Source organism: Triticum aestivum, chromosome 6D (assembly GCF_018294505.1).
Source record: "Triticum aestivum cultivar Chinese Spring chromosome 6D, IWGSC CS RefSeq v2.1, whole genome shotgun sequence".
Taxonomy (NCBI): Eukaryota; Viridiplantae; Streptophyta; class Magnoliopsida; order Poales; family Poaceae; genus Triticum; species Triticum aestivum.
This window is the reverse complement of record NC_057811.1, coordinates 9,605,003-9,666,149: the sequence shown is the minus strand read 5'-3', so window position 1 is coordinate 9,666,149 and position 61,147 is coordinate 9,605,003. Positions and strand designations below refer to the sequence as shown.

Below are 61,147 nucleotides of genomic sequence, written 5' to 3'. Positions count from 1 at the left end.
CTCAGACTCCCTGTCTAGTATTCAGCAGATAGATGACCCTTAAGCGTGTGACCCTATAGGTTCGGTGAAGTATAGACATGACCCGGAACCCCTTCCGATCAATGATCACATCGGAGCCGTGGACACCCATATTGACCCCTATACCCACACGAATAAATATTCGAGTGAACCTCCAGTTGCCGTGTGCTATTCCTGTTGCTTCGCGATATGTTACAAATACCCGAGGTGAGACATGTTGGCATTCCCGTGGATCAACAACTTGTCCACTATGCTAGTTACCTCGTTACCGGTATTGTTCTCTTTTCTCATTATCGTGTTCCGGCATCCCCGTGATCAAATCACAAAGTGTCTGGCCAGACGATGATGGATACCGTAACCCCGAGAGGGCCCAGAGATATCTCTCCATCGTCGGAGGAGCAAATCCCAATCTTGAGCTATCAAGTTACTTCACACACTTTTCCATGAACCGTAAGCCGCCGTAATAGCCACCCATTTACGGATGATGTTTAACAAACCCCAAAGTTCATGAAGCAAGCATGAAGAAACTCGATACTCTCATGGTCTAAGGAATCATGCAAACGTTAACCATCTCTGTGTTATGTACCAATAAACTTGTGACGAATGAATCTCATAGCATAACATCAATCCGGGTCGATTCAACACAAATGTTCTCTTAACATTGTGCCTCAAAGTTGCTGGCATAGACATGCCCATGACCAGGAAAACAGAATCATCATGCAACACTTGAGCTAGTCTTAGAGGCCAGACTAGGAATACTTCTTACCGTTTATTATTCCACGCGTGCATTTGAGTCTTCCTCCGAGCCTCGTGGATATTGCAGACTCGAGAATCATTGCAGTTATAGAATGGAACATAAACATAATTATGAACTCGGAGATAAATAATATCATTTATTATTGCCTCTAGGGCATATCTCCTACAAATGAGACACGGTAATAGACGTCCGACCTAGTATTATAACAATCCATTTGATACGTTACGGACCAGTGCCATGTCTGAACGCGTCAATGATTTGCCGTGGAGAATATGCAACAAGTTGGTGCTCATAACTGAACTAGTAGAAGCACTATATAAAGTCGACCCTGCAGCTCTCTAACCACACAACACAATCAATCGAGGCAAACAAACCAGTACTGTAGTAGCAACCAAGAAGTAGACGAGCGTTTGAGTTGAGCACTGTTCAGTAGCTAAGATGGCCACTGCAAGAGCTCTAGCCACCATGGCAATCTTCCTCCTGGTGGCGCTCTCCACCTCCCACATCGCGTCCTCACTCCGCCCTGGTCTCGGTGTCTGCCGTGCAAGTGGCTACCTTCCAGGAAAGTCGGGCAACTGTGAGAAGAGCAACGACCCGGACTGTTGCGAGGATGGCAAGAGGTACCCGCAGTACCACTGCTCGCCGCCGGTCACCGCGACCACCAAGGCCGTCTTGACGCTCAACAGCTTTGAGAAGGGCAAGGACGGCAGCGGTCCGTCGGAGTGTGACAACGCCTACCATAGCGACAAGGAGATGGTAGTCGCACTCTCCACCGGCTGGTTCAAGAACATGGCCCGTTGCCGGCACCGCATCAAGATCACCGCCAATGGCAAGTCCGTGTATGCCAAGGTGGTGGACGAGTGCGACTCCGTCTATGGCTGCGACGAAAACCACAACTACGAGCCCCCGTGTGCCGACAACATCGTCGACGCGTCTCCTGCGGTGTGGAATGCCTTGGGGCTTGACCAGAATGTCGGCATGGAGGGAATCACCTGGTCTGATGAGTGAGTTTCTAAAACAAAGGTGAGCGCAGGTTATTGGTACCTCTTGTCGGTCCAGTGTCATGTATATATTTTTTGTTCTTATAGGGAAGTCCAGTTTACACATATCCTATACTCGGGAGGCTTATCAGATTATGTATATGATTTCATGAATTTATAGAAGAAACGGTGCTACCTATGGTTTAGCACGGATGACAAGTTCACGTTTGCTCTTTGATCATGCATAAAATAAATAATGAGCAGCGTGGTGCAAAAAGAATGTGAAACACACGAGACAGACACCTGAGAAAGATACACACTCATTTTCAAGGGTAGCTAAACAAGTATAACAGAACAGTAACAAATTATATCATTCACATTTGCACTGAGTGTCCAGGGAGCAGCTAAAATACAGTGAACTTCCTAGGAATTTTTTTGTTGAATTATACAGACCGTTCTCTTGCACGGTTGCATCTAAAGTACAACATGTTTGCAGCAACTGGCAGCGTAGGAAGAGTGAGAGTGCTCCAAGCTGCAAACATAACCTCTATAACAATTTACTCAAGTCAAGCATTAATAAGCAAGCAATCAACAAAATGGAGCAGCTTAATCAAGGGCCATGCAAAAGCAGGAGGAAGAATCCGCGCGTGTTGACGCTTAATGTTTTAGTAAATCAACTAATTATGTAATACAAATGAGTGCGCGATTCCATAATGTGTTACAAGCACTCAACTCGGGCATGGTTCTGGACGGATGTAACCGTAAATGGTAGTTTCTATTCCAAAATTTGATAACCCCAAATCCGTAATCAGTTCCAGCCATTTTTCTTCACGCTTAATGTAGTTTATAAAGTTATCAAGAAATGTTGCTAACTGTTTGAAGAGTATGCTGCCCTAGATAATTTTTGCCATAAGCAAGCACTTTCTTTCCAGGGTGCATGATTACGAATAATGACTTGGTGGCATACGAGCGGTATCATACTACAAGAAGAAAAGGAAAGGAAGGTTTTGTCTTTTTGATGTCAAGCTTGATATGCACAATTCATATGACCAGGTGGAGTGGAATTTCTTGAGAAGTATTATGTTTAAGCTGGGTTTTGACTCCAAGTGGGTGGACCTCATTGTCGAATGCGTCGCACCCGTTAAGTATCAGGTCAAGTTGAATTAATGGTCCATTACCTGATCTATTCTTTGCTACTTGGGGCCTCCATCAGGCCAGCCCGTTATCACCATAAATATTACCATTCCACGGTAATGGGCTCTTGAGCTTATTTAAGCATGAGAAGGATTTATGGAATAATCTAGGAGTTAAATTTAAAGTTTGTAGAGGCACCCGTTTTTTCAATTGTAATATTTGCATAGGAATCCTTAATATTGATGGGAACATACAATACTAATGCAAAAGATGGAGGGATGAGCCACCAATGGAAGGGGCCCACCTGGCAAGTTGAAATGAGGTGTCGTGCCCGTCGTTCCCGTATGGACGAAGGCAGCGTTGGCAGGATCCATTCTATCTATTGGCATAGACATCGTCGACGCCCATATGATCAAGTGATTTTCCTTGTCTTTCATCAAGGACTCACACTGCTTAGATCTTTCTCATTCTTCACATCAACTTTGGGTCCTATCGAGAAGAAACACAAACACCAGGAAAGCCGTTAGACAAGCCATTTACCCACTACAATCAAGACAACCGAAGTGATCATGATATGAGATCCATGGCATGCTATAGTGTTATTTGAAATTGATCTATGCAAACATAACCATAAGCTAAATTGAATTATTTCAAATGCACTATAATTATAGCATTTCCAACAACTCGAATAATTATTAACAAGGCCAATTTAAGTTATTTAAACCCCGAATCAGGTTTAAAGTAATTGGTTTTCACCATGAATGTAAATGAAATGCACATATATGCGATATTTTTTAAACATTTCTTTAATACAATTTGCCATAGCTCTGAATTCATATAAATTTCTTATGATTTTTTCAGGGTTTAAATTTTTTTGGATTTTTAAATTATTTCTGAACTCAAAACATCCAAAAACTTTTGGCACACACAAGGAACCGAACGACGACGTAATGCCAAGTGGATCCATGTACCGATGTTTACCCCCGGTCAACTAAGACTCTATCAAACTAGAAGCGGGGCCCACATGGCAGGTGTCTTCGCTATATTTTAACTGATGGGATTAAGTAGAGGTCCCACAGATCATAGGCTATATGGACAGAGGGTTAACCTTATAGGGGACTAGTCTAAATCTAATGGCCCGTCGGACCTGGAAGTGGGTACTGCTTCTGTTTGACGCCAGTGACCACAATGCACGACAACGACACACGGGGAGGACACGACAATGGCGGAGGCAGCTATGCGTGCTCTAGCTGGTTTGCAAGTGCGGAGGTTGAGCCTAGAGCAGGAGGGCGCTGGAACATAGTGTCCCACCTGGAAAAAAATTGACCCTGTATTTAAAAAAAGAGGCTGAAATCTCGGGCCTCTACATCATTGTGACGCACACAACCATTTGTTATGAAGTTGACGAAAATCAATCAGACAAGGGAAATACAAAAACAATAGGCAACCATGGAAGAAACTTTACAAGATATGAATGCTACCACCAATATGACGAAGTCTACTGCTTCCGCGAACAACACCTTCGAGAAGAATACACGTCCTTCCGACGCCATCGTCCCGTCCGGTCGCAACTTACCAGGCCCATGGATTTTCATCCAGCAAGCCGAGACCAACCACTGAAGGCTAAGCCACACATATACTAGAAGGACACCTTCATGCAAGGTAATTACGCTAGTGTGATGCTGATGAGCCCCAACAAATACAAGCTAGAACAAGGTTTTCCACCCCGACCATGAAGCAGTGTTTTTAGTCACAAACTTGATGATTGATCTTCGAAAGTCACGTCACGCTAGCAAGGCCAAAGTGACCCTAGCAGATGAGTGGGATGTAATCCCACATAAGATCATCACGATAGCCATCGAGGGGCCATCATGTCGCGATGCAAATCTAGCCACTGCCAGTCCACACTGACATGAACCGACGAGCAGCATACACCACGGCCCCGGGGTCTTTACCCTTGCATCCTCCATGTGCACAGAGGCACAGACGATGGGAAATCCTTGGCACGCCCCGGCCCCATTAGCAAAGTCTTATTCCGGCATCCAGATTCCCACCGAAGGTGTATAAGATGCCGCTGGACGCCAGATGTGCCGTGCACTGGGCCGTCGCCTCCACCGCCACATCATCATGTTCCGCTCGCGGACATCGTGCCCTCGCAACAGCATGCCACACCATCAGGCCTGCCTCTTGTAGACGACACACGTACCCATGGTGAAGTCCAGAACCTCGGAGGCTGCCTTGACGGCCATCATCGCTGTTGCATCACTTGCGACCTCGGGAAGGACACCCCATAAACTCATGCCGCCAGATCATGCCACCGAGAGGGTCGCAAGTAGCCGTTGTGCAGCTGCACCTTCCACAGTTCGCACCCACGAGAGCTCTGCCTTGAGGACACGACACCATCGATATTTATATTGCTTGTGTTGAGCGCCACCAGCCGCCATCTCCTAGACGAGCAGGACGCCGATGAGGCAGCACCGAGCATGCAGCCGCCGCTGCTGTCCCGCCACAATCAGACAGACTGGGCCCGCGCCACTCATGTAGCTTGCGGTAGCAGGGTCTTAACGCGCCGACGCACGCACATTCCGTCGGCAGCTTATCCATGGTTGGGACGACGGGCGAAGATAAGATCTCCTGAGGTGGAGGCCGGCGTTGCCGCCACGGCCAACGTACAGAGGAGAGGGCCAGGATTGCGGCTGGAATCGCCGATCAGGAAAATCCGGATCGGGCGATTCAGCTGGGCCTGAATAATAAGTGTTCTGTCAATGTCAAATGGTGGGGCACGGTTTTCATGTCCGCCGAATTCGACACGAATTCATGAAGCTGATAAATTTTCAACCCAACTGGCCCCCAAGGGAAAAAAATAGAGATGTCTCACGTAACTTAATTCTCCCGATCTAATAAATATGAGGCATTTTACATCGGTGCAGATTTTGGACAAGCCAGTATGGTTGGAAGAGGAAGTCCCACGTAACTATAGGTGCAAATAAAAATGCCAAAATATGTGTTGCCACCAGCAATGAACTGCACCTCTCGTTGTAGCATTATCTATGTTCTCCCAAAGTTGTACATTTTATTTCCTTCTCGTGGTACCATTTCAAGAACACAAGAACAAGACATGCACGTACGTGGCTTTTGAGTAAAATACTTATTTATTCTAACGAAGTTTTCTATATTCCAGTGACCCTCAGATGGTGTTAGTCATGGTGAAAGCACCGGTAAGAAGTGTGGTAGAAATAGAATATGAAGAATGTTGCTATCAATCATTCAGTTCTTTGAAACCTGTTCTGCAATATTTTTATCATGGGTGTAATCCTGTCTCTGTCTGTCTTTCCCAAGGATCATGCTCAATGAGACACGGTATATAGACGTCCGACCTAGTATTATAACAATCCATTTGATACGTTACGGACCAGTGCCATGTCTGAACGCGTCAATGATTTGCCGTGGAGAATATGCAACAAGTTGGTGCTCATAACTGAACTAGTAGAAGCACTATATAAAGTCGACCCTGCAGCTCTCTAACCACACAACACAATCAATCGAGGCAAACAAACCAGTACTGTAGGAGCAACCAAGAAGTAGACGAGCGTTTGAGTTGAGCACTGTTCAGTAGCTAAGATGGCCACTGCAAGAGCTCTAGCCACCATGGCAATCTTCCTCCTGGTGGCGCTCTCCACCTCCCACATCGCGTCCTCACTCCGCCCTGGTCTCGGTGTCTGCCGTGCAAGTGGCTACCTTCCAGGAAAGTCGGGCAACTGTGAGAAGAGCAACGACCCGGACTGTTGCGAGGATGGCAAGAGGTACCCGCAGTACCACTGCTCGCCGCCGGTCACCGCGACCACCAAGGCCGTCTTGACGCTCAACAGCTTTGAGAAGGGCAAGGACGGCGGCGGTCCGTCCGGAGTGTGACAACGCCTACCATAGCGACAAGGAGATGGTAGTCGCGCTCTCCACCGGCTGGTTCAAGAACATGGCCCGTTGCGGGCACCGCATCAAGATCACCGCCAATGGCAAGTCCGTGTATGCCAAGGTGGTGGACGAGTGCGACTCCGTCTATGGCTGCGACGAAGACCACAACTACGAGCCCCCGTGTGCCGACAACATCGTCGACGCGTCTCCTGCGGTGTGGAATGCCTTGGGGCTTGACCAGAATGTCGGCATGGAGGGAATCACCTGGTCTGATGAGTGAGTTTCTAAAACAAAGGTGAGCGCAGGTTATTGGTACCTCTTGCGGTCCAGTGTCATGTATATATTTTTCGTTCTTATAGGAAAGTCCAGTGTACACATATCCTATACTCGGAGGCTTATCAGATTATGTATATAATTTCATGAATTTATAGAAGAAACGGTGCTACCTATGGTTTAGCAACGGATGACAAGTTCACGTTTGCTCTTTGATCATGCATAAAATAAATAATGAGCAGCGTGGTGCAAAAAGAATGTGAAACACACGAGACAGACACCTGAGAAAGATACACACTCATTTTCAAGGGTAGCTAAACAAGTATAACAGAACAGTAACAAATTATATCATTCACATTTGCACTGAGTGTCCAGGGAGCAGCTAAAAATACATTGAACTTCCTAGGAATTTTTTTGTTGAATTATACAGACCGTTCTCTTGCACGGTTGCATCTAAAGTACAGCATGTTTGCAGCAACTGGCAGCGTAGGAAGAGTGAGAGTGCTCCAAGCTGCAAACATAACCTCTATAACAATTTACTCAAGTCAAGCATGAAGGAAATATGCCCTAGAGGCAATAATAAAGAATTATATATTTCCTTATATCATGATAAATGTTTATTATTCATGCTAGAATTGTATTAACCGGAAACATAATACATGTGTGAATACATAGACAAACAGAGTGTCACTAGTATGCCTCTGCTTGACTAGCTCGTTAATCAAAGATGGTTATGTTTCCTAGCCATAGACATGAGTTGTCATTTGATTAACGGGATCACCTCATTAGGAGAATGACGTGATTGACATGACCCATTACGTTAGCTTAGCACCCGATCGTTTAGTATGTTGCTATTGCTTTCTTCATGACTTATACATGTTCCTATGACTATGAGATTATGCAACTCCCGTTTACCGGAGGAACACTTTGTGTGCTACCAAACGTCACAACGTAACTGGGTGATTATAAAGGTGCTCTACAGGTGTCTCCAAAGGTACTTGTTGGGTTGGCGTATTTCGAGATTAGGATTTGTCACTCCGATTGTCGGAGAGGTATCTCTGGGCCCACTCGGTAATGCACATCACTATAAGCCTTGCAAGCATTGTGACTAATGAGTTAGTTGCGGGATGATGTATTACGGAACGAGTAAAGAGACTTGCCGGTAACGAGATTGAACTAGGTATCGAGATACCGACGATCGAATCTCGGGCAAGTAACATACCGATGACAAAGGGAACAACGTATGTTGTTATGCGGTCTGACCGATAAAGATCTTCGTAGAATATGTGGGAGCCAATATGGGCATCCAGGTCCCGCTATTGGTTATTGACCGGAGAGGTGTCTCGGTCATGTCTACATAGTTCTCGAACCCAAAGGGTCCGCACGCTTAAAGTTACGATGACAGTTTTATTATGAGTTTATATGTTTTGATGTACCGAAGGTTGTTCGGAGTCCCGGATGTGATCACGGACATGACGAGGAGTCTCGAAATGGTCGAGACGTAAAGATTGATATATTGGACGACTATATTCGGACACCGGAAGTGTTCCGGAGAAGTTTCGGATTAAACCGGAGTGCCGGAGGGTTACCGGAACCCCCCGGGGAAGTATTGGGCCTTAGTGGGCCTTGAGGGGAGAGAGAGGGCAGCAGCCAGGAGGTGGTGCGCCCCCTCCCAGGAGGAGTCCTAGTTGGACTAGGAGAGGGGGGCGCAGCCCCCTTTCCCTCTCCCTCTCCCTCTCTTTCCTTCCCCCCTTCTTTTCCTAGTAGGACTAGGAAAGGGGAGTCCTACTCCTACTAGGAGGAGGACTCCCCCCCTCTCCTTGGCGCGCCCATAGGCAGCCGGCCTCCCCCTTGCTCCTTTATATACGGGGGCAGGGGGGCACCTCTAAACACACTTGATATACGATATTTTAGCCGTGTGCGGTGCCCCCCTCCACCAGATTACACCTCGATAATACCGTCGCGGAGCTTAGGCGAAGCCCTGCGTCGGTGGAACATCATCATCGTCACCACGCCGTCGTGCTGACGAAACTCTCCCTCAACACTCGGCTGGATCGGAGTTCGAGGGACGTCATCGAGCTGAACGTGTGTAGAACTTCGGAGGTGCCGTGCGTTCGGTACTTGATCGGTCGGATCGTGAAGACGTACGACTACATCAACCGCGTTGTGATAACGCTTCCGCTGTCGGTCTACGAGGGTACGTGGACAACACTCTCCCCTCTCGTTGCTATGCATCACCATGATCTTGCGTGTGCGTAGGAAATTTTTTGAAATTACTACGTTCCCAACAGTGGCATCCGAGCCTGGTTTTATGCGTTGATGCTATGCACGAGTAGAACACAAGTGAGTTGTGGGCGATATAAGTCATACTGCTTACCAGCATGTCATACTTTGGTTCAGCGGTATTGTGAGATGAAGCGGCCCGGACCGACATTACGCGTACGCTTACGCGAGACTGGTTTCACCGTTCGGAGCACTCGTTGCTTAAAGGTGACTGGCGGGTGTCTGTCTCTCTCACTTTAGTTGAACCGAGTGTGGCTACGCCCGGTCCTTGCGAAGGTTAAAACAGCACCAACTTGACAAACTATCGTTGTGGTTTTGATGCGTAGGTAAGAACGGTTCTTGCTAAGCCCGTAGCAGCCACGTAAAATATGCAACAACAAAGTAGAGGTCGTCTAACTTGTTTTTGCAGGGCATGTTGTGATGTGATATGGTCAAGACATGATGTGATATAATGTGTTGTATGAGATGATCATGTTTTGTAACCGAGTTATCGGCAACTGGCAGGAGCCATATGGTTGTCGCTTTATTGTATGAGATGCAATCGCCATGTAATAGTTTTACTTTATCACTAAGCGGTAGCGATAGTCGTAAAAGCAATAAGTTGGCGAGACGACAACGATACTACGATGGAGATCAAGGTGTCGAGCCGGTGACGATGGTGATCATGATGGTGCTTCGGAGATGGAGATCACAAGCACGGTGCTTCGGAGATGGAGATCACAAGCACAAGATGATGATGGCCATATCATATCACTTATATTGATTGCATGTGATGTTAATCCTTTATGCATCTTATCTTGCTTTGATTGACGGTAGCATTATAAGATGATCTCTCACTAAAATTTCAAGATAAAAGTGTTCTCCCTGAGTATGCACCGTTGCAAAAGTTCTTCGTGCTGAGACACCACGTGTTAATCGGGTGTGATAGGCTCTACGTTCAAATACAACGGGTGCAAAACAGTTGCACACGCGGAATACTCAGGTTAAACTTGACGAGCCTAGCATATGTACAGATATGGCCTCGGAACACAGAGACCGAAAGGTCGAGCGTGAATCATATAGTAGATATGATCAACATAGTGATGTTCACCATTGAAACTACTCCATCTCACGTGTTAATCGGACATGGTTTAGTTGCTTTGGATCACGTAATCACTTAGATGATTAGAGAGATGTCTATCTAAGTGGGAGTTCTTAAGTAATATGATTAATTGAACTTAAATTTATCATGAACTTAGTACCTGATAGTATCTTGCTTGTCTATGTTAATTGTAGATATATGGCCCGTGCTGTTGTGCCGTTGAATTTTAATGCGTTCCTTGAGAAAGCTAAGTTGAAAGATGATGGTAGCAATTACACGGACTGGGTCCGTAACTTGAGGATTATCCTCATTGCTGCACAGAAGAATTACGTCCTGGAAGCACCGCTAGGTGCCAGGCCTCCTGCAAGAGCTACGCCAGAAGTTATGAACGTCTGGCAAAGCAAAGCTGATGACTACTCAATAGTTCAGTGTGCCATGCTTTACGGCTTAGAACCGGGACTTCAACGACGTTTTGAACGTCATGGAGCATATGAGATGTTCCAGGAGTTGAAGTTAATATTTCAAGCAAATGCCCGGATTGAGAGATATGAAGTCTCCAATAAGTTCTATAGCTGCAAGATGGAAGAGAATAGTTCTGTCAGTGAGCATATACTCAGAATGTCTGGGTATAATAATCACTTAATTCAACTGGGAGTTCAACTTCCGGATGATTGCGTCATTGACAGAATTCTTCAATCACTGCCACCAAGCTACAAGAGCTTCGTGATGAACTATAACATGCAAGGGATGGATAAGACGATTCCCGAGCTCTTCGCAATGCTAAAGGCAGCGGAGGTAGAAATCAAAAAGGAGCATCAAGTGTTGATGGTCAGTAAAACCACTAGTTTCAAGAAAAAGGGCAAAGGGAAGAAGAAAGGGAACTTCAAGAAGAATAGCAAGCAAGTTGCTGTTCAGGAGAAGAAATCCAAGTCTGGACCTAAGCCTGAAACTGAGTGCTTCTACTGTAAGCAGACTGGCCACTGGAAGCGGAACTGCCCCAAGTATTTGGCGGATAAGAAGGATGGCAAGGTTAACAAAGGTATATGTGATATACATGTTATTGATGTGTACCTTACTAATACTCGCAGTAGCACCTGGGTATTTGATACTGGTTCTGTTGCTAATATTTGCAACTCGAAACAGGGGCTACGGATTAAGCGAAGTTTGGCTAAGGACGAGGTGACGATGCGCGTGGGAAATGGTTCCAAAGTCGATGTGATCGCCGTCGGCACGCTACCTCTACATCTACCTTCGGGATTAGTTTTAGACCTAAATAATTGTTATTTGGTGCCAGCGTTGAGCATGAACATTATATCTGGATCTTGTTTAATGCGAGACGGTTATTCATTTAAATCAGAGAATAATGGTTGTTCTATTTATATGAATAATATCTTTTATGGTCATGCACCCTTGAAGAGTGGTCTATTTTTAATGAATCTCGATAGTAGTGATACACATATTCATAATGTTGAAGCCAAAAGATGCAGAGTTAATAATGACAGTGCAACTTATTTGTGGCACTGCCGTTTGGGTCATATCGGTGTAAAGCGCATGAAGAAACTCCATACTGATGGAATTTTGGAATCACTTGATTTTGAATCACTTGGTACTTGCGAACCGTGCCTTATGGGCAAGATGACCAAAACACCGTTCTCCGGAACTATGGAGAGAGCAACAGATTTGTTGGAAATCATACATACAGATGTATGTGGCCCGATGAATATTGAAGCTCGTGGCGGATATCGTTATTTTCTCACCTTCACAGATGATTTGAGCAGATATGGGTATATCTACTTAATGAAACATAAGTCTGAAACATTTGAAAAGTTCAAAGAATTTCAGAGTGAAGTTGAAAATCATCGTAACAAGAAAATAAAATTCCTACGATCTGATCGTGGAGGGGAATATTTGAGTTACGAGTTTGGTCTACATTTGAAACAATGCGGAATAGTTTCGCAACTCACGCCACCCGGAACACCACAGCGTAATGGTGTGTCTGAACGTCGTAATCGTACTTTATTAGATATGGTGCGAACTATGATGTCTCTTACTGATTTACCGCTATCATTTTGGGGTTATGCTTTAGAGACAGCTGCATTCACTCTAAATAGGACACCATCGAAATCCGTTGAGACGACGCCTTTTGAACTATGGTTTGGCAAGAAACCAAAGTTGTCGTATCTTAAAGTTTGGGGTTGCGATGCTTATGTGAAGAAACTTCAACCTGATAAGCTCGAGCCTAAATCGGAGAAATGTGTCTTCATAGGATACCCAAAGGAGACCGTTGGGTACACCTTCTATCACAGATCCGAAGGCAAGATATTTGTTGCTAGAAATGGATCCTTTCTAGAGAAGGAGTTTCTCTCGAAAGATGTGAGTGGGAGGAAAGTAGAACTTGATGAGGTAACTGTACCTGCTCCCTTATTGGAAAGTAGATCATCGCAGAGATCAGTTTCTGCGACACCTACACCAAGTAGTGAGGAAGTTAATGATAATGATCATGAAACTTCAGATCAAGTTATTACTGAACTTCGTAGGTCAACTAGATCAAGATCCGCACCAGAGTGGTACGGTAATCCTGTTCTGGAGGTCATGTTACTAGACCATGGCGAACCTACGAACTATGAAGAAGCGATGGTGAGCCCAGATTCCGCAAAATGGCTTGAAGCCATGAAATCCGAGATGGGATCCATGTATGAGAACAAAGTATGGACTTTGGTTGACTTGCCCGATGGTCGGCAAGCCATTGAAAATAAATGGATCTTCAAGAAGAAGACTGACGCTGATGGTAATGTTACTGTCTATAAAGCTCGACTTGTTGCGAAAGGTTTTCGACAAGTTCAAGGAATTGACTACGATGAGACCTTCTCACCCGTAGCGATGCTTAAGTCTGTCCGAATCATGTTAGCAATTGCCGCATTTTATGATTATGAAATTTGGCAAATGGATGTCAAAACTGCGTTCCTGAATGGATTTCTGGAAGAAGAGTTGTATATGATGCAACCGGAAGGTTTTGTCGATCCAAAGGGAGCTAACAAAGTGTGCAAGCTCCAGCGATCCATTTATGGACTGGTGCAAGCCTCTCGGAGTTGGAATAAACGCTTTGATAGTGTGATCAAAGCATTTGGTTTTATACAGACTTTTGGAGAAGCCTGTATTTACAAGAAAGTGAGTGGGAGCTCGATAGCATTTCTGATATTATATGTGGATGACATATTACTGATTGGAAATGATATAGAATTTCTGGATAGCATAAAGGGATACTTGAATAAGAGTTTTTCAATGAAAGACCTCGGTGAAGCTGCATATATATTAGGCATTAAGATCTATAGAGATAGATCAAGACGCTTAATTGGACTTTCACAAAGCACATACCTTGACAAAGTTTTGAAGAAGTTCAAAATGGATCAAGCAAAGAAAGGGTTCTTGCCTGTACTACAAGGTGTGAGATTGAGTAAGACTCAATGCCCGACCACTGCAGAAGATAGAGAGAAAATGAAAGATGTTCCCTATGCTTCAGCCATAGGCTCTATCATGTATGCAATGCTGTGTACCAGACCTGATGTGTCCCTAGCTATAAGTTTAGCAGGGAGGTACCAAAGTAATCCAGGAGTGGATCACTGGACAGCGGTCAAGAACATCCTGAAATACCTGAAAAGGACTAAGGATATGTTTCTCGTATATGGAGGTGACAAAGAGCTCATCGTAAGGGGTTACGTTGATGCAAGCTTTGACACTGATCCGGACGATTCGAAATCGCAAACCGGATACGTATTTACATTGAACGGTGGAGCTGTCAGTTGGTGCAGTTCCAAGCAAAGTGTCGTGGCGGGATCTACGTGTGAAGCGGAATACATAGCTGCTTCGGAAGCAGCGAATGAAGGAGTCTGGATGAAGGAGTTCATATCCGATCTAGGTGTCATACCTAGTACATCGGGACCAATGAAAATCTTTTGTGATAATACTGGTGCAATTGCCTTAGCAAAGGAATCCAGATTTCACAAGAGAACCAAGCACATCAGAAGACGCTTCAATTCCATCCGGGATTTAGTCCAGGTGGGAGACATAGAAATTTGCAAGATACATACGGATCTGAATGTAGCAGATCCGTTGACTAAGCCTCTTCCACGAGCAAAACATGATCAGCACCAAGACTCCATGGGTGTAAGAATCATTACTATGTAATCTAGATTATTGACTCTAGTGCAAGTGGGAGACTGAAGGAAATATGCCCTAGAGGCAATAATAAAGTATTATATATTTCCTTATATCATGATAAATGTTTATTATTCATGCTAGAATTGTATTAACCGGAAACATAATACATGTGTGAATACATAGACAAACAGAGTGTCACTAGTATGCCTCTGCTTGACTAGCTCGTTAATCAAAGATGGTTATGTTTCCTAGCCATAGACATGAGTTGTCATTTGATTAACGGGATCACCTCATTAGGAGAATGACGTGATTGACATGACCCATTACGTTAGCTTAGCACCCGATCGTTTAGTATGTTGCTATTGCTTTCTTCATGACTTATACATGTTCCTATGACTATGAGATTATGCAACTCCCGTTTACCGGAGGAACACTTTGTGTGCTACCAAACGTCACAACGTAACTGGGTGATTATAAAGGTGCTCTACAGGTGTCTCCAAAGGTACTTGTTGGGTTGGCGTATTTCGAGATTAGGATTTGTCACTCCGATTGTCGGAGAGGTATCTCTGGGCCCACTCGGTAATGCACATCACTATAAGCCTTGCAAGCATTGTGACTAATGAGTTAGTTGCGGGATGATGTATTACGGAACGAGTAAAGAGACTTGCCGGTAACGAGATTGAACTAGGTATCGAGATACCGACGATCGAATCTCGGGCAAGTAACATACCGATGACAAAGGGAACAACGTATGTTGTTATGCGGTCTGACCGATAAAGATCTTCGTAGAATATGTGGGAGCCAATATGGGCATCCAGGTCCCGCTATTGGTTATTGACCGGAGAGGTGTCTCGGTCATGTCTACATAGTTCTCGAACCCAAAGGGTCCGCACGCTTAAAGTTACGATGACAGTTTTATTATGAGTTTATATGTTTTGATGTACCGAAGGTTGTTCGGAGTCCCGGATGTGATCACGGACATGACGAGGAGTCTCGAAATGGTCGAGACGTAAAGATTGATATATTGGACGACTATATTCGGACACCGGAAGTGTTCCGGAGAAGTTTCGGATTAAACCGGAGTGCCGGAGGGTTACCGGAACCCCCCGGGGAAGTATTGGGCCTTAGTGGGCCTTGAGGGGAGAGAGAGGGCAGCAGCCAGGAGGTGGTGCGCCCCCTCCCAGGAGGAGTCCTAGTTGGACTAGGAGAGGGGGGCGCAGCCCCCTTTCCCTCTCCCTCTCCCTCTCTTTCCTTCCCCCCTTCTTTTCCTAGTAGGACTAGGAAAGGGGAGTCCTACTCCTACTAGGAGGAGGACTCCCCCCTCTCCTTGGCGCGCCCATAGGCAGCCGGCCTCCCCCTTGCTCCTTTATATACGGGGGCAGGGGGGCACCTCTAAACACACTTGATATACGATATTTTAGCCGTGTGCGGTGCCCCCCTCCACCAGATTACACCTCGATAATACCGTTGCGGAGCTTAGGCGAAGCCCTGCGTCGGTGGAACATCATCATCGTCACCACGCCGTCGTGCTGACGAAACTCTCCCTCAACACTCGGCTGGATCGGAGTTCGAGGGACGTCATCGAGCTGAACGTGTGTAGAACTTCGGAGGTGCCGTGCGTTCGGTACTTGATCGGTCGGATCGTGAAGACGTACGACTACATCAACTGCGTTGTGATAACGCTTCCGCTGTCGGTCTACGAGGGTACGTGGACAACACTCTTCCCTCTCGTTGCTATGCATCACCATGATCTTGCGTGTGCGTAGGAATTTTTTGAAATTACTACGTTCCCCAACAAAGCATTAATAAGCAAGCAATCAACAAAATGGAGCAGCTTAATCAAGGGCCATGCAAAAGCAGGAGGAAGAATCCGCGCGTGTTGACGCTTAATGTTTTAGTAAATCAACTAATATGTAATACAAATGAGTGCGCGATTCCATAATGTGTTACAAGCACTCAACTCGGGCATGGTTCTGGACGGATGTAACCGTAAATGGTAGTTTCTATTCCAAAATTTGATAACCCCAAATCCGTAATCAGTTCCAGCCATTTTTCTTCACGCTTAATGTAGTTTATAAAGTTATCAAGAAATGTTGCTAACTGTTTGAAGAGTATGCTGCCCGAGATAATTTTTGCCATAAGCAAGCACTCTCTTTCCAGGGTGCATGATTACGAATAATGACTTGGTGGCATACGAGCGTTATCATACTACAAGAAGAAAAGGAAAGGAAGGTTTTGTCTTTTTGATGTCAAGCTTGATATGCACAATTCATATGACCAGGTGGAGTGGAATTTCTTGAGAAGTATTATGTTTAAGCTGGGTTTTGACTCCAAGTGGGTGGACCTCATTGTCGAATGCGTCGCACCCGTTAAGTATCAGGTCAAGTTGAATTAATGGTCCATTACCTGATCTATTCTTTGCTACTTGGGGCCTCCATCAGGCCGCCCGTTATCACCATAAATATTACCATTCCACGGTAATGGGCTCTTGAGCTTATTTAAGCATGAGAAGGATTTACGGAATAATCTAGGAGTTAAATTTAAAGTTTGTAGAGGCACCCGTTGTTTCAATTGTAATATTTGCATAGGAATCGTTAATATTGATGGGAACATACAATACTAATGCAAAAGATGGAGGGAAATGCCACCAATGGAAGGGGCCCACCTGGCAAGTTGAAATGAGGTGTCGTTCCCGTTAGGGCTGGATTAACGAGCTGCTCGGCTTGTTCGGCTCATTATCATTAAGCTCATTATCGTTAAGCTCGTTATCATTAAGCTCATTAATATTAACGAGCTAAAACCTCTGTTCGGCTCGGTTCGTTATGGGCTCGTTATGCTCGTGAGCGTTCACGAGTGCTCATTAAGTTAATAAACAACACAAAAGAATCCCATGATCCTATAAAAAATTCACAATGGAATAAATTAAACAAAGATTTTATGATAATAAACAACATAAAAGAATCCCATGATCCCATTAAAAATTCACAACGGTATAAATTGAACAAGGACATTTGGTTCCCGACGGCTGGATCCTGGTTGACTCTAGGGTCTCCTCTCGGCATGTTCCTAGGTCTAGGAGAAGTGCCAAAGTGGGATGGGGCGCATGGCCCCTAGGCTGGGCTAACTCAACTCTTTTGTTAGTATGGGCTGATTTGAACTAGGGGTCTCATATCAAACTTTTGAAAAGTATCGAGTCAAACGAGTTAGCTCGTGAAACTCGTTTGTTCACTCATTAAGCTCGTTAATCTTAACGAGCAAAAAACACTGTTCGGCTTGGTTCATTAACTAACAAGCACGAGCCGAACTATCGAGCGCTCATTATGCTCACGAGCTTCGAGCTTTTCGTCCAGCCCTAGTTCCCGTATGGACGAAGGCAGCGTTGGCAGGATCCATTCTATCTATTGGCATAGACGTCGTCGACGCCCATATGATCAAGTGATTTTCCTTGTCTTTCATCAAGGACTCACACTGTTCTCCCAAAGTTGTACATTTTATTTCCTTCTCGTGGTACCATTTTCAAGAACACAAGAACAAGACATGCACGTACGTGGCTTTTGAGTAAATACTTATTTATCTAACGAAGTTTTCTATATTCCAGTGACCCTCAGATGGTGTTAGTCATGGTTGAAAGCACCGGTAAGAAGTGTGGTAGAAATAGAATATGAAGAATGTTGCTATCAATTCATTCAGTTCTTTGAACCTGTTCTGCAATATTTTTATCATGGGTGTAATCCTGTCTCTGTCTGTCTTTCCCAAGGATCATGCTCAATGAGACACGGTATATAGACGTCCGACCTAGTATTATAACAATCCATTTGATACGTTACGGACCAGTGCCATGTCTGAACGCGTCAATGATTTGCCGTGGAGAATATGCAACAAGTTGGTGCTCATAACTGAACTAGTAGAAGCACTATATAAAGTCGACCCTGCAGCTCTCTAACCACACAACACAATCAATCGAGGCAAACAAACCAGTACTGTAGGAGCAACCAAGAAGTAGACGAGCGTTTGAGTTGAGCACTGTTCAGTAGCTAAGATGGCCACTGCAAGAGCTCTAGCCACCATGGCAATCTTCCTCCTGGTGGCGCTCTCCACCTCCCACATCGCGTCCTCACTCCGCCCTGGTCTCGGTGTCTGCCGTGCAAGTGGCTACCTTCCAGGAAAGTCGGGCAACTGTGAGAAGAGCAACGACCCGGACTGTTGCGAGGATGGCAAGAGGTACCCGCAGTACCACTGCTCGCCGCCGGTCACCGCGACCACCAAGGCCGTCTTGACGCTCAACAGCTTTGAGAAGGGCAAGGACGGCGGCGGTCCGTCGGAGTGTGACAACGCCTACCATAGCGACAAGGAGATGGTAGTCGCGCTCTCCACCGGCTGGTTCAAGAACATGGCCCGTTGCGGGCACCGCATCAAGATCACCGCCAATGGCAAGTCCGTGTATGCCAAGGTGGTGGACGAGTGCGACTCCGTCTATGGCTGCGACGAAGACCACAACTACGAGCCCCCGTGTGCCGACAACATCGTCGACGCGTCTCCTGCGGTGTGGAATGCCTTGGGGCTTGACCAGAATGTCGGCATGGAGGGAATCACCTGGTCTGATGAGTGAGTTTCTAAAACAAAGGTGAGCGCAGGTTATTGGTACCTCTTGTCGGTCCAGTGTCATGTATATAATTTTCGTTCTTATAGGGAAGTCCAGTGTACACATATCCTATACTCGGGAGGCTTATCAGATTATGTATATGATTTCATGAATTTATAGAAGAAACGGTGCTACCTATGGTTTAGCACGGATGACAAGTTCACGTTTGCTCTTTGATCATGCATAAAATAAATAATGAGCAGCGTGGTGCATAAACAATGTGAAACACACGAGAGAGACACCTGAGAAAGCTACACACTCATTTTCCAGGGTAGCTAAACAAGTATAACAAAACAGTAACAAACTACATCATTCACATTTGCACTGAGTGTCCAGGGAAGAGTTAAAAATACAGTGAACTACCTAGAAAATATTTTGTTAAATTATACAGTCCGTTCTCTTGCACGGTTGCATCTAAAGTACAGCATGTTTGCAGCAACTGGCAACGTAGGAAGAGTGAGAGTGCTCCAAGCTGCAAATATAACATCTATAACAATTTACTCAAGTCAAGCATTAAGCAAGCAATCAACAAAATGGAGCAGCTTAATCAAGGGCCATGCAAAAGCAGGAGGAATAATCCGTGCGCGTTGACGCTTAATGTTTCAGTAAATCAACTAATTATGTAATACAGATGATTGCGCGATTCCATAATGTGTTACAAGTACTCAACTCGGGCATGGTTCTGGATGGATGTAACCGTAAATGGTGTTTTCTATTCCATAATTTGATAACCCCAAATTCGTAATCAGTTCCAGCCATTTTTCTTCACGCAATGTAGTTTATAAAGTTATCAAGAAATGTTGCTAACTGTTTGAAGAGTATGCTGCCCGAGATAATTTTTGCCATAAGCAAGCACTTACTTTCCATGGTGCATGATTACGAATAATGATTTGGTGTCATACGAGCGTTATCGTACTACAAAGTAGAAAAGGAAAGGAAGGTTTTATCTTTTTGACGTCAAGCTTGATATGCACAATTCATATGACCAGGTGGAGTGGAATTTCTTGAGAAGTATTATGTTTAAGCTGGGTTTTGACTCCAAGTGGGTAGACCTCATTGTCGAATGCGTCTCACCCGTTAAGTATCAGGTCAAGTTGAATTACTGGTCCATTACCTGATCTATTCTCTGCTACTTGGGACCTCCATCAGGGCGGCCCGTTATCACCATAAATATTACCATTCCACGGTAATAGGCTTTTGAGCTTATTTAAGCATGAGAAGGACTTATGGAATAATCTAGGAGTTAAATTTAAAGTTTGTAGAGGCACCCGTTGTTTCGAATGTAATATTTGTATAGGAATCCTTAATATTGATGGGAACATACAATACTAATGCAAAAGATGGAGGGATGAGCCACCAATGGAAGGGGGCCACCTGGCAAGTTGAAATGAGGTGTCATTCCCGCCGTTCCGGTATGGACGAAGGCAACATTGGCAGGATCCATTCTATCTATTGGCATAGACGTCATCGACGCCCATATGATCAAGTGATTTTCCTTATCTTTCATCAACGGCTCATACTGCTTAGATCTTTCTCATTGTTCACATTAACTTTGGGTCCTATCGAGAAGAAGCACAAACACCAGGAAAGCGTTAGACAAGCCATTTACCACTACAATCAAGACACCAAAGTGATCATGATATGAGATCCATGGCATGCTATAGTGTTATTTGAAATTGATCTAATGCAACATAACAGAAGCTAATTGAATTGTATTTCAAATGCATTAATTATAGCATTTCCAACAACTCGAATAATTATTAAAAGGCCAATTTAATTTATTTACCCGAATCAGGTTTAAAGTATTGGTTTTCACATGAATGTAAATGAAATGCACATATATGCTATATTGTTTAAACATTTTCTAATACAATTTTGCATAACTCTGAATTCATATAAATTTCTTATGATTTTTCAGGGTTTAAATTTTTTTGGATTTTTTAAATTATTTCTGAACTCAAAACATCCCAAAAACTTTTGGCACACACAAGGACCGAACGACGACGTATGCCAAGTGGATCCATGTGCCGATGTTTACCCGGTCAACTAAGACTATCAAACTAGAAGCGGGGCCCACATGGCAGTGTCTTCGCTATATTTTAACTGATGGATTAAGTAGAGGTCCCTCAGATCATAGGGCTATATGGACAGAGGGTTAACCTTAATAGGGGACTAGTCTAAGCTAGTGCCCGGGCTGACCCGTTAGTGGCACTGCCTGCGTTTGGACGTTGGTGACCACACTACGGGAGGACACGACAATGGCAGAGGGCAGCTATGTGTGCTGTAGCTGGTTTGCAAGAGCAAGGCTGGGGCTAGAGCAGGTGGCGCGTGAATATGGGGTCCGTCCTGAAAAAACAATGTGATCTGTTTTTATTTTTTGAAAGGGAGGTTGAAATTGCCAGGCTCTACATCATTGTGACGCACACAACCATTTTTTTAAGTTGACAAAAAACATCATTCGAGAAGGAATACTCGTCCGCGACAACACATTCAACAAGGGGAATACAAAACATAGGCAACGGACGGAAGAACCTTTATAAGATATGAATGCAACACCTATGACGAAGTCTACTTCTTCCGCGACAACACATTCGAGAAGGAATACTCGTCCTTGTGCCGTCGTTGTCCGTCCGGTCCCAACTTATTAGGGCATGTATTTCCATCCTGCAAGCCGAGACCAACCACCGAAGGCTAGCAAACAACCATTAAAAGACACCTTCAACAAGATAACGATGCAAGTGTGATGCTGATGATCCCAATATATAAAAGCTAGAACAAAAGTTGTCACCCTGGACATGAAGCAGTGCTTCAGTCACAAACTTGATGATTGATCTTCCATAAGCCACGCCACAATAGCCATTGGGGGGGGGGGGGGTGCGTGTCGTGGTTCTAAGTCTGACAGTAGAATGGGGGTAGGGATGTAAAGGCAAGGTCCTAGCTATGGAGAAGCTGTACGCATGAGTTTTACGAGTTCAGGCCCTTCTCGGAGGAAGTAACAGCCCTACGTCGCCCGGAGGCGGTCGACTGGATTATATGCGTGTGTGTTACAGGGGGTGCGAACCCTTGTGCCAGTGGAGGGGGTGGCTTATATAGAGTGCGCCAGGACCCCAGCCAGCACACGTTACAAGGAGTTCAATGTTCATAAAGAAGGAGCGTTACAGGTAACGTGTGTAGTAAAGTAATATAAATGACTATTAAGTCTAAGAGTAAATGCCCGATCGTTGCTGTGCGGAGTGGCTTTAGGTCTTCTGCACGTCGAGTGATTTAGTGGTTGAGTGACATAAACATGGGGGGTCGTCGAGTGAATGGTAGGTCGAGTGGATTGCATTCGACACCTTCGTGGGGTCCCCTCTATTTACTCCTGAACCTCTTTGCTTCTAGGACAAGGACCTTAGGTAGGAGGTATAGGTCAGGCCTATTACCCTATCCCAGGTCGATGTCCTCATCATTAGCCCCCGAATGGATTGAGGTCCGAGTGAAAAGAAGGTTGAAGTTGACCTTGCTCTGGCTCTTGCTTTCATCTCCAAATGGATGCCAGTTGTTGGAACTTCGGCTTTGTTTCAGTCGCCTTGATCGATTCAGAAATGACCGACTGGTTTTATAACGTCATCCGTCGAGTGTTATCTTTGACATGGAATCTTTGGCGTGATCGGTTGTAGAGGATCCCGGATTTCGCGGGATTCGAAATTTTGGTGGAAGCGCGCCAGGCGGAGCGCGCCGTGGTAAGCGGAGTAGATAAGTAGGGCGTTTCGATTTCCGCGCCACCTTTTTCGCCACGTATCCCGTGTGCGACTGCTAAGGGATTTGACAGGATCGCCCGCACCCACGCGTCAGCCACTCGGAAGTAGGCCCTTAAAAGAGGCGGGGTCGAGGCGTCCGCACTGTGTGTGCCCATTCTCCTTCTTCTTCCTCTTGCTCCTTTACCTCGTCCGACTTCTCCACTCTCGACGCCGCCGCTCCACCGCCATGGGGAAGGAGAAAACGGCGGCGCTGGAACGCGCGAAGAAGGCGACGGGGGCGGCGAAAAGCAAGAAGGCGAATCGGGGATCTTCATCGCGCTCGGGGCTGCCGTCGGGTTGGATCCAGGGAGATTGGATCCGATCCTCACTTCAGCAGGAAGACTTGGACGATATGGCCGAGCTAGGGCTGATCGTCCATGAGTCTACGCGGCTGCCGGAGGGGAAACGGAGCCACAGCCGCGACCGGGTGAGTGTGTTCTGCTCGCCACTCATGTCGACCGCGGCTTTTCGCTTCCTCCACACCCTTCTTTCGAGGTTTCTTGAATTTCTTCGGGGCTCAACTCCATCATTTCACTCCCAACACCATCACATATCTTGCCGCATTTGTGTCCATGTGCGAGAATTTCCTGGGGTGTCGACCGCATTGGGGTCTTTTTAAGCACATTTTCACTATCCGCTCCCAAACAGTGAAGAAAGCAAACTCGAACGACGAGAAATCCCATGTTATCCAGATGTGTGGGGGTCTGGGTATTCAGAAGAGGAAGAGGAGTTCCTTCCCTTCGATGACTCTTCCAGAGTCGGTCAGGGGTTGGCAGTCGACCTGGTTCTATTGCCAGGATATCGCGACCCTAGGCCACTCGACTGGACTTCCCCCTTTCTCTTTTGATCGTGTTCAGACTCCATCTTCGTTGAAAGTGACCGCCGCGGAGAAGGCGGAGACGGGCATGTTGGTCGAGAGGGTAGTTCAACTGATCAACCAAGGTGTCACCGGCATGGATCTGCAGGAGGTGTTCCTCAGTCGGCGCATTCAACCACTCCAAGCTCGTGACTATTGGGGATCGTTGCAGAAATTAAAATTTTCTACGCATCACCAAGATCAATCTATGGAGTTTACTAGCAACGAGAGGGGAGTGCATCTTCATACCTTTGAAGATCGCGATGCGGAAGCGTTGCAAGAACGCGGTTGGAGGAGTCGTACACGTAGCGATTCAGATCGCGGCAGAATCCGATCCAAGCACCGAACAACGGTGCCTCCGCGTTCAACACACGTGCATCCCGATGACGTCTCCCGCGCCTTGATCCAGCAAGGAGGAGGGAGAGGTTGAGGAAGAAGGCTCCAATAGCAGCACGACGACGTGGTGGTGGTGGAGTGGCAGTTCTCCGGCAGGGCTTCGCCAAGCTCACGCGGAGGAGGAGAGGTGTTGGGGAGGGGAGGGGCTGCGCCTTGGATGTGGTCCGGCTGCCCTCCCACCCCCCCCTCTATTTATAGAGGCATGGGGGAGGGGGGCCGGGCCCCTCCAGATGGATCTAGAGGGGCGGCGGCAGCCAAGGGGGGAGGCTTGCCCCCCAAGCCAAGGGGCGCCCCCTCCAGGGTTTCCCCCCAACCCTAGGTGCATGGGCCCTAGGGGGGGTTTGGCGCCCAGCCCACCTAGGGGCTGGCTCTCCTCTATATTCATCCCATAGGGCCCCCTCCTGGGCAGGTGGACCCTCCCGGTGGACCCCCGGAACCCTTTCGGTGGTCCCGGTACAATACCGATATACCCCCGAACACTTCCGCCGACCGAATAAGGACTTCCCATATATAAATCTTCATCTCCGAACCATTCCGGAAGTCCTCGTGACGTCCGGGATCTCATCTTGGACTCCGAACAACATTCGGTAATCACATACAAACCTTCCTTATAACCCTAGCGTCATCGAACCTTAAGTGTGTAGACCCTACGGGTTCGGGAATCATGCAGACATGACCGAGACACCTCTCTAGCCAATAACCAACAGCAGGATCTGGATACCCATGTTGGCTCCCACACGTTCCACGATGATCTCATCGAATGAACCACGATGTCGAGGATTCAAGCAATCCCGTATACAATTCCCTTTGTCAATCGGTATGTTACTTGCCCGAGATTCGATCGTCGGTATCCCAATACCTCGTTCAATCTCGTTACCGGCAAGTCAATTTACTCGTTCGTAATGCATGATCCCATGACCAACTACTTGGTCACATTGAGCTCATTATGATGATGCATTACCGAGTGGGCCCAGAGATACCTCTCCGTCATACGGAGTGACAAATCCCAGTCTCGAGCCGTGCCAACCCAATAGACACTTTCGGAGATACCTGTAGTGCACCTTTATAGCCACCCAGTTACGTTGTGACATTTGGTACACCCAAAGCATTCCGACGGCATCCGGGAGTTGCACGATCTCATGGTCTAAGGAAATGATACTTGACATTAGAAAAGCTTTAGCAAACGAACTACACGATCTAGTGCTATGCTTAGGATTGGGTCTTGTCCATCACATCATTCTCCTAATGATGTGATCCCATTATGAATGACATCCAATGTCCATGGTCAGGAAACCGTAACCATCTATTGATCAACGAGCTAGTCAACTAGAGGCTCACTAGGGACATGTTGTGGTCTATGTATTCACACATGTATTACGATTTCCGGATAACACAATTATAGCATGAACAATAGACAATTATCATGAACAAGGAAATATAATAATAACCATTTTATTATTGCCTCTAGGGCATATTTCCAACTGTCTCCCACTTGCACTAGAGTCAATAATCTAGTTACATTGTGATGAATCGAACACCCATAGAGTTCTGGTGTTGGTTATGTTTTGCTCGTGGAAGAGGTTTAGTCAACGGATCTGCGACATTCAGGTCTGTATGCACTTTACAAATATCTATGTCTCCATCTTGAACATTTTCACGAATGGAGTTGAAGCGACGCTTGATATGCCTGGTCTTCTTGTGAAACCTGGGCTCCTTGGCTAGGGCAATAGCTCTAGTGTTGTCACAGAAGAGAGTCATCGGGCCCGACGCATTGGGAATAACTCCTAGGTCGGTAATGAACTCCTTCATCCAGATTGCTTCATGTGCTGCCTCCGAGGCTGCCATGTACTCCGCTTCACATGTAGATCCTGCCACGACGCTTTGCTTGCAACTGCACCAGCTGACTGCCCCACCATTCAAAATATACACGTATCTGGTTTGTGACTTAGAGTCATCCAGATCTGTCTCGAAGCTAGCGTCGACGTAACCCTTTACGACGAGCTCTTCGTCACCTCCATAAACGAGAAACATATCCTTAGTCCTTTTCAGGTACTTCAGGATATTCTTGACCGCTGTCCAGTGTTCCATGCCGGGATTACTTTGGTACCTTCCTACCAAACTTACGGCAAGGTTTACATCAGGTCTGGTACACAGCATGGCATAGACCCTATGGCCGAGGCATAGGGGATGACACTCATCTTTTCTCTATCTTCTGTCGTGGTTGGGCATTGAGCCGTGCTCAATCTCACACCTTGCAATATAGGCAAGAACCCCTTCTTGGACTGATCCATATTGAACTTCTTCAATATCTTGTCAAGGTACGTGCTTTGTGAAAGACCAATGAGGCGTCTCGATCTATCTCTATAGATCTTGATGCCTAATATATAAGTAGCTTCTCCAAGGTCCTTCATTGAAAAACACTTATTCAAGTAGGCCTTTATGCTTTCCAAGAATTCTATATCATTTCTCATCAATAGTAAGTCATCCACATATAATATGAGAAACACTACAGAGCTCCCACTCACTTTCTTGTAAACAGAGGCTTCTCCATAAGTCTGCGTAAACCCAAACGCTTTGATCATCTCATCAAAGCGAATGTTCCAACTCCGAGATGCTTGCACCAGCCCATAGATTGAGTGTTGGAGCTTGCACACCTTGTCAGCATTCTTAGGACCGACAAAACCTTCTAGCTGCATCATATACAATTCTTCCTTAAGGAAACCATTAAGGAATGTCGTTTTGACGTCCATTTGCCAATTCCTAACATGATTCGGACGGACTTCAGCTTCACTACGGGTGAGAAAGTCTCATCGTAGTCAACCCCTTGAACTTGTCGATAACCCTTAGCGACAAGCCGAGCCTTATAGATGGTCACATTACCATCCGCGTCTGTCTTCTTCTTAAAGATCCATTTATTTTCTATGGCTCGCCGATCATTGGGCAAGTCAGTCAAAGTCCATACTTCATTTTCATACATGGATCCTATCTCGGATTTCATGGCTTCAAGACATTTGTCAGAATCCGGGCCCGCCATCGCTTCTTCATAGTTCGAAGGTTCATCGTTGTCTAACAACATGATTTCCAGGACAGGGTTGCCGTACAACTCTGGTGCGGAACGTGTCCTTGTGGACCTACGAAGTTTAGTGGTAACTTGATCATGATCGTCATCATTAACCTCCTCTCTAGTCGGTGCAGGCACCACAGAAACATTTTCTTGTGCTGCGCTACTCTCTGGTTCAAGAAGAGTCATCTCAGCAAGTTCCACTTTCCTCCCACTTACTTCTTTCGAGAGAAACTCTTTCTCCAGAAAGGACCCGTTCTTGGCAACGAAGATCTTGCCTTCGGATCTGACATAGAAGGTATACCCAATGGTTTCCTTCGGGTATCCTATGAAGACGCATTTTCCCGACTTGGGTTCGAGCTTTTCAGGTTGAAGTTTCTTGACATAAGCATCGCATCCCCAAACTTTTAGAAACGACAGCTTAGGTTTCTTCCCAAACCATAATTCATACGGTGTCGTCTCAACGGATTCCGACGGAGCCCTATTTAAAGTGAATGCGGCAGTCTCTAAAGAATATCCCCAAAATGATAGCGGTAGGTCGGTAAGAGACATCATAGATCGCACCATGTCCAACAGAGTGCGATTACAACATTCGGACACACCATTACGCTGAGGTGTTCCAGGCGGCGTGAGTTGTGAAACATTCCACATTTCCTTAAGTGCGTGCCAAATTCATGACTCAAATATTCTCCCCCACGATCTGATCGTAAGAACTTTATTTTCCTGTCACGTTGATTCTCAACCTCACTCTGAAATTCCTTGAACTTTTCAAAGGTCTCAGACTTGTGTTTCATCAAGTAGACATACCCATATCTACTTAAGTCATGAGTGAGGGTGAGAACATAACGATAGCCACCGCGAGCCTCAACGCTCATTGGACCGCACACATCAGTATGTATGATTTCCAATAAGTTGTTTGCTCGCTCCATTGTTCCGAAGAACGGAGTCTTGGTCATTTTGCCCATGAGGCATGGTTCGCACATGTCAAATGATTCATAATCAAGAGACTCCAAAAGTCCATCTGCATGGAGTTTCTTCATGCGTTTGACACCAATGTGACCAAGGCGGTAGTGCCACAAGTATGTGGGACTATCATTATCAACCTAACATTTCTTGGCATTCACACTATGAATATGTGTAACATCACGTTCGAGATTCATTAAGAATAAACCATTGACCAGCGGGGCATGACCATAAAACATATCTCTCATATAAATAGAACAACCATTATTCTCGGATTTAAATGAGTAGCCATCTCGCATTAAACGAGATCCAGATACAATGTTCATGCTCAAAGCTGGCACTAAATAACAATTATTGAGGTTTAAAACTAATCCCGTAGGTAAATGTAGAGGTAGCGTGCCGACGGCGATCACATCGACCTTGGAACCATTTCCGACGCGCATCGTCACCTCGTCCTTCGCCAGTCTCCGCTTATTCCGCAGCTCCTGTTTTGAGTTACAAATATGAGCAACCGCACCGGTATCAAATACCCAGGAGCTACTACGAGTACTGGTAAGGTACACATCAATAACATGTATATCACATATACCTTTGGTGTTGTCGGCTTTCTTGTCCGCTAAGTACTTGGGGCAGTTCCGCTTCCAGTGACCGTTTCCCTTGCAATAAAAGCACTCAGTCTCAGGCTTGGGTCCATTCTTTGTCTTCTTCCCGGCAGCTTGCTTACCGGGCGCGGCAACTCCCTTGCCGTCTTTCTTGAAGCTCTTTTTACCCTTGCCTTTCTTAAACTTAGTGGTTTTATTCACCATCAACACTTGATGTTCCTTTTTGATCTCCACCTTCGCTGATTTCAGCATCGAATATACCTCAGGAATGGTCTTTTCCATCCCCTGCATATTGAAGTTCATCACAAAGCTCTTGTAGCTAGGTGGGAGCGACTGAAGGATTCTGTCAACGACCGCGTCATCCGGGAGATTAACTCCCAGCTGAGACAAGCGGTTGTGCAACCCAGACATTTTGAGTATGTGTTCGCTGACGGAACTATTCTCCTCCATCTTACAACTGTAGAACTTGTCGGAGACTTCATATCTCTCAACCCGGGCATGAGCTTGGAAAACCATTTTCAGCTCTTGGAACATCTCATATGCTCCGTGCTGCTCAAAACGATTTTGGAGCCCCAGTTCTAAGCTGTAAAGCATGCCGCACTGAACCAGGGAGTAATCATCAACATGTGGTTGCCAGGCGTTCATAACGTCTTGGTTTGCTGGGACGGGTGCTTCACCTAGCGGTGCTTCCAGGACATATGCTTTCTTGGCAGCTATGAGGATGATCCTCAAGTTCCGGACCCAGTCTGTATAGTTGCTACCATCGTCTTTCAGCTTGGTTTTCTCTAGGAACGCGTTGAAGTTGAGGTTGACATTAGCGTGGGCCATTTGATCTACAAGACATATTGTAAAGGTTTTAGACTAAGTTCATGATAATTAAGTTCATCTAATCAAATTATTAATGAACTCCCACTCAGACGGGCATCCCTCTAGTCATCTAAGTGATACATGATCTGAGTCAACTAGGTCGTGTTCGATCATCACGTGAGACGGACTAGTCATCATCGGTGAACATCTTCATGTTGATCGTATCTGCTATACGACTCATGCTCGACCTTTCGGTCTCTTGTGTTCCGAGGCCATGTCTGTACATGCTAGGCTCGTCAAGTCAACCTAAGTGTATTGCGTGTGTAAATCTGGCTTACACCCATTGTATGCGAACGTTAGAACCTGTCACACCGATCATCACGTGGTGCTTTGGAACAACGAACCTTCACAACGGTGCACAGTTAGGGGGAACACTTTCTTGAAATTTTAGCGAGGGATCATCTTATTTATGCTACCGTCGTTCTAAGCAAATAAGATGTAAAACATGATAAACATCACATGCAATCAAATAGTGACATGATATGGCCAATATCATTTTTGCTCCTTTTGATGTCCATCTTCGGGGTGCCATGATCATCATCATCACCGGCATGCCACCATGATCTCCATCCTCGTGTCTTCATGAAGTTGTCTCGCCAACTATTACTTCTACTACTATGGCTAACGGTTAGCAATAAAGTAAAGTAATTACATGACGTTCCAGTTGACACGCAGGTCATAAATAAATTAAGACAACTCTATGGCTCCTGCCGGTTGTCATACTCATCGACATGCAAGTCGTGATTCCTATTACAAGAACATGATCAATCTCATACATCACATATATCATTCATCACATCCTTCTGGCCATATCACATCACATGACACTTGCTGCAAAAACAAGTTAGACGTCCTCTAATTGTTGTTGTAAATTTTTACGTGGCTGCTATAGGTTTCTAGCAAGAACGCTTCTTACCTACGCCAAAACCACAACGTGATATGCCAATTTCTATTTACCCTTCATAAGGACCCTTTTCATCGAATCTGGTCCGACTAAAGTGGGAGAGACAGACACCTGCTAGCCACCTTATGCAACTAGTGCATGTCAGTCGGTGGAACCTGTCTCACGTAAGCGTACGTGTAAGGTCGGTCCGGGCCGCTTCATCCCACGATGCCGCCGAATCAAGATAAGACTAGTAACGGCAAGTAAATTGACAAAATCGACGCCCACAACAACTTGTGTTCTACTCGTGCATAGAAACTACGCATAGACCTAGCTCATGATGCCACTGTTAGGGATCGTTGCAGAAATTAAAATTTTCTACGCATCGCCAAGATCAATCTATGGAGTTTACTAGCAACGACAGGGGAGTGCATCTTCATACTTTGAAGATCGCGATGCGGAAGCGTTGCAAGAACGCGGTTGAAGGAGTCGCACACGTAGCGATTCAGATCGCAGCAGAATCCGATCCAAGCACCGAACAACGGTGCCTCCGCATTCAACACACGTGCAGCCCGGTGACGTCTCCCGCGTCTTGATCCAGCAAGGAGGAGGGAGAGGTTGAGGAAGAAGGCTCCAACAGCAGCACGACGGCGTGGTGGTGGTGGAGTGGCAGTTGTCCGGCAGGGCTTCGCCAAGCTCACGCGGAGGAGGAGATGTGTTGGGGAGGGCAGGGGCTGCGCCTTGGATGTGGTCCGGCTGCCCTCCCAACCCCCCTCTATTTATAGGGGCAAGGGAGAGCGGGGTCGGGCCCCTCCAGATGGATCTAGAGGGGGGCGGCGGCCAAGGGGGGAGGCTTGCCCCCCAAGCCAAGGGGGGCGCCCCCTCCAGGGTTTCCCCCCAACCCTAGGCGCATGGGCCCTAGGGGGGTTTGGCGCCCAGCCCACCTAGGGGCTCGTTCCCCTCTATATTCAGCCCATAGGGCCCTCCTGGGCAGGTGGACCCTCCCGGTGGACCCCCGGAACCCTTTCGGTGGTCCCGGTACAATACCGATATACCCCCGAACACTTCCGGCGACCGAATAAGGACTTCCCATATATAAATCTTCATCTCCGGACCATTCCGGAACTCCTCGTGACGTCCGGGATCTCATCCTGGACTCCGAACAACATTCGGTAATCACATACAAACCTTCCTTATAACCCTAGCGTCATCGAACCTTAAGTGTGTAGACCCTACGGGTTCGGGAATCATGCAGACATGACCGAGACACCTCTCTAGCCAATAACCAACAGCAGGATCTGGATACCCATGTTGGCTCCCACACGTTCCACGATGATCTCATCGGATGAACCACGATGTCGAGGATTCAAACAATCCCGTATACAATTCCCTTTGTCAATCGGTATGTTACTTGCCCGAGATTCGATCGCCGGTATCCCAATACCTCGTTCAATCTCGTTACCGGCAAGTCACTTTACTCGTTCCGTAATGCATGATCCTGTGACCAACTACTTGGTCACATTGAGCTCATTATGATGATGCATTACCGAGTGGGCCCAGAGATACCTCTCCGTCATACAGAGTGACAAATCCCAGTCTCGAGCCGTGCCAACCCAACAGACACTTTCGGAGATACCTGTAGTGCACCTTTATAGCCACCCAGTTACGTTGTGACGTTTGGTGCACCCAAAGCATTCCTACGGCATCCGGGAGTTGCACGATCTCATGGTCTAAGGAAATGATACTTGACATTAGAAAAGCTTTAGCAAACGAACTACACGATCTAGCGTTATGCTTAGGATTGGGTCTTGTACATCACATCATTCTCCTAATGATGTGATCCCGTTATCAATGACATCCAATGTCCATGGTCAGGAAACCGTAACCATCTATTGATCAACGAGCTAGTCAACTAGAGGCTCACTAGGGACATGTTGTAGTCTATGTATTCATACATGTATTACGATTTCCGGATAACACAATTATAGCATGAACAATAGACAATTATCATGAACAAGGAAATATAATAATAACCATTTTATTATTGCCTCTAGGGCATATTTCCAACAGTGACCACTCCATGTGGATGTACTCCGGGGCTGGTGATACCGATCGGGTTCATCCGGAGGAGGTGACGGCCAAAACAGTGGCCGAGTGGCTGAGGGGCATCACCGGGAACAAGGACAACCCCAGGGGCGCCAGGAGAGTCAAACCTTTCAGCGACAGCAACCAGCCAGACAAGGTTTGGCCATTACAACTGATTGAATTTGGATGTGTTTTCTGGCTGTTTGTTGATTCGACTGATTTCCACTCGGCTCCTTGTTTTGTAGATTTATACAGAGATGTACTCAATGCCCAATGGCGAACAAGCTCTGGAGCAGTACCATGAAGGCGAGGACAGCGCGGAGGAGAGCGGCGAGTGGGAGTCACCAGCCGACGATGATGAAGATGAGAGTGATGAGTCGGACGACGAGGAGGTAGCCGACTCACCACCTCGTTCTGAACATCGATCCAAGCAGCACCATGATCCCGCGGGCAGGCGCGGCAAAGTTGTGGCCTCGAGCGCTCCATCTCAAAAGCGCGCTCGGTCTTCGACTCCAGAATTGGCTGAGAAGGTCACCAAGCAGCCCAAGATCAATCCTTCGAAGGCTCGGAAGACCTTGCCTAGAATCAAGATGGACGTTCCTGTTGCTTCTGGGTAAATGTTCTCCCCGTATTTTCTTGTTCTGATCGATTCTCTTGTACTGACCGAGTGGATGATGAACCTTTACAGCCCGACCTTGACTGCGACTGATATGGATATCGACAAGACCCCAGACAACGAGGAAACCGACAACGCAGCTACCTCCAAAGCCAGTAAGTCTGCACGACTCGAGTTTATTTGGACGACTGGATTGTTTGTCAGCTATCTCCTTGACTTTCTCTGTTTGTTGCAGCACCACGGGACGTTGTTGTGCTCCCGGACAATGAAGAAGAAGTACCGCTGAGGGGAAGGAGGAGGAGGGACAAGGAACTGAGCGGGAAAGCGCCTGAGGTCCAGGTTCCTCAGTCGACTGAGACGCCTGGGATGGCTGTCGAACGATAGTCAGATCCGGCACGTACCAACGTCACTTTTGCTATCCTGCTGTCGACTGATTGCCCATCAGGATCAGCTGCTCAGACTTCTGTTGTACCAATACAACCCCACGCATCAGACCCAGCGGTTGCTCCGACTGCTCTGCCATCATCGCTTTTCACTGCGTATCAAACCCCGGACGACCCACCGTCTGCCGCCAAGGAAGCTCTTCTTCAGTTGAACCTTGTGATGGGGCAAATGAAAGTGGTGCATGAGGCCAGTCAGGTGTCCTTCAACGCCGGAGCTGCTCTGCAGACCAATGTCCAGGTTAGTTGATTTCCGATTGATCATATTTCTCGTCCGATCACCCACTGGGGTGTGACTGTTTTGAAGTTGCACGAGTCAATTTGAGTCATCTTGGATTGAATTTTGAACTACTGGGGGCACTCTTAGTGCACCCACTGGGTGTAGCCCCCGAGACCATAGTTGACTGCGGGCAGTCGACTGTGGTCTGAGAATCCGAATTTTGTCACTCGGTCTGGACTGGCCAGGTCGAATGACACCAGAGCCAGTGGGGGCACGCTAAGTGCACCCACTGGGTGTAGTCCCCGAGACCGTGGTTGACTGCGGGCAGTCGACTATGGTCTGAGAACTGCTTTTTTTTACTCTCGCACTGGGCAGACCATGTCGAGTGTTTATTCAAACCAGTGGGGGCACGCCAAGTGCACCCACTGGGTGTAGTCCCCGAGACTGCCATTGAATGTTTGATTCGGCGGTAGTCTTAGAGTAGCTATCACAGTGATGTCTTTTTATCTCGGTCAACTGATATGGCTTAAACTGCAGAAATCTTGTGATCTTGGGGCTCAGCTTTCTGCAATGAACAAGCAGCAAATCAGCCTCAACCTTGATCTGGAATTGGCCCAGAAGAATCTCAAGACTGCTCGTGATGAAGTAGCTGCCATGGGAGGTAACCAATCGCCAACTGTCTTTCTCACTGCCGGCCCTTTTCCTTTTCATTTTTTGAACCGAGTGACTCCACTCGAGCAGATGTATGTAGTGAAAACCGTCAACTCCAAGCCCGTCTGAAGAATGTTATTTCTTTAGAGAAAATGAAGCAGGCTTTGGAGAAGAAGGATCTGGATCTTGCTGCTGCACAGAAGGAAGCGCGAGAGAAAACGGCGCTTGCTGACAAGAAGCTTGCTTCAGTCGGCAAGTTAGAAGAGGAGAACTCCAAACTGAAGACTGATGTCTCTGACGCCAATCGGGAGGTCGAGCGACTGAAGAAAGACAAGGACAGGCTGACTGACGAGCTTGGGAGCCTCAAGGCAAAGAAGGGCGAGTTGGAGTCTTATCTAGGCAGCTTGCTGCAAAGCTAGTCCTAAAACTTGAAGGTACTGATGATTGACTGACTTATTACGGTCGACTGTCCAGCTTGATTATATCGTCGACTCATCATTTACTCGACTGTGTAGAGCTTTGCCAAGACTTTGAAGCGGAAACTGGGCGGGTCGAGACGGGTCTTGATCCCATAAATTGTCCAGTCAAGGATGATGTTGCGATGAATGTGCTGCGGTTGGAATCTCGCATGGACAGCGCGGTTGCTTATCTTGCTCGCCTGAAGGCAGCGATGACTCGGGTTGATGCTGAACTCTGGCCTCAGGCGGAACTGTCTCAAGACCTCGAATCTCTGATGGCTCGACTGAATCAAATACCTTACCGAGTGCAAGAGTGGAAGAAGTCATCTGCTCGCTGTGGCGCTAATGTCGTGTTGTCCTTGGTCCGAGTGCACTGCAAAGACGTCAAAGAAGACAAGCTGGCGGAGCTCAAGGTTGCTAACAAAAAGAGGCACACCTTCCAATCCTTCATGGACACTTTCCTTGACGCTGCCACCCGTATTGCAGACAGCATAGACCTTGATAGTTTCTGCGACCCAGCCAGTCCTTCTCCTGACGCGTGACCGAAAACATTATGCTCCACCTTTATTTGCCTCAGAATGCCGAGTGATTGTGTAATCGTTAACTTCTTCGGGCTTGATGCTCGAATACTTTTGATCCGTCGTCCGGAACTTTAGGATTTATATGAACTTGGTTTATCTCTGAATATGCTTGTGTTTGCCTTCGAGTGGATTTTGCTCTTCAATTGGAATAATCTTTGTACTTGAGATGCGGCTATTGTACTTATGGCGCAACTCCGAAGGAGAAGGTCGCAGTCGACCTGCACCTCGTCGTCCTTACGGATAGGGAGGGAGCACACGTTGTACTTGTGGCGCAGCTCCGAAGGAGAAGGTTACAGTCGACCTGTACCTCGTCGTCCTTGCGGATAGGGATGGAGCGCACATTGTACTTGTGGCGCAGCTCCGAAGGAGAAGGTTGCAGTCGACCTGCACCTCGTCGTCCTTGCGGATAGGGATGGAGCGCACATTGTACTTGTGGCGCAGCTCCAAAGGAGAAGGTTGCAGTCGACCTGCACCTCGTCGTCCTTGTGGATAGGGATGGAGCGCACATTGTACTTGTGGCGCAGCTCCGAAGGAGAAGGTTGTAGTCTACCTGCACCTCGTCTTCCTTGCGGATAGGGATGGACTTCGAACTTAGGCGAGTACTAGACCGCAGCTAAGCCCCCGAGTGGGAGGGTTGCTCACCACTCGGTAGGATTTTACAAACTTAGGCGAGTACTGGACTGCAGCTAAGCCCCCGAGTGGGAGGGTTGCTCACCACTCGGTAGGATTTTTCAAACTTAGGTGAGTACTGGACTGCAGCTAAGCCCCCGAGTGGGAGGGTTGCTCACCACTCGGTAGGATTTTTCAAACTTAGGCGAGTACTGGACTGCAGCTAAGCCCCCGAGTGGGAGGGTTGCTCTCCACTCGGTAGGATTTTTCAAACTTAGGCGAGTACTGGACTGCAGCTAAGCCCCCGAGTGGGAGGGTTGCTCACCACTCGGTAGGATTTTTCAAACTTAGGCGAGTACTGGACTGCAGCTAAGCCCCCGAGTGGGAGGGTTGCTCACCACTCAGTAGGATTTTTCAAACTTAGGCGAAACGGATTCGCGGCAAAGTCACCCACTGGGGATTTCAGACGCAAACAAAAGTAACAACAACCATTTAGGAAGACTGTAAAGCTCTTGTCTTTGATAAACAAACTACAAAGGTATTTCTTATTACATCTCATCCGAATGAGTACTTAAGTATAAAAGGGGCGGAGCAGCTCCGCGTTCCAAGCCCGTGGCTCGTCTTTCTGATGCTCGACATTGTAAAGATGATATGCTCCATTGTGGAGAACTCTGGTGACAATGAAGGGACCTTCCCAAGCAGGGGCGAGCTTGTGTGGTTTCTGCTGATCCACTCGAAGAACCAAGTCTCCCTCTTGAAAGGCTCGGCCCCTCACGTTTCTGGCGTGGAATCGACGCAAGTCTTGCTGATAAATGGTCAACCGGATTAAGGCCATCTCTCTTTCCTCCTCTAGGAGATCGACTGCGTCCTGCCGGGCCTGTTCTGCTTCATCTTCAGAGAAGAGCTCGACTCGGGGTGCATTGTGAAGCAAGTCACTCGGTAAGACAACTTCAGCTCCATAAACCAAGAAGAATGGAGTTCGGCCAGTCGACCGATTAGGAGTTGTCCTCAATCCCCAAAGAACTGATGGAAGTTCATCAACCCAGGCGCCTGCTGCATGCTTGAGATCACACATCAGTCGGGGTTTCAGTCCTTTGAGAATCAAGCCATTTGCTCTTTCTGCTTGTCCATTCGATTGGGGGTGGGCGACTGAAGCATAGTCGACTCGTGTGCCTTGGGAAGCACAGAAGGCTCTGAACTCATCAGAATCGAGGTTCGACCCGTTGTCAGTGATGATGCTGTGCGAAACTCCATATCTGAATGTCAATTCTCTGATGAAGCTGACGGCAGTACTGTCTTCAAGATTCTTGATAGGCTTGGCTTCAATCCATTTGGTAAACTTGTCGACTGCTACAAGCACATGAGTGAAGCCGCTCCTACCAGTCCTCAGGGGTCCAACCATATCCAATCCCCAAATAGCAAAGGGACAGACGAGTGGAATAGTCTTCAGGGCTGACGGAGGCTCGTGGGAAATATTGGAGTAAAACTGGCAGCCTTCACATTTGTCGACTATATCTTTCGCCATTTCATTTGCTCGTGGCCAATAAAATCCCGCTCGGTATGCTTTGGCCACAATGGTCCGAGAGGACGCATGGTGACCATAGGTCCCCGAGTGGATGTCGTTGAGGATCACTCGACCTTCTTCTGGTGTGATGCATTCTAGCTGACTCTGGTTACACTTTCCCTAAACAGTTGTCCTTTTATCACAGTAAAGGCTTTGGATCAACGGACGATCTGTCGAGCCTCTTCTTCATCCTCTGGGAGTTCTTTCCTAAGGATATACGCAATGTATGGCACTGTCCAGTGGGGAGTGATGACCAAAACCTCCATGATCAGGTCGACCACGGCTGGGACTTCGACTTCAGTCGGATCTGTGGCGCTCTTAAGCTGCGGGGGCTCTTGAGTGAAAGGATCTTCTTGAACTGAAGGTTTATGAATGTGTTCCAAAAACACGTTGCTGGGAATGGCTTCCCTCTTGGAACCTATCTTTGCTAAAGCATCGGCTGCTTGATTTTTCAGTCGGGGTATATGATGGAGCTCTAACCCCTCAAATTTCTTTTCCAACTTCCTCACCGCATTGCAGTAACCAGTCATAGCTGGGCTTCTGACATCCCACTCCTTCATCACTTGATTGACTACCAAATCTGAGTCCCCGTAGACCATGAGGCGACGGACGCCGAGTGAGATGGCCATACGTAACCCATATAAGAGTGCTTCATATTCTGCTTCGTTATTGGAGGAATCAAAGTGAATCTGGAGAACATATCTGAGCTTGTCTCCTCGGGGAGATACCAGTACCACCCCAGCACCGAAACCTTTCAGCATCTTGGAACCATCAAAGAACATGGTCTAGTGCTCCGAGTGGACTTGAGTCGGCAGTTGCTGTTCGATCCACTCGGGGAGGAAATCTGCTATTGCTTGGGACTTGATAGCTTTCTTTGCCTCAAACTTGATATCGAAGGGAAGAAGTTCAATCGCCCACTTTGCCACTCGACCAGTTGCATCTCTGTTGTTTAGAATCTCTGATAATGGAGCGTCGCTGACGACTGTAATGGAGTGGTCAGAGAAATAATGTGCAACCTTCTTCGTGGTCATATAAATCCCATAAACAAGCTTCTGATAATGTGGATATCTTTGCTTTGATGGAGTCAAAACTTCAGAAACATAATATACTGGGCGCTAAACTTTATAGGCTTTTCCTTCTTCTTCCCGCTCGACCGTAAGTACTGTACTGACGACTTGTCCAGTGGCTGCAATGTAAAGTAGTAAAGGCTCTTTGCTGATTGGGGCAGCAAGCACCGGCTGGGTGGAAAGCAGGGCTTTGAGCTCTGCAAATGCTGCATCAGCTTCAGGAGTCCACTCAAACTTATCAGACTTCTTCATCAGTCGGTAAAGAGGCAATGCCTTTTCACCGAGGCGAGAAATGAATCGACTTAAGGCGGCCAAACAACATGTAAGCTTCTGAACATCGTGCACATGCACAGGGCGTTTCATTCGGAGAATGGCACCAACTTTCTCTGGGTTAGCGTCGATCCCTCGTTCGGAAACGAGAAAACCGAGTAATTTTCTGCCCTGAACTCTGAATGTGCACTTTGATGGATTAAGCTTGATATCATACCTTCTGAGGTTGGCAAAAGTTTCAGCAAGGTCAGCCAGCAGGTCAGAACCTTTACGTGACTTGACCACAATGTCATCCATGTATGCTTCCACATTCCTACTGATTTGAGTGAGTAAACACTTCTGAATCATCCTCATGAATGTGACATAACAGAAGCACCCAAATGGAGTGATGAAAGCTGTTTTTATCTCATCGGGTCCATACAGTCGGATCTGATGATACCCGGAATAAGCGTCCAAAAAGGACACGCGCTCACACCCTGCAGTCGAGTCGACTATTTGATCGATGCGGGGTGGAGGAAAGTGATCTTTCGGGCAGGCCCGATTGATATGCTTGAAGTCAATGCACATGCGAAGTGAGTTGTCCTTCTTGGGGACCATGAAAACATTGGCTAGCCACTCGGAGTGGTAAATCTCGCAGATAAACTCAGCTGCTAGGAGCCGAGCTACTTCTTCACCGATCGCTTTTCTCTTCTGTACGGCGGACCGTCGAAGATGTTCTTTGACTGGTTTCACTTTTGGGTCGACTCGCAAACGGTGCTCAGCCAGCCCCCTGGGAACACCTGGCATGTCAGAAGGTCTCCATGCAAAGATGTCCCAGTTCTCACGGAGGAACTGGATGAGCGCTTATTCCTATTTGGAGTCGAGCGTTATCGAAATGTGAGTCGGAGCAGCATTGGGATCGGTCGGGTGAATATGAATCGGCTTCGTTTCACCAGACGACTGAAATGCTGAATCAGTGGCAGGCTTCTTAGCTCGCAACAAATCACTCGGATCTGCATTCTTTTGATACTCCTGCAATTCCACTACTGCCATTTGTGCCTCGGCGATCTTTGAGCCCTTCTGGAAGCACTCTTCTGCCTTCTTCCGATTGCCAGTGATAGTGATCACTCCTTTGGGACCAGGCATCTTCAATTTGAGGTACACGTAGCATGGTCGAGCCATAAAACGTGCATAAGCCGGCCTGCCCAGAATAGCATGATAAGCACTCTGGAAATCGACGACTTCAAACGTCAACTTTTCTTTGCGATAATTCTTGGAATCACCGAAAACCACATCAAGGGCGATCTGGCCGAGTGACTCAGCCTTCTTGCCAGGAATAACCCCATGGAAACTCATATTGCTTTCACTGAGTCTGGACATCGGAATGCCCATTCCTTTCAAGGTCTCCGCATACAGTATATTCAGGCCACTGCCACCGTCCATCAGAACCTTAATCAACCGAGTGCCTTCGACGACTGGGTCGACCACCAACGCTTGCCTCCCAGGGGTGGCTATGTGTGTTGGGTGATCAGACTGGTCGAATGTAATGGCAGTCTAAGACCACTTCAAATAACTGGGCGTCGCTGGGGCGACCATGTTCACTTCTCTGTTGATGACTTTCAGTCGACTTTGCTCTCAACATCAGCAAAAATCATTAGAGTTGAATTGACGTGGGGGTAACCATCAAGGTCCTCTTCCTTATCCTCAACCTTGTCTGATTCTTTCTCTTTCTCTTTGGGATGTTTCTCTCGGAATTGCTGGATCAGGAGCCGACATTGTCGAGTGGTATGCTTCGGGTAAATGAGATTACCCTCCTCGTCTTTTTTGGTGTGAATGTGGCACGGTAAATCCAACACATCATTTCCATCTTGATCTTTTACCTTCTTGGGGTTCCATGGCCCTTTGGGCTTCCCCTTGAACTTTCCTTGAGTCACGGCTAAGGCTTCTCCGGGAGCAGCTGGCTCGGCTTTGCGCTTTTGCTTCCGACTGGAGTTCCCTCCCCCGGTTTCGTGGGCGACTGTTTTGTGCTTGCCACTCCGGAGCCGATCCTCCTCTTTACCATTAGCATACTTGGTGGAAATTTCCATCATTCGACTCGGAGACATATCTCCGGTCCGATCGAACTTCAGATTCAATTCCCGATACTTGACGCCTTCCTTGAAGGCACAAACTGCTTGGTGATCAGACACATTCTCCACCGTGTGGTGCAACATGATCCATCTCTGGATATAATCTCTCAAAGTTTCATTCGACTTCTGTACACAAGACTGTAGCTCTGTCAGCCCTACTGGTCGCTTGCATGTACCTTCAAATGTTCTGACAAACACCCGAGCGAGCTCTTCCCAACTATAAATACTGCCAGGTGCTAGCTGACTCAGCCACGCTCTGGCCGAGCCCTCTAACATCAGAGGAAGGTGCTTCATGGCCACTTCATCATTACCACCACCAATCTGCACAACCACTCGGTAGTCCTCAAGCCAAGTTGTCGGGTGGTTGGTGCGACATATGCCAAGGGATGGCTTATCATTGTGGGAGCCAATAAAACGTCGCCGGTGCCCGGAAACGGGATGAGGCGAAGACATGCACGCCGGCGAATCTTGCCCAGGTTCGGGGCTCTCCGAGGAGATAACACCCCTAGTCCTGCTCTGCGGGGTCTCCGCATGATCACTAGATCGATAAAGGGTAGCTACAATCGCTCCTAGAGCTGTTGAGGTCAAGGGAGAAGAAGAGCAAGGCTAGCTCCTGCTTCTCTCTATCTATGGTGTGTGTGCTATGCTTGGGTGCGAACTAAGCACCTTTGCATGGGTGCTCCGGGGGGTTTATATAGGCCTACCCCCCGGGGGTACAATGGTAATCCGACTGGGAACTGGTCCCAGCCGTCAGTGTCTACGCTCGCCGGCTTCTCCGCCGGCTGCTGGGTCCCGCCGGCTGGTGGGTCCCGCCGGCTGCCGGCTACTTGGTCGACAGGCCGGTCCCACCGCCTAGGGTCTTGTCGGCGGCTGCTTACTGTAGCCGCGCCTCCGATGATGAGGGCTTTGTCGAGGTAAGCGTGGCTACAGTGGGCCGCCTCGGGGGCTATCACTGTAGCCTTACCTCGTCTTGTCTCCTTAATGGGGCTCCTGCTTCGAGGAAGGGAGTAGCCGGCTTCTGGAGGCCGGCTATACTCTTGGCCGACTAGGAAAAGCCGGGCCGCCTTCACGCCTCTCTCTGGCTGAAGGGGCCCGCAGTCCTTGGGCCGTACAGGAGTGGGTCGTGGATGACGTCGAGGCTAGCGTGGCTACAGTGCCGAGCCGCACGGGAGACGTCCCTCCCGTACGGCCTCCTGTAGCCATGCCCGCCTCGGGCTTCGGGGGTCGTGGGCCGCACTGTGGCCACACCCCGTCACGTCGCCGTTATGGAGGAGTGGTTGTGGTCTTGGCCGGCTCCTAGGAGTCGGCGTCCTTCTTGGCCGGCTTCTTGGAGTCGGCCACCCCGTAGTCGCCCTAGGGAGGAGTCGGTGAGGCTGGGTCGCCTTCCGGGAGTCGGCTTTAGTGGTAGCCGGCCAGGGAAGGCGGCCCAAATGCTTGGAGTGCTTGAAGGCCCAAAGGCCTGATAAATTTTCCGAAGAGCCAGGGGTAGTCGGTTAGGCTACCCGTGGCCATTTACTCCGACAGTAGTCCCCGAAGCTGATTGGGCTTCGAGGTGGAGTGGGGTTCAAGAAGCTCGATCAGCTTCCTATCGTGACAAGCCGGCAGCTGGGAGCCGGCCTTGGTCAGGCGCGCCGCCTTAGTCGAAATCTTCTGGAGTCGGGGGCGGGAACCCGCAGGCACGTGCACCGGGCCGCGGGCCGGCCTCGGGCCGTCGGCGTGCCACGTGGCCGGAAAGCCTGCCAGCCCACGCGCGTGACGGGACGTCGCCGCAGGGAGGGGGCCCGCCACGTCCGCGCCCCGGCCCAGGCGCGGATCCTTTGCATCCCGAAACCGCCCGCACGTTTCGTGCGGCAGTTTCGGCTCGCACTTATGCGTAATAAACGCGAGACGTGGGGGGAGTGGGCGCAGTTAATCCCACGTCTCCTCCCCACGTCCGGCCTCTTCGGCCTCGTGAGGCTATAAGTAGGGGGAGGCGGAGGGCGGCAGGCCCTCGCACGCTCCTCCTACTTCCACCATCTTCTTCCCTTGCTCGTTCTCGCGACAGCGCCTCGCCGCCGCGCTCTTCCTCCGCACGCTCCTCTGCCGCCGCGCTAGCCCTCGCCATGCCTCCTCACGTAGAGCAGCTTGGCGGGGATTGGGACGGCTCCATCGTCCATAACGACCACATCGACTTCCTCCGCGACACCCGGCGTCTGCCCAGCGCGGACAAAGTGGAGGTCCGCCTCGCGCCGGAGAAGGAAATCAGGCCGGCGCCGCGGGAGGGCGAGCGGGTGGTCTTCCGCTCGCACTTCCTGCGCGGCTTCGGCCTGCCAGTGAGCGCCTTCTTCCGCTCCTGGCTGGAATTCTATCAGCTCCAGCCGCACCACCTCACCCCCAACGCGGTGGTGCTGCTGTCGGCCTTCGTCACCCTGTGCGAGGGCTATCTCGGCGTCCTCCCCACCCTCGAGCTCTGGGGGGAGTTCTTCCAGTCGAAGCTGGGCACGCGCGTGCGGGGCGTGCCGGCTCAGACTGGCGCCTTCATCGCGTCGCGGAGATCAGGCGCCGACAACCCCTTCCCCATCATCACGCTGATCCAATCGGTGAAGAAGTGGCAGAAGTCATACTTCTACGTGCGGAGCATCGCTCCCCGGGGCGACTACCTCAACTTGCCGGCCTACGTAGCCGGCCCACCGGCGGGCAGGCTGCCCCAGTGGTCCTTCCGGGCCGTGACGCTGTCGCAGGCAGGAAACGCCGCCATCGCCCGACTGCGGGTGATGGTCCAGTCGGAGGGCCTGACGGGGCCCGACCTCCTGGCCGCGTTCGTCACGCGCCGGGTTCTTCCGCTCCAGAGCCGGCCTCATCTGATCTGTCAGATGAGCGGCCAGCTCGATCCGAGCCGAATGTGCACCAAGGAGATGCCGCAGCACGACGCCGCCTCCATGGTGAATTACCTCGCCAACTGCCAACTTTCCGAAGACTGGCAATTCGGCAAGGAGCCATATAGCCGTGCCAATCCTCCGCCTGCGGTACGCTCCCCTCGTTTCTTTTTCTCTCTCTCTCTCTCTCTCAGCCTTGTCGCCGAGTTCTTCTGGGCCGACTCTAACTCAGTCAGCTCGTTCTTTTGACAGGGTCCTCTGCTTCGGCCGGCCGACGGGACAAACGTGGAGCGCCGCTTCGTCCCCGATCGGACCGAGCACGACCAGGAAGACCCCGACCTGGGGGCGGTCCATATGGAGGACGCCGTCGAGCCGGCCGGTGGCCAAGCCGGCGGCGAAGCAGGCGGCTCCGGGTTCACCGCTACCTTCGACGACTGGCCGGACGAGGACGAAGCCGAAGCCGTCCCGCACCGCCAGCCGGCATCCGGACGCGGCGCGGGCTCCTCCGGCGCGCAGCCTGCTCGGGGTAGAGGCCAGAAACGTCGCGCCGCCCAGGGCTGTTCGGCAGCCGGACGAAGAAGCCCAGGGGTGGGGCGGCAGCCACCAGGCGGGAAGAGGCGGCCGCGAAGGCGGCTCGCTTCCGCAAAGTGGTGAAGCAGCCGCAGACTGTGTCGGCGTAAGTTCTCTCTTTCTATGTACTCTCCTTCTTTCTTTTCTTTGGTGGTTCTTGAACCTTCGTCTTCTTTTTCAACGGTCAGAGCTCCGCTGTCACTTGAGCGGGCGGCTGCCGGCTCCGTCGTCGAGTCGCCAGGGGGCTCTGGGAGCACCACCCGCCGCGTAGATCCCCGCGCCGCCCTCCTGGAGGCGACGGAAAGGAACGCGCGGGAGGTGCGGGAGGAGCAGGAAGCGCGGGAGGCGGAGGCACGGAAGGCAGCCGCCGCCCAGGCAGCTCGGGAGGAGGAGGCGGCGAAGGCGCTCGCCGAGGCCGCAGCCAAGGCCCAGGCAGAGGCCGAGGCCGAGGCGGCGGCAGGGGAGGCTTTGATGGTCACCCCCCTGCGCACCATGGCGCCAGGGGACGTGGATCCCTCGCCAGGGGGAGCCAGCGGTTCCCAGCCGGGGCTGGGAGGAAGCGGCGACGACGTCATCATCCTGGAGAAGGCGCCGGAGCCGACTCCTCCGACTAGGGCGGCCCAAGGCCGCCAGCCTGAGCCTGCGCCCGCACAGTCGGCGGAGGGCGAGCCAGCCGCGGGGCTGAGGTGGCGGTCCGGGTTCCGCCAAGCCGGCGTGCAGGGAAGGCCGCGTCGGAGCCGCAGAAGGCCGCGTCGGAGCCACAGCCGGCCGTGGGCTCCAGCTCGTCGGCCCGAGACGTGGAGGCGGCCAGCGCTACCTCGGGGTGGACGCCAGGCGGAGGGACAGCCGTGGTGAACGTCGCTGCACAAGACGTCCGGACCCGGCTCCAGAGCCAAGCCGCGGCGCTGAGGCAGTTCACCGACGAATTCCTCGCAACGCGGGCAGCCATCCGGGTTAGTATTCCCATCTTGTTCTTTCTTGATCTTGATTTCTCTCGTGGGGGCGCGTCAGCGCACCCACTGGGTGTAGTCCCCGAGTTCCGAGTCGGCTGCTGAGCAGGCGGCTTGGAACTTCTTGGAGATTTTGTCTTTGCTGCTTTTGTTCTCACTTCGGTCTTCTGTCCGTCTTGCAGGACTACCACAACCTCCGAGCGGCCGCCTTCAACTCCCAGGCTCGGGAGCTGACTCAGAAGACCGCCGATCTTACTGAGAGCCGAGGTATGTGACTTGATCTTTATCTCATGTGGGGGCGCGTCAGCGCACCCACTGGGTGTAGTCCCCGAGATTCGGGCCGACTGCTGAGCAGTCGGCTCGGATCTTCCTTGATGATTTCTTATTGTTCTTCTTCTTCTTCTATCTCTGCAGCGGCCAACGCCAGTCTGAGGGCACAGCTGGGGGAGTCCCAGACTGCTCTTCGTGCCAAGGACGCGGAGCTCGCCGCCTTGGTGCAGGAGCGCGACCGCCTGGTCAAGAAGCTGGCCGACCAGGAGGAAGGCCACAAGGCGGCGCTGAAGGCTGCGCAGGATCGCGAAGCCACCCTCCAGGCCGAGTTCGAGACGGAGGCGGCCGGCTGGGCAGAGGCCAGGCAGACTCTGGTCTCCGGCTATGGCCAGATCGAGGATCTGGTTGACGGTAAGTCGTCTACCCCTTCGTCCTTTCTTGCCATCTGCCACTTTGACTTGTTTTTCTGATTTTGGTGTTCTTCTTTTCTTTTCTTCTTCGCGCAGAGTACTTCCCTGGCTATTCAACTGCCGCCAACCAGGCCATCGAAGCCCGTCGCCAGGCGAAGAGGCAAGCCGGCTTCGAGATCTCGCCAACCGCCGGCCGCTCGCTGGAGGAACAGCTCCTGGCGATCCAGGCTCGCATCCAGCCGGCTCACAGGCTGCTCCGCCGGCTTCAGCGCGCGGGTCGCAGGTCTTGGCCGCCCTCTGGCCCGGCCAAGTGGTCCCTCGCACCCCCAGTCGGACCGCCGACTGGCTGGAGGTGGCAGTCGGCCGCTTCGAGGCTTGGAAGGCGTCAGCGGCTCGCTCCGGCGCCAGGCGGGCGCTGGAGTTCGTCAAGGCCTGGTATCCCGGCCTGAACCTGGACCAGCTGGCTACCTGGCGGCAGCAAGCCGACACGGAGCTGGAGCCGGCGCGGCCGGCCATCATTCGGCGGGCTTCAGCGATCGCCGACTACACCGACACCAACGTCTTCGCCCCCGAGGTGGACGACAATGGAGTCGCCCAGCCGGAAGATTGGTTCGGGCTGGACCCGGCGTACGGCGAGGACTCGGCGGAGGAGATCGACTCCAGCGACGAGGGCGAAGAGGAGGAGGAGGAGGGTGAAGACGCCGAGCCGGCTGGTGGAGTAGCCGGCCAGCCTGACCGCGCCTCCAGCACTACGTCGCGTGCGAGTGCGTCTCCTGCCGCAGGAGGTGGTCAAGCCGGGACCAGCTAGGCGGCCACTCCTTCAGCCGGCGAGGCCGCCTTCCCCGACCAGCTCGGCCTTCATGTCGCGCCTTAGTCTTCTTTCTTTTGTTTTCCTGTCTTGTTACTTTTGAACAATGTTTGGTTAAGTCTGCACAATTCCACCCACTGGGTGTATTCAAACTCAAGTCTGTTGCCGGCCTGTGGGCGGCTTTATGTATATAAGTTATGCAATCGGTCTTTCCTTGTACTTTCGCTTTTTGTCCTTCTGCTTTTTTCCTTTGCCGCCCTCCCTTGGTTGCCGCCTCCCTAGTCAAACAGTTGCTCTGCAATCTGTAGCCGGGGAGTGCCTGGCCGATTGGGGAGGGGGAAGTACTTTTAGCTCTGCCGGACTTAAGCTAAGTTTTTTAGGAAGCCGGCCAGCCGGCTGTTTTGACAGTCGGCAGGCATATTTGGAGGCCGTCTCTTTGCTATATAGGTTAGTTGTTCCCTAGCCGTTTTTCGTGTGGGCGTCCTTTCTGTCGTTCCTCTTGCTAGTCGGACAGTCAGTTCTTTGAGCTGCGACTTTCAACAAGGGAGGACTCGGGAGCCGGCGCACTACTTTGCTGACTTTAGGAAGAACTTTCGATATAGCTCAAGGCGGCCAGTCCCCGGGCCGACTAGTCGAACCCGGTGCCGGACAAAAATTCAAAATGTAATAATACATTCATGGATATGACACTCGTCATTCATAGATAAATAAAAGGCAGTCCCCGAGTACTGTTCGGGGGGCCTGTTGGTTTGTACTTAATACAAAAGGGGAGCGTGATACATACTGCTTTTCAGCTGTAAAATCGTCTTAGGAGGTTTGCGTTCCATGGTCGCTCCGACTCCTTGCCGGAGTCGTCTCTCTTGCGTGCTCTTGGTTTTTGCGCGTCGATCAAGTAGTAGGAGTCGTTGCCGAGTGCCTTGCTGACGACGAAGGGGCCTTCCCAAGGGGCCGAGAGCTTGTGCTGGCCGGCTGTTCGCTGGATCAGCCGGAGCACAAGGTCGCCCTCTTGGAAGGATCTTGGCTTGACCTTGCGGTTGTAGTAGCGGCGCAGGCCTTGCTGGTAGATGGCGGACCGGCTGAGGGCTAACAGCCGGCCTTCTTCCAGTAGGTCGACGCCGTCTTCTCTTGCTTCTTTGGCTTCCTCCTCCGTGTACATGGTGATCCGAGGCGAGTCGAACTCGATGTCTGTTGGGATGACAGCCTCGGCACCGTACACAAGGAAGAATGGAGTGAAGCCGGTTGACTTGTTGGGTGTAGTGCGCAGACTCCAGAGGACAGCCGGCAGCTCTTCGAGCCAGCAGCCGGCCGATCGCTCCAGTGGTACAACCAGTCGGGGCTTGATGCCGGAGAGGATAAGTCCATTTGCTCGCTCGACCTGGCCGTTTGACTGCGGGTGGGCAACGGACGCTAAGTCCAGTCGGATGCCCTGCGTCGCGCAGAAACGTGCCAGTGCGCCTTTGGCGAAGTTCGTGCCGTTGTCGGTGATGATGCTGTGCGGCACGCCGTACCGAGTAGTGATGTCGGTGATGAATGTCACGGCAGTCGGCCCGTTCAGCTTCTTAATTGGCTTGGCTTCGATCCACTTTGTGAACTTGTCCACCGCAACGAGTAGATGTGTCATGCCACCGCGGGCTGTCTTGAAAGGGCCCACCATGTCCAGTCCCCAGACGGCAAAAGGCCAGGTGAGGGGAATGGTCTTGAGGGCAGAAGCCGGCAGGTGTTGTTTGGAACTGAAGACTTGACATCCTCTGCAGCTCTTGACTATTTCTTTAGCATCCTCCAAGGCAGTCGGCCAGAAGAAACCATGGCGGAAAGCCTTGGCCACGAGGGATCTTGAGGCGGCGTGATGGCCGCATTCGCCTTGGTGGATGTCTTTGAGGATTGCCACTCCTTTTTCTGGCTCGACGCAACGCTGGAAGACTCCAGTGACGCTGCGCTTCACAAGCTCCCTGTTGATTATTGTGTATGCTGCGGCTCGTCGTTGCACTAGTCTTGCTGAGATCTCATCAGCCGGCAGCTCTCTGCTGACTAGGAACTTGAGGATGGGCTGGGCCCATGAGGGAGCTGTGACTTCTTCTGCTGTTAATGTGGCCACCATGACTCGGGTGGGTGGGTTGGGTGTTGCATTGGAGTCGACCACCGCTTCTTGTGTCGTTGCAGTCCCCGGGCCGACTGCTGCAGTCCCCGGGCCGGGTTCTGAAGTCCCTGGGCCGGGTGCGACTACGTCAGTCCCCGGGGCAGTCGTCGAAGTCCCCGTGCCGCCTGCGGGGTTTCTTGAGCCGGATCCGGCTGTTTCTGGCGCAGGCGGTACGAAGATGGAATCCGACTCTGGAGACGGCTTGATGGACGGCTTGAGGAGGCGCTGGAGGGAGACGCCAGTCGGTATGGCTTGTCGGGTGGAGCCGATCCGTGCTAGGGCATCTGCTTGGTCGTTGTCGGCCCTTGGCACGTGAAGGAACTCGCACCCTTCGAAGTATCCGCTCATCTGCTGGACGAGGAAACGGTAGCTCGCCATGTTCGCGTCCTTGGCGTCCCAGTCGCCAGATGATTGCTGGACCACCAAGTCTGAGTCGCCGTAGCACAGGATCCGGCGTATGCCGAGTTCTTTGGCTAGCCGGAGCCCATGTACGAGCGCCTCGTACTCGGCCACGTTGTTGGAGGCGGCGAAGTGGATCTGCAGCGTGTACTTGAGCTTGTCGCCCTTGGGAGAGGTGAGGACGATGCCGGCTCCCAAGCCGGTGCGCATCTTGGACCCGTCAAAGTGCATCCGCCAATGGGTAGAGTCGGGAGCCGGCGGTAAGTACTGGGTCTCGGCCCAGTCGACGAGGAAGTCGGCCAATGCTTGCGACTTGATGGCGGTGCGGGGTTGATAGAAAATCGTGTAGGGCGCCAAGGCAATGGCCCATTTGGCCACCCGGCCGGATGCATCCCGGCTGCCTATGATCTCGGCGAGCGGGGCAGTGCACACGACCGTGATGGGGTGCTCTTGGAAGTAGGGCTTCAATTTCTTGGCAGCGAAGTACACCCCATAGCACATCTTCTGGTAGTGCGGGTAGTTTTGCTTTGAGCTGGACAGTACTTCGCTGAGATAGTAGACCGGCCTCTGGACCAGCTGGGCTCGGCCTTCCTCCGGGCGCTGGACCACAACAACAGTGCTGACGACTCGGCTTGTCGCGGCGATGTAGAGGAGCATGGGCTCCTTCTCAGTCGGCGCAGCCAGGACAGGCGGAGTGGTCAACATTTTCTTCAACTCATGGAAGGCTTGGTCGGCTTGATCATTCCACTCAAAGTGAGTGGACTTCTTCATGAGTCGGTACAGGGGGAGAGCCTTCTCTCCTAGTCGGCTGATAAAACGGTTCAGGGAGGCTAAGCAGCCAGTGAACTTCTGCACATCTCGCAGCTTGGTGGGAATCTCCATCCTCTCGATGGCCTTGATCTTGACAGGGTTGCACTCAATGCCGCGTTCGGAGACCAGGAAGCCTAGCAGCTGGCCGGCTGGCACTCCGAACACGCACTTCTCGGGGTTGAGCTTGATCTGGAATCGGCGCAAGTTGGCAAATGTTTCCTTCAGGTCTTCCAGCAAGGTACCGCGCTTCTCTGTCTTCACCACAATGTCGTCTACGTAGACGTGGGCATTTCTGCCGAGTTGTTTCAAGAGACATTTCTGCATGCAACGCTGAAAAGTGGCACCGGCATTTCTCAAGCCGAATGTCATTGTCAGGTAGCAGAAAGCTCCAAAGGGTGTGATGAAGGCAGTCTTCAGGCGGTCAGCCGGGTCCAACTTGATCTGATGATACCCTGAGTATGCATCCAAAAAACTTAACAGCTCGCATCCGGCTGTGGAGTCTATCACTTGGTCAATCCGTGGCAAAGCAAACGGATCCTTTGGGCAGGCCTTGTTCAAACTTGTGTAGTCTATACACATGCGCCACTTGTTATTATTCTTCAGAACCAGAACTGGATTGGCAAGCCATTCTGGAAAGAACACTTCCATGATGAAGCCGGCTGCAAGGAGCCGGGCTATCTCTTCTCCCACGATTCTTCGCTTCTCTTCTGATAGTCGGCGGAGGGGTTGCTTGACCGGCTTCGCATCAGCTCGGACATGTAATTTGTGCTCGGCGAAATCCTTCGGGACACCCGGCATGTCCTTTGGGGACCATGCAAAGATGTCTCGATTCTCACGGAGGAAGTCGACGAGCTCGCCTTCCTATTTACTGTCCAAGTTCGCCCCAATCACGGCGAACCTCTCCGGGTGCTCCGGGTCTAGAGGTATCTTCTTCGTCTCTTTGGCAGGCTGGAAGGAGCCCTGCGCATCACAGTCCTTGGGGTTGGGGGACAAGGCCGGCTGCTTGCCGGCCATGGCCACAACCCGTTCCAACATCTTCTTCTCTTCTGCCACCACGAGGGACTCGGCCAGCCGGCTGCTGGCCATGGCACACTCGATGGACTTCTTGTAGTCGCCGGCTACCGTGATGATCCCCTTCGAGCTCGGCATCTTCATCTTCAGGTAGGCATAGTGGGGCACAGCCATGAACTTGGCCAAAGCAGGTCGGCCAAGTAGTGCATGATAGGGGCTCTCCAAATCCACCACCTCGAACCATATTGCTTCCCGGCGAAAGTGATCTTTGTCTCCGAAGAGAACATCCATCTTGATCTTGCCGATTGGAGAGCAAGATAGGCCGGGTACGATACCATGGAAGACGGTGCGGCTCGGCATGAGCTGTTTTGCTTTGATGTTCAGCTTGTCCATGGTATCGCGGTACAGTATGTTGATACTGCTTCCGCCGTCTATCAGGACGCGGGAAAATCTGGCAGCTCGCCTCTCCGTCGCAAGGGTGACGTCCAAGACCATAGCATAGGAGCCAGGCGAAGGCATCACCTCTGGGTGGTCGGCCTGGCTCCAGCTGATGGGCTTTTCCGACCAGTGCATGAACTCGGCGGTGCTAGAGGTGACTGCGTTTACTTCTTGGTGCTGCCGGCGTCGGCTGCGCTTGTCGTCGACTTGACTGGTGAAGACGACGTAGGCGTCGTGCGCTTCGGGGAACTCGTCTTGGATGGCGCCGACTGCCGGCCGGGCCGCCGGCTGCTGGGGAGCTGGAGGCGGCGGGCCGGGAGGCGGAGGCGGCACCATCCCTTCGCCCTTGGTGATGCGGGTGAGCCAGTGGCATTTCCGTGTTGTATGGTTGGACGGCTTTGCGCCGCTGTGGAACTTGCAGGGAGCATCGAGTGCTTGTTCGTAGGAGAAAGACGGCTGCCAGGGCGGCCGGCCACCCTTCTTCTTGGGAGCGGGCCGCTCTTCGGGCTGCTCGTCTTCAATGTGGCCACCTGCCGACTGGAGGAAGTCGGCATGGGGCCCTTGCGCTTGTGGTCGTTCTGGTAGGGGCGCCGGTTAGGGTCGCCAGCCGGCGTCTTGGGAGCCGGAGCAATTACTTTCCCCGAGGCGTCCACTCGGAGCTCGGTCTTCATGGAGGAGTCGGCAGTGGCGTACTTGTCAGCGATGACTAGTAGCTCGTCGAGGGTAGCCGGCTCGTCGCAGAGGAGTCGGTGCTTGAGGAGGGTGCCCTCTCGGCACCCGGCAGTGAAGTACTCGATGGCCTGGACCTCGTGCACTCCCTCGCAGGAGTTGCGGAGCTCGGCCCATCGCGTGAGGTAGTCGCGGGTCGACTCGTTGGGCCCCTGGACGCAGAGGGAGAGCTGGCGAGGCTTGGGAGGCCGCTTGTAGGTGCTGGTGAAGTTGCGGACGAAAACTTCGGTGAAGTCCAGCCAGCTGTTGATGCTGTAGGGCATGAGGCTGTTGAGCCATGTGCGCGCCGTGCCCTGCAACATCAGGGGGATGTACTTCACGGCGACGCGCCGATTGCCGTTGGCGATGCTGACGGCTGTGGAGTAGTCGATGAGCCAATCTTCCGGCTTCACCGAGCCGTTGTACTTGGGGTGTCTCTGGGGAGCGAGAACCCTTTGGGGAAGGGCTCGTCGCGGATGCGGGGGCCAAAGCATGGCGGGCCGACACCGTCTTCTTCTTCTAACGCCAAGGATCGAGCAAGGCGGTCGATCCTGTGGCGGGCGTCGTTCTCGCCGACTCCTTCTCGGCGGCCAAGTCGGTCGCCAAGAGTCGGATGTGTGACAGGCGGTGGAGTGAGGCGTCTTTCTCTTCGAGGCGGGGGAGGGGCAGGTTTCCCTGGTGCTCTACAGCTCGAGGGCGGCCATCCGCGTCGCGCTCGATGGTGATGCGAGTCCGGCTGCGGCTGGCAGCCGGCTCCTTGTCTTTCTTCTGGCGCGCGCCGCTCGCAGTCGGCGAGCGGGACGTCGCGGCGTGCTCCCGGCGCGGGGGAGGGCTTTCAGCACGGACGCCGGCTTCGTGCCGTTCTGCAGCCGCGTCGATCAGCTGCTGGATCCGTCTTGTCATGTAGGGGAGCTCATCGGCTCCCAGCCCATTGAGCTCCTCTGCAGCCGCCTGAGCGGCTCGCAGATTCTCGAGCGGGGTGGCGTAGACGGGGCGATCTGCGCCCAGCATGCTGGCAACGGCTGCGCCGCGCTTCTGGACGAAGCCGGCTCGGCTCGGGCCGCTAGGCGGCGGCGTCCCGAAGGCGGCGCGGTCGACTTCGCGCTGGTGGGCCTCGGTGAGGCGTCTCATCGAGGCTATCTTCTTGCCCTCCGCGATGAGGGCAAGGCGGCGTGCCTCCAGGGTCTCGGCGTCGGCGTCGGCCGGGATGGGGACGGAGAGGTCGTGCATCGCCGCTTGCTGAGCGTCGCGGGCATTCTCGCCCGAGTTGGAGACGTGGCTGATGACCAGCACTTCGGTGACAGCGCTGCTGCCGCTGTCAGCTCGAGGGAGGGGGTCGTCGAAGACCACCACGTCGGAGGGGTAGGCGTCGAGCGACGCGGTGTCGGAGTCGATGAGCATCGGGTCGGTGGAGCCGACCGACTCCATGTCCGCAGCAGGCTCGCTGGAGACGTGAAGTTGGTCGAGGAGGCTGACGAGGCGGCTCTCGGGGTAGTCGGTGCCTGCGTCGGACGCAGGCTCGTCGGAGATGCGAGTTTCGCCGAGCAGATCGGCGAGGCGGCTCGCTGCGCAGGCGTCGTCGACGCCTTGCAGCGCGTTGAGGCAACGCCATCGGGCGCAGCAGGCTGGCTGCGCTCGCGGGGAGGAAGAGGGTTCCCGTCCAGAACAGGTCTCCGGACGACGGTGCACCTGGCCCCACGGTGGGCGCCAAATGTCGGGTGGTTGGTGCGACATATGCCAAGGGATGGCTTATCATTGTGGGAGCCAATAAAACGTCGCCGGTGCCCGAAACGGGATGAGGCGAAGACATGCACGCCGGCGAATCTTGCCCAGGTTCGGGGCTCTCCGAGGAGATAACATCCCTAGTCCTGCTCTGCGGGGTCTCCGCATGATCACTAGATCGATAAAGGGTAGCTACAATCGCTCCTAGAGCTGTTGAGGTCAAGGGAGAAGAAGAGCAAGGCTAGCTCCTGCTTCTCTCTATCTATGGTGTGTGTGCTATGCTTGGGTGCGAACCCTTTGCATGGGTGCTCCGGGGGGTTTATATAGGCCTACCCCCCGGGGGTACAATGGTAATCCGACTGGGAACTGGCCCCAGCCGTCAGTGTCTACGCTCGCCGGCTTCTCCGCCGGCTGCTGGGTCCCGCCGGCTGGTGGGTCCCGCCGGCTGCCGGCGACTTGGTCGACAGGCCGGTCCCACCGCCTAGGGTCTTGTCGGCGGCTGCTTACTGTAGCCGCGCCTCCGATGATGAGGGCTTTGTCGAGGTAAGCGTGGCTACAGTGGGCCGCCTCGGGGGCTATCACTGTAGCCTTACCTCGTCTTGTCTCCTTAATGGGGCTCCTGCTTCGAGGAAGGGAGTAGCCGGCTTCTGGAGGCCGGCTATACTCTTGTCCGACTAGGAAAACCCGGGCCGCCTTCACGCCTCTCTCTGGCTGAAGGGGCCCGCAGTCCTTGGGCCGTACAGGAGTGGGTCGTGGATGACGTCGAGGCTAGCGTGGCTACAGTGCCGAGCCGCACGGGAGACGTCCCTCCTGTACGGCCTCCTGTAGCCATGCCCGCCTCGGGCTTCGGGGGTCGTGGGCCGCACTGTGGCCACACCCCGTCACGTCGCCGTTATGGAGGAGTGGTTGTGATCTTGGCCGGCTCCTAGGAGTCGGCGTCCTTCTTGGCCGGCTTCTTGGAGTCGGCCACCCCGTAGTCGCCCTTGGGAGGAGTCGGTGAGGCTGGGTCGCCTTCCGGGAGTTGGCTTTAGTGGTAGCCGGCCAGGGAAGGCGACCCAAATGCTTGGAGTGCTTGAAGGCCCAAAGGCCTGATAAATTTTCCGAAGAGCCAGGGGTAGTCGGTTAGGCTACCCGTGGCCATTTACTCCGACACAAGTGTTAGGCTTGGACTCACCAGTGAACTTGCTGACTCCAGTTGCCAACCTGAAGTTGGGAGGAATCACTGCGGCTTTGATGGCTCTGCTGAAACACTCGGGACCTGAAACATGCACCCTGCTGCCAGTCGGGTAATCTCTATCGTGGCCATCTCTGTATGCTCTGTTCCTGTCAACCAGACCTTGAACGATAATAGATCTAGCGTCAAAGCCCGGCTCCCGGGGGTCGACTGGAATCCTTCGCCCACCACTGTGAGGGTGTCTGTCATCGTGTTGCTGAGGCGCGTATGACCCACTCCTTCGGGGAGGCGTGGGTACTCGACGACGATCATACTGCTCACGGTTCCTGTACTTATCTTGTCGATCTCCACGTCCCTCACGCCTTGGAGGCGATCTTGGGCTGTGAGCCGACTGAACTGTGTCTGCCATCACAGATCTACTATGAATCCTATTCCGAGACTGTGACACTATTGTGTTCTGCTCCCCCGCCGCCCGGAGCAAAGCCCGGATCTGCATCAAACCCCTACCAGCCTCCGACTGGGAAGGCTGAATCGATTCTGCTATTCGGGCAGCAGCCGTGAGATTCTGGATCGGAGTTCGATATACCTGGGTTGGAGGCGGAAAGAGTTGACGTCGACTGGATTCAGGAACTCGCTGCCGAGCACGCTCGTCGAGTGCGTGCTAGAGATTCTCCAGTCGAGTGCGCTCAGCCAAGTTGGCCAGGCGCACCTCCTCCAAGGCCCGGGCCTCGGGGGTTTCTCCAACGATAGGAGTGTGAAGTGCATCCATGTTACGGCGGCGAAGCTCTTCCCTCTGCTGCGAAGAGAGGGGCTCGGGGCGGTACTCCTCGTGGGCACGCGACGGATCGCCTCCGCCATCACCACCGTCGACGCGGGGGAAGCCAGGAGGACTGCGCGGTCCGTTGACCATCAGGACTTCTGCCGCAGGGTCACTGCTGTCGCACTCGGATGCGGTCTCAACGGAGCCAGTCGAACAGGCCGTAGAGAGTTTCGTCGGGCTCGATTGCCGCGACTTGAGGGGTGGCCGACTGGCGAGCCACCGCGTGCCTCACCCACCGCTGGAGCCTCGACCGACCGGAACGCTTGTGCCGGCGGGCTGCAGGGAGTGAAGACACCACAGGAGCCGACCGATACTGGGTCGACGGCTGCCGCAGGAGGACGCCGCGGACGCACGCGCGAAAGTGCGTTGCCCCGCGGACGGGGAGCGCCTCGACGTCGAGTGGAGCCTCTTGGAGCCAAGCGGAGTCGTCGGCGACAAACACGAGCGCGCCGAGACGGATCTCGCGGCCCTCGGTCAATCCTCCGCCTGAAACCATGCTGATGGGGATCGGAAAAATTGCAACTTCATCAACAAGTCGCTAAAACACCTGCCCCAAGGTGGGCGCCAACTGTCGTGGTTCTAAGTCTGACAGTAGAATGGGGGTAGGGATGTAAAGGCAAGGTCCTAGCTATGGAGAAGCTGTACGCACGAGTTTTACGAGTTCAGGCCCTTCTCGGAGGAAGTAACAGTCCTACGTCTCGGAGCCCGGAGACGGTCGACTGGATTATATGCGTGTGTGTTACAGGGGGTGCGAACCCTTGTGCCAGTGGAGGGGAGTGGCTTATATAGAGTGCGCCAGGACCCCAGCCAGCCCACGTTACAAGGAGTTCAATGTTCATAAAGAAGGAGCGTTACAGGTAACGTCTGTAGTAAAGTAATATAAATGACTATTAAGTCTAAGAGTAAATGCTCGACCGTTGCTGCGCGGAGTGGCTTTAGGTCTTCTGCACGTCGAGTGATTTAGTGGTCGAGTGACATAAACATGGGGGGTCGTCGAGTGAATGGTAGGTCGAGTGGATTGCATTCGACACCTTCATGGGGTCCCCTCTATTTACTCCTGAACCTCTTTGCTTCTAGGACAAGGACCTTAGGTAGGAGGTATAGGTCAGGCCTATTACCCTATCCCAGGTCTATGTCCTCATCAGTGTGTCCATGTCGCAGTACAAATCTAGCCGCTGCCAGTCCACGCTGATATGAACTGGCCAGCAACATACATCACGTCCCCAGGGTCGTTACCCCGGCATCCTTTGTGGGTCCATAGCAGTAGCTAGATAGCTCTCTCTCTCTCCCTCTCTCTCTCTGGTCTTCAATACACTGTTCTCTTCGGAGATCGATTCAATGTAATCTCTTGTTGTGCGTTTATTGGGATCCGATGAATTGTGTGTTTATGATCAGATTATTCATTAGAAGTAATTGAGTTATTTATGAATTTTATTATGTGTTATTGTTATAACTTTGTATTTCTCTCCGATCTATCTATTTAGTTTGGCCAACTAGATTGATTAATCTTCAGCGGGAGAAGTGCTTTGTGGTAGGTTCAATTTGCGATATCCTCACCCTATGACAGGAGTAGTAGCGAGGTACATATTTGTATTGTTGTTACTAAGGGTTAAATGACGGGGTTTGGCCATACTGGTTAATCTTATTATGTCTATATTATGTTATCATATTTCATGCATTACTTTGTTTGTCATGAACTTAATACGTAGAGAGCCAAACCTAGAAGCGCTCTCAAAGTGGAGTAATAGTAGTGGGCATTAGTAAGTTTAACGGTCTACTTGTCACGGACGTAATGCCTATATACTGATCATGTCATGAATAACATCATAACTATATATGCACTTTTCTATCAATTGTGCAAGAGTAATTTGGGTACCCACCATTTTCTATGTTCTTGAGAGAGATGCACCTAGTGAAAACTATTACCCCCGGGTCCATCTAAATCAAATTGCTAAAACTCTAATTTCCTTGCTGCAATTTATTTAGTTTTGCAATTTATATATCTCGCACTATCAGATTTGATCCTTGTAATTAATGAGTACAAAGCGATTGACAACCCTCTTGTCCGCGTTAGGTGTAAGTATTTTCTCTTGTGTGTGTAGTTACTGCTAAAGGTCGTTTGCGTGGATCTCGTATTAGTTCGATAAACCTTTGTTGTTAACTGAGGAAAATACTTTCTGCTACTATACTACTTCACTCTTCCTCTTTGGGAAACTCCCAACGCCTATGATCATAATTAGCAAGTTGCGATGGCTTTTTTTTTGCATCCTCCATGGTCAGCACGGCGCAGCGGGAAGGGAGGCGGATGGAAGAATTGTGGCCGATGGCGGAGGCGGCCAATTGTGAACTGCGGGCGAGAGCGGTGAGGTACGACCTTCTGCAAGGTCAGTGGCCAGCGAGGGCGACCAGGGAGATGACTTGTTCTCGTGGTGTTGGAGACGAAGACAACATGCATGGGCTAGCTGGCTAATCGGGCGATTAGGGGCGTGCGAATTAGGCGGCCACCAGCCGAAATTTGGGCCGGTCGACCAGCGCCTAGCGCGCGCCCAGAAAAACCTATCGCTAGAACGATGAGCTTTAATTGTACCCCTTATCCATATTTAACAAATTCTCTTTTCCCCAGAAAAGAATCAGTTCTGTGTTATCGCAAACTTCTTCGATCGATTGTTCCCAAACATCCAGTGTTGCGCGAGACTATATATCGAACTAACATCCGGGAATTGTCAAAAGTCACTGGCATAGGAACATGTACTAATTTGCCAAGTAATGTCGTCAATTCGATGCGAAAAAAAGTGTAGACTCGCCAACCAACCTGACACCGAATGCGTGGGTATATGCATATATACCACACCACATGGACAAATGAGGTAGTGGCATATAGAGATGAGACGAGGAATAGCAGAAGCATGTGGAGCTAAAATCATTAGGGAATAGGAGGCGCTGGGAAAGAGGGCACCTGTGCTCAATGTGAAACACGATGATCTAGCAGGATTGCAAGTAGAATACCAAAGAGAAAATGCACCCATGCTTGTAGAACACGTCGATACGGTACAACTGTGAGTAGCACGAGAGCAAACAACACATAGTAGCATGACAACACAATGAGTCAATAGATACACACATCGGAGCCACCCATTTCTCGGTCGACGTTGTCCTTGCCAAGGGCATCGCTCCATTCTTGTTCAATCGACCTAGCGCCGCTTCACGGAGCCTCGAGGAATTAGTCTAGCTCACCACCGCAGTTGACCTCTTGGCCTCCCCTGACACTCGGCGCACCCTGGGGCTGCTGATCGAGTGCGTATGTCGGAGGTGGAACTCCATGACTAAGGTCCGTTGTGTTCTGGAGCTTGGCCGGGAGTGCTGGCTACTGCTGAACGAACTCCAGTTTTAACAATGTGTGCGAGTACTAGAGATACAGAGGGATCGCTACGCTGGTAGTTCGACTTGCCGGATTCTTGCCAGCATGGTGAATGCAGCTGCTATAACATAGCGTAGTGAGCTCGAAGCCAGCCTAGCTTGCCATGAAAAAAACTATCGATCCAACGATGAACTTTGATTGTACTCCTGCCAATATTTAATAAACTATTTTTCTCTGGAAAGAAAATTCAATTATATGGTATCACAAACTTCTGCAATCGATTGTAAAAAAATGCACCATGTGTCTTTTACTGTTTCATGGATGAATTTGCAGGTTTTTTCAAACAACCGGTGTTATGCTGGGAATCACCAAAGGTCACTTTGACATAGGAACATGTACTACTTTACCAAATAAATGGAATCAAATCGCAAAAAATGTACAAACTCACTAACCAACCTGGCACCGCATGGATGGGCATATGCATGCATACCACACCATATAAAAGAGTGAGGTAGTAGACTAGAGAAATGAAACAGGGCAGAGGTGAAGGATGTGAAGCTAAGGAGGTGTTTGTTTCGTCAGTTTTTGGCCGGGACCTGATTACAGCGATATCCATTACCGTTATGTGTGTTTGGTCTGAGTCGGGCTGGAATCCCAAACCGCGTAATCGGTTACCGCGCTATACAGAAACGATTACGCCCACACCTGGCCGTTAAGCGATCCCATCCCCAATCCACCTTTCTCGCCCACGTCTGTTTCCTCTTCTTCCTCAACATCTTTTGCGTCTGCCTCGCACGAGCCACCATGGCCGCCGTTGTCGCCGTACCACCAGGGCTGTCGTCCACCGCCGCGGTCGCGTCCGCTGCAGCCGTACCGCCATGGCTGCCGTCCACTACTGCGGCCGCCTCCGTTGCCGCCGTACCACCACGGCCGTCTCCATTGCCGTTGTGCCGCCGGCCGCCGCAGCAAATCTATCCTCAAACCACGCGTGCAACGTCCTCAGGTCTTGGTCGTGGAGCAGGAGAATCACGCAGGGGCGACCCTAATCGCAGTTTTCTTTTCTCATCTCTTGGTTACCGTTACCTGAGTGAGTGAACCAAACAAACCAGCGACAGTCCCATTACAGCCGCAAATGCGGGGTAACCTCATTACGTTACCATTTACGTTAACGGAGCCCCAACCAAACACCTCCTAAAAGCATTAGGGAATAGGAGACGTTGGGAAAGAGGGTACATGCGCTCGAGGAAGAATTAGATGATGTTGCAGGACAACTAGTACTTCATTGGAACTTGGAACAACTTATCAGTGCTTGAATTGTAGATTGATGATACAGGTTAGTTGCAAGCAGCAGGAGAGAAAACAACACATAGTAGCATGTGAACACAATGATTCC

The 61,147-nt window shown here is 50.7% G+C and overlaps 1 protein-coding gene across 1 annotated transcript; it reads left to right on the top strand.

Moving 5' to 3' along the window:
- The first annotated feature begins 1,213 nt into the window (after positions 1-1,213).
- Positions 1,214-19,310, top strand: LOC123142308 (putative ripening-related protein 5). Its single transcript, XM_044561282.1, has 2 exons — positions 1,214-1,779; positions 18,734-19,310. Exons 1-2 carry the CDS (start codon positions 1,214-1,216, stop codon positions 19,203-19,205), a joined length of 1,038 nt encoding a protein of 345 aa, XP_044417217.1. The 3' UTR covers positions 19,206-19,310.
- The last annotated feature ends 41,837 nt before the right edge of the window (positions 19,311-61,147 follow it).

Excerpts from the sequence above, each read along its gene's own strand:
- LOC123142308 (XM_044561282.1), top strand. The coding sequence starts at position 1,214 with ATGGCCACTGCAAGAGCTCTAGCCACCATGGCAATCTTCCTCCTGGTG. Across the intron at positions 1,780-18,733 it reads GGAATCACCTGGTCTGATGA|CTGCCGTGCAAGTGGCTACC; the intron begins GTGAGTTTCTAA and ends TGGTCTCGGTGT.